The 72,089-nt window shown below is 38.1% G+C and overlaps 1 protein-coding gene across 3 annotated transcripts; it reads right to left on the reverse strand.

Annotated features, from left to right (window-relative positions):
* Window positions 1-348: 348 nt before the first annotated feature.
* ATL2 (atlastin GTPase 2) lies at window positions 349-59,307 on the reverse strand. 3 transcript variants are annotated; one of them, XM_066266935.1, is made up of 14 exons: window positions 59,147-59,307; window positions 25,632-25,876; window positions 16,459-16,593; window positions 15,238-15,342; window positions 13,030-13,080; window positions 12,659-12,715; window positions 11,119-11,211; window positions 7,880-8,018; window positions 6,991-7,118; window positions 5,842-5,898; window positions 4,894-4,965; window positions 3,392-3,823; window positions 1,879-1,893; window positions 1,312-1,787 (listed from the first exon to the last, which is right to left on the reverse strand). In XM_066266935.1, exons 1-14 carry the CDS (start codon window positions 59,262-59,264, stop codon window positions 1,680-1,682), a joined length of 1,755 nt encoding a protein of 584 aa, XP_066123032.1. In that variant the 5' UTR covers window positions 59,265-59,307; the 3' UTR covers window positions 1,312-1,679. The 3 variants fall into 3 exon arrangements, with proteins under 3 accessions (XP_066123029.1, XP_066123031.1, XP_066123032.1); XM_066266932.1 differs by lacking the exons at window positions 1,312-1,787; window positions 1,879-1,893 and adding an exon at window positions 349-1,297 and having other exon boundaries at window positions 59,147-59,305; XM_066266934.1 differs by lacking the exons at window positions 1,312-1,787; window positions 1,879-1,893; window positions 59,147-59,307 and adding exons at window positions 349-1,297; window positions 58,619-58,811.
* Between the last annotated feature and the right edge of the window lie 12,782 nt (window positions 59,308-72,089).

Below are 72,089 nucleotides of genomic sequence, written 5' to 3' on the forward strand. Positions count from 1 at the left end.
GATAAACAAATACTATTTATGTAATGGTATACATACTCGAAGAATTCCTCTAAAAAAATGACAAGTTTCATTTTATATATACAACAAATTTTTAATTATGTACTGAAAATAAATTACAGGAAATAACTTTAAAATGCAACAGAGGACAAAGTCACAATAAACATTCCCATTGAATTCCCTTGGGGGTGGGGTGAAGGTTGAGACTGCAGTGCTCAAGGAAGATAAATATCACAAATATATCAAAAACTTCAAATAGTCTATGCATTCACACATGGACATGAGCCACAAACATTCCTTCACAGGAACTGGACTTGTTAGCCTACCACAGAACCAGATTTTGCCATAAACTACAAAACTTTTAATACAAAATTGTTATTTATATATTTATAATTCATATACATGCCCTATCTGTGAGTTTAGAAAATAAAAGCTACACACTGTACAGACACTCTTAACTCATAGCTGTAGGCAACATTTTTGGATGGAATTTCTCCCCCAATAAAATTAATGGCATATTTTATGTACATAAAGGCTAAACTGCATGAGGACAGTTCAGTTTCCCAGATATGCAACTCCTTTCAGGGCAGTTTTACAAATTTAAAAAGGCAAGACAAATGTACACCTCAGAGTCACTTTCTCAGCTACAAGAGTTGTCATGTAAGTTCTGTGAAGTTTCTGGTACATGCATTTATGTAATACTGGTATTGAAGGCAGTAAAGCAATATATACTTTTAATGTCGTGGCTCAATAAAGGCTTCATTGTCATTCCAATCTGATCTTGATACAGTGATTCATAACTTCTCTAAAAATTAAAATTCAATGGGACACTGTTAGAGAGATTCTAAATAGATTTCTTAAAACTTTTCCCTGAAATATCCTTTTACATAAGACAAATTTCACTAACATTAGATTAAAAGGAAGAGAAAGAATTAAAAACATGGCACAAATGTGCATGAGAAACTAGTGCTCCTCAGCCAATCTCCACGCCTGAGGAGCTGGGAACAGAATGCTTAAAACCAACAAACAATTTTCACACTCTGTGGCAGCCATCTGTGAAGCCAGTTGTACTAAACTACTTCTACAGTTGATTGTAAACTTTGGTTTATTTTTATTTGAGTTCTCATTGTACAGCAAGCATGAAAAAAAGGGAGAGTGGAGTCCATGAGGAGATGAACTGTCAGTCTGTCTTTAATCGGGCATGATGAGACACCTGGTCAGTCAGGCCTGCTTTGATAGAGTTTGTTACAGACTGCCTTATGTTTTCCTCCATCAAATTATCACTCAGGGGCTTCAATACCTGTGGTATGAGAAATGTGCAAAACAAATAAAAACATGAGGTAAAAAAAGAGTTACATATAAAAATAGATATAAAAATTCAATTCAAAGTAATGAAGAAAATAACCAGGAATGTGGAAATAAAAAGATGCTTCTCCCAAAAAAAAAAAGTTATGATGCTACAAATAATGCAGTTAGACATTTTATAAAGCAACAAAAATCACTTTCCTTATTCAAACCATTTACAATTCCTATGAGATGGATGTGCAATTCCATACCCTATATGCAGCATCAAATCTGGTATGTATACAGCATTTATGCAGACCGGCCCAGACGGTCCTGCTTATTGTCCTACATGTATAAGTGTGAACACTTCAGATAGAGAAAAAAGTTTAAAATACTGTCTAATTTTTCTTCTTGTTATTGTTGGATGACAGTCTCTGTCGCTGTGCTGATGAAAGAGCACGATGAACCATGCGACGTCTAGTAACTTCAAACAGTTTGGAAAACACCTAAAACATGGAGTGATTTGTTAGGAGAATGACTCAGAGTGCCTTGAATTTATTAAGACTACAAGAATTTGAGACTTTGTAGGTTTCTCACCTTCCTGGGACTCCTCTGAAGCAAAAGAAAAGAGAAATGCAAAAATATTTAGACAAGGTTTGTTGACACAGCACAGACCTTCTCTGACTAGTGATCACCTTACCTCAACTACACTGAAAATAATTTCAGACATTTTAGATTCTTCCATTTAACTGTTTTGTAATGGCACCTCTAAAATTCTAGAGTCAATGCCGAACAGATGATTGGTTTTCAAATGAAGACATTGTACAATTATTGAAATTCATGCTGCAGAAAATTAGGAATGGTCCAAAATTTTAAAGTGAATAATACTTTTTTGAAAAGTGAGGTTGCAGTAACTTTTAATACATCTTCTATTAGTCTAGTATCAAAGGAATGTGAAGTGAGAGTTTTGAGATAAAAATTTAAATTTGCAAATATACAAACATAAGCTTCTAAATCAGATCTGAATAAAAATGAATTTCTCTGAAACAAAGATAAAATCCCAATTGATATAGTGGATCACTTTATAAAATAATGATATTATTATAAGAAAAGTCAACATCCAATCAACTTTCTTCAAAAAATGGTTTACTTCTTCAGTCTTTGAATTTAAAGCCAAAACCAACATGGACCTGCATATATTCTAGATCTTCAAATAAGCCCAATACTTCATCGGCCCAGAAACAGTATCTGAAAATGCCTACTTTACTGTCCATCAGTAATAACTGTAGCTTTCACTCTGGTCCTGGACATGATGCTCAAGTATTTCATGATGATTATTTTAATGACAACATCCTTAAATGGAATTTTCTGTACACAGGCAATTCCAACACACAGTTGACCAAAATACAACATGGCTTTCCTTAGTAGATACTTGTCAGGCTCGACTTTGATTCCTGGTTTGAAGTGAAATTTTATGATGTGAATTCTGGTTGAAGTAAAAGATTTTGATTAAGAGTTGGTTTCCTGTAGTGCTTTGTTTTTTGTTCATTAGTATTTCCATAGTACAGAGGTCAAACAAAATTTCTGTGGTGTAAAAATCCCTATTGGATTGTTCCTTGTCGTACATCAGTAAATAGCTATCTTCACGGAGGGCAACAAAGACCCGAATACCATCTAATATTTTTCCTGGAATATAAACTTGCATTGCTTCTTGCTAATATTAGTAAGAAACTTCTTTTGCTTTCCTAAAGCACTGAACTTCCAAACTGCTTTTCCTTACCTTCATAACTCTTTCACCAGCTATATTTTCTTTTCCTAAAGGAAGAAATCCTTAGACTTGCCCTGCCCATTGTTTGGTAGTCAGACCTATGATTAAGAATCTGTCCAAAGGATATTACATATTTAAGCCAACCAAAACACTCTATGGCTTTAAAGAAAAAAACTCTCTTGTTCACAGTTTATATTCAGATTATACATCCAAACAAAACAGAAAAATCCTTTTGACACTCTTCATATAAAGGAAAAGGTCGGTGTGCAAATACTGTGTGGGGTAAAGGGGGAGTCAAAGGGATGAGATTAGTCACTCAAAAACCAAAAGATAGATACCAACCTGTTCCCATAGTGTTTCAGCAATCTGATCAATCATTGTTCCAATCTCTCTGAACTCCCCAGAGTATTTAACATATGCCCAAGTACAAAGAGATGTCAGTGCCAACCCCATGATCAGGTTACATAAGACGGCTATAGAGTTTAGGCCAATGAAGCCAGTCAGTCCTGAGATTATATACATAGCAAACATGACTGCAAACAGTGTGGCAGGGGTTCGAGCAGCATAGAAGATATTTTTGCCATCATTGTGCTTTATAAAATTTGCATAGGTTTCTTCGATTTCAGCCTCAAGCTGGTCCTGATATCGCCGGCAGAATTCATCTCCACCCATTTTTTTTACTGAACGAAACTGTTTAATTGCTACATCCTTGAGGTCCAGGTGTTTTCGCTCCAGATCTGAAGGTGCAATGTAAGGCTTGTCCCCACCACATACCTGTACAGACACAGTGACAGCACAACAGATTATAACATAGAAATAACTCACACCTGAAAGTTCCTTTCTCCGCATGTTTAGTCTCAAAAAGTTAAACCACCTACATGGTTGTTAGTTTTAAACTTGTTCATAATACCTCACATGTAACCATAACCTATTTATTTATAACCTGTAATGTTTAAGTGACGCAGGCCAAATAAGTTTTCCAAATATGACTAATAAAAACATGAGTAATAAAATATGACTAGTAAAGACAAAAAATTACACTGCAATTTGTACCTGACTTCACTTGACCCCCAATATACCGTAAGAGTACAAAAGACTGCTAGCATGAGTGTGTGGCAAAAGGTAATAAAAAAAGCTCCTTTAATGCTCAATTTAGCAAGCTTAGCACAGAAATTGCTGCTGTCCCTAAGCTATATTAACATCAGAAGCTACTAATAAAGAGCACTCTGAATCATGTGTCAGAAATATTTCAGTATGGTTTATGTAATAACTTACCACCCACATCCTGCACTCTTTGTGAATTTTTTTCTTAGTTTATTCCCCGCAAGATGATAAAAGGGAATTAGGAAAAGATGTAACATAACAATACAAAAGGAGTACAAACTATTTCAACTATTTTAAGTAAAAATCTTCTGTCTCAGCCCTGGCCGGTTGGCTCAGTGGTAGAGCATCAGCCTGGCATGCAGGAGTCCTGGGTTCGATTCCCGCCAGGGCACAGAGGAGAAGCGCCCACCTGCTTCTCCACCCCTCCCCCTCTCCTTCCTCTCTGTCTCTCTCTTCCCCTCCTACAGCCGAGGCTCCATTGGAGCAAAGTTGGCCCGGGCACAGAGGATGGCTCCATGGCCTCTGCCTCAGGCGCTAGAATGGCCCTGGTTGCAACAGATCAATGCCCCAGATGGGCAGAGCATCGTCCCCTGGTGGGTATGCCGGGTGGATCCCGGTCAGGCGCATGCGGGAGTCTGTCTGACTGCCTCCCCATTTCCAACTTCAGAAAAATACAAAAAAAAAAAAAAAAAAAATCTTCTATATCACTATAGTGTCAAATTTAAATTTTAGTTACAAACCTGTTCCATACTTTTACAATAAATCTCTCTTGCTCCTGCTACTGCAGCAAGATTATTAGCTTCAGCTGTTGCCTAAAAAATAAAATAATATATGCCAATTTAATGCAAAAAAATCTGATGATTCCATAAATTCTGATTAACACAGAAAGTTATACACAATGAACAAGTCTAAAAATAAACCAGAGAAAATATTACCAATTTCCAGTTTTCCTTTTCAGTAGAAGGGAACCCCCCAGGATAAAGGGCATAGTAATTGCTTCTAACAGGACTGTCTGCCTAATTATGTTTTTCTTAGGTTTGTTAAAATGGGTTTATAGAAAAACTCATACCACATATGCTCAGGAAATTATAGAGAATTAAAAAGATACAACCCCCAAAATGTGTCAAGTCTCCAGAAATAAAGAATCAAGTATTACCCATATGGTTGCCTCTCTCATAATCAGTATTACACAGGCACATTTTGAAATGCACAGAACTGCTTATTGGGCAAGTTTTATAAGAAAAGGCTGTTTAATCCACTATAAAACTGAGAAATTGCCCAAGATAGCATTGGAAGCAGCTCTAAATCATTAATACAAAGAGAAAATAGCACATACAACATTTCATTGTCAAAGACTCAGAGAAAAGGAAAAACTTGATTCAAGAGGCATTTTAAGTTATCTTCTGCGACAGAAATTTTCCTACACTTTCTGAAAAATTGAAAAGAAGAAGGTACTGAGGGTTCTTATTTCTGGTAGCATAATTGTGTACTGCACAAGGTCTGCAATCTGTCGTTACCCCCCCCCCCAAATCTTATAAAAACTTTCAAGACCTCGTGACATGTACTGCCTTAAATATCTAAAATGTATGTACATGCAAAGAAGCACCACACCATTTCTACCACTTATCTCTAAAGCAAGGATTTGTTTTCTCCTTTATAAACAAACACATGTACAAAGCACACACTACCTGAAGCATGGACTTTGGATGTGGAAGTTCTTCTCCTTGATAAATTTTAATGTAAGCCTAAAAATACAGAAGACTCATTATATTGGTAGGTTATGCAATTTGGCTCTACAATCTCAAAGAAAAAAATTTATTAACTAAAACAACTATTTACACTATTAAATGGAAAGTCAAGGTCTTAAAAATCATTCAATCTCACTCCAACCCTATGTTCAACATTACTATATATGTTGCTAAATAATATCCTAGAGAAATATTTCTAAATATAATTCCAAATTTACATATAAGTTGTATCTCATATTTTAAGTTACATATAAAATGCCATCTACTTTATGAAAAGAAAGCCATAATTCTCTCCTATTGCCAATGTTTCAATTAAATATATTAGAAAACACTATAATTCAGTATTTTACTTTGACCAGCTTAAATTACATTTCACTTTAAGAAAAAGAATTATATAATTGTGGTTTAAGAGTAAGAAGGCAAGATGAGTTTGTAGCAAGTCCAAATAGAAATCTTTCATCTCAATTTTCTACTGACTCTAACTTAATTCATAACTAAACAAAGATAATATGCATAAAAATAACGAAGTATCCATAAAATGACCAAAAATACACTTAGTTACTATGTTTTCCCTTCCACTTGTCCATAACTACTACGAATAACTACAACCCTCTACAATGGTCTTATTTTAGCTATCAAACTACAAAAGACTAGAAAAGAGCAGAGAAAAATATATGAATAATTTATTCGAGCTCAGAAACAAGTTTTGATACTTTCAGCTGCTCTTATCAAGTCCTGAGACCTCTGAGAGAAGGCTTTTGTGAGCACTCAAGATAGAGAATTCTGCTCCCACTCTGTTCCCATTCACAGATGACAGCATGGTAGTACAATAATATGGTGAAAGGGTCTCTCCATGTCAGAGCTGGAGGACAGTCAGAGTAATTCTTTAAACAAAATCACTGTCTAGAAGATGCAAGTTGTTTGCTAGAATCATAAATATCCCTAAATTATGATACATCCAATTCAAGGCAGAAAAATAAATTATAAATATTACTTTTTAAAAAAAATAAATTTCTTGTATACATATAGATGAATTTTAAGTCAGCTACAGGTTTAACTTAAAGTAATTTAATGTGTGAGTTTTCCTACCTTAAAGTATTCTACAAGATCTCTACAAGTGACTTTAGATCCACTTATCTCTTTTTCTACCAAATTTTCAGGGGCAAGTAGCAACGGAACCAGATTTCGAAGCTGTCGTTTAAAGTCTTCATCAATATCTAGTGGACATGCAATTAATCAACACATTAGTAAAAAAAAAAAACAAAAAACCTCCTCACTGTTAAGAGTTTATAAAATACTATTTCATGAAGTGTTCACAGTATTACTTAAGTAGATTCATTTTAAAAACTCATCTAAACATGTCATTATCTCCTAGAAAAGAATATAATCCCCTCCACTTCCCCTCATTCCCCAAGAATTCTTTCAGCTCAAATAATAAAACAGACTACCCAAACAAATTCCACATTAACTAAACTATTCCTTTCAGAAGGCAAACCATTCACAAAATTGTACTAAATTTTAATATTAGGTTTTGTTTTCTCCAGCTACATTGTAAAAGTTTTATCCATCTTCAAGCCTTTTACCATCATTCTCAATAATCCAAAAAGAAACATAAAAAATTACATTATCACCTCTGAAACAGGCGTAAATCTGATTGCATCAATAAAATAGACTGGTAAAGCTTTTTAGCAGAAAGTAATTAGATGAAATACTGAAATGTTCTTAGCCTTCAGGATCTTTAGGACATCAGTGCTGAGCCACAGATGATATTATAAAATGTTAATCAATATGCTAGTTGTTTCCAAAAAACACAGCAGAAAGCTGGAAGGACTACACAGAGCATTACAACCACATCATTAACAATGCATCAAAATGTCCTCCAGTTTACCACACAAAATTTAAGGAACCAAGTATTTTTTAAAAACTTTCAGCCCCTAAAAAAATAAGTTCTGATTTTAGCAAGAATGGGAATTCCCACCTTTCAATCTCCCATCAAAATTAGGATTAGTTGCAACTTTAAGACCAGGATGTGGTAAAAGGAAGCAACCAAGATTTGAGAAACAATTGTGAATGTGCTTCCTTACATTCTGTAGCTCTTCATGTTGGTTTTGCTTTACCTGAGGGCAGAAGGAGACAGTGAGGACGCAATAGGAAAAAAATTGTTGTTTAAGAAAACACGCATACTCATAGCACGCACACTTCACTCAGATGCTATTTCAGATAGGTGTTTGACAATATAAAATTTTACTAAAGACCCATTTCTGACCACTTTGGTAAGACCCCACTTTGTCTTAAACCAGAAAAGATGTTTTTTCTCCTATGTTAGCTGCCAAGGACATAAAAAAATAAAAAATAATAATATCTAACACCAAAATATTAAGTTCATGATTGATTTACAAATCAGGTAATAAATTTGCCTTATAAAAAAGCTTTTAAAGTACTTATAATAGCAAAAAGCAAAGTATAGTATTAACCTGCCTACAAATATAAAACTCAGCCGCCAAGCACATAATAGCTAAGGTGATCCACTCCAGTACAGTCCAGAGAATCTTAGAAATTTGTTTGAATTTCAGCCCTAATGTGCAATGATTATACATGATTAATACTATTTATCAGTGTTTAAGAGATTGCTAGGTAATTTCTGGAAGAAAAGCTTAACTTTAGATTTTTAATAGCTACTTATCCCAATGTATCACATTTACTCTTCCAAAGACTTTTCTCAAGAATCTTTCTAAAAACATACCAAACACACACCATTCATAATAAACAAAATCTGGAAACTACCTAACTTTCCATCAAGAGTAGAACTGAAAAATCGTTGTCTATTTATACATTGGAATACTGTAGAGCAATGAGAATAAATGAATTAAACTACATGCAACAATATGGATTCATCTCAGAAACATAGTACTGGGCAAAAGAAGCTAGACCAGGGGTCTCAAACTCCGCGGGCCGCATGTGGCCCGCCCACCAATTTTGTGCGGCCCGCAGACTAATCAAACTTCGTGGATTAATCTGCGGGCCAGTCTGCGGGCAGCACAAAATTGGTGGGCGGGCCGCATGCGGCCCACAGGCCCGAGTTTGAGACCCCTGAGCTAGACACAAGCAAACACATACTGTGTATAGGTCCTTTATAAAGAAGTACAAAACAAAGCCTATTAGAGGTCAGGGTAGTAGTCGAGGGTGTAGGGGGGTGGTCAGTGGACTGAGGTGAGTGTTTCTGGATGCTGGTTACATGGCTATGTTTAATTTATACAAATTCACCAAGCTGTACACTTATAATTTGAGCACTTTTCTATGTCACTTCACTATGACATTAAAAATCGTTCTTGGGCCTGACCAGGCGGTGGCGCAGTGGATAGAGTGTCGGACTGGGATGCAGAGGACCCAGGTTCGAGACCGCGAGGTCACCAGCTTGAGCGCGGGCTCATCTGATTTGAGCAAAAGCTCACCAGCTTGGACTCAAGGTCGCTGGTTCGAGCAAGGGGTTACTCGGTCTGCTGAAGGCCCACAGTCAGGGCACATATGAGAAAGCAATCAATGAACAACTAAGGTCTTGCAACGAAAAACTGATGATCGATGCTTCTCATCTCTCTCTGTTCCTGTCTGTCTGCCCCTATCTGTCCCTCTCTGACTCTCTCTGTCCCTGTAAAAATAAATAAAATAAAAAATTAAAACTTGGTGTGGTGAACACAATACAGTATACAGATAATGTGGATTTGTGCACCTGAAACTTGTATAATTAAAAAAAAAAAATCCTTCCTGGCTTTGAAGTAATTCTGAGTTTAGGTAGTACGTCTAATGTGCTGAGTGTTCATTTCTTCTGAACAAACCAGAGAAAGCTCTTGATGACTAAAATGATCTTCAACAGTAGGATCTGAAAATACCTTTCAAATAATCTAAGACTGAGGAACTGGTTTTAATCTCATTTTAGGAATAAGAAAACTATACTGTACCCAAAGTTTTTGAATGTAGTTGAAAAACTAAACGTGTCATCACACAGGCAGAGAAAATTTTATTAACCAAAAGAAAGAACCCTCCTACTTATGAATTAAGGGACCTATATGTATCTTCTGTGTATATGAGTAGATGGATAGTATCTGACATTAGGATTTCCCAAGTAATTCTGTGGGAGGGTATCTTTAGGAATAAGGATCCTGTTGGCGAGGTTACTCTCCAGGAGTGCCTCGGTGGGATATTATGCATGGGACAGGAGCCTGGATATCTGGGTTCAGGCCAGTCTTCAATAATTAGTTAAGTGACCAAAGGCAAGTCACTTTCTGGGTTCCAATTTTGGTGTGTGTATGTGTGTGTACACAAAAAGCTGAACTAGATGATATATTTTTTTTTTTTAAATGTAGCTTTTATTTTTTTTCTCTTTTTTTTTTTTTTTCTTCATTTTTCTGAAGCTGGAAATAGGGAGAGACAGTCAGACAGACTCCCGCATGCGCCCGACCGGGATCCACCCGGCACGCCCACTAGGGGCGAGGCTCTGTCCACCAGGGGGCGATGCTCTGCCCATCCTGGGCGTCACCATGTTGCGACCAGAGCCACTCCAGCGCCTGGGGCAGAGGCCACAGAGCCATCCCCAGCGCCCGGGCCATCTTTGCTCCAATGGAGCCTCGGCTGCGGGAGGGGAAGAGAGAGACAGGGAGGGAAAGCGTGGCAGAGGAGTGGAGAAGCAAATGGGCGCTTCTCCTGTGTGCCCTGGCCGGGAATCGAACCCGGGTCCTCCGCACGCTAGGCCAACGCTCTACCGCTGAGCCAACCGGCCAGGGCCTGAACTAGATGATATTTAAGATCCCTTTTCCAGCTCTATATACTCTCATTCTGAGAAAAGTACTCCGTGGAGAGAGGGCCTCAATCCTCTTTGCTCAATGTAGACACACTCTATTATCCAGGCTGTCCCATATATTCAGAAGCTCAGCTGGGCCGGAAAGGGACATGCATGCAATCTAAGTGGGTCAAAGAGTTAGTCTCCCTCAAACTTTTATCCTTTGAATATTGATTTACTAAGGGGAAGTTGACTCTGACAAGAAATATTTGTTCCTTAATTTCTATTTGTGGTCATGGTCCTCTTTTCATCAATTACATGTGGAGCCATCTGGGCTAACCTGGGATACTCAGTTTATTCCAACAGCACCTAGAGTGGTCCAGGCAGCCGCTCCCTCACCTGGCTTGGCATGTGTGCTCTCCTCTCTAAGAAACGGGGCTTACCTGCAATCTCTTTTCAAGGAATTGTTTTCCACCTTCCAAACCATATGAATGTTCATAAGGATAACTCCAATCTCGAATCAAAAACATTAACGTCTATACAAGGGGAAAAAAAGAAATCATTTCTTAAACAAATTTTCAAAAAAGTCACCACTTTAACAACTGAAGCTTCCCTTATTCCCCTAAACAATCCTTATCAAAAGTTATAGTAACAAAATGGTTAATACTACTCATAGTCATAGTCATATCAAGGGCCAACCTAAGCCAACACTCCCAGCCTTTATACTAAGCAATTGTCTCCATTTGAGAATCTCGCTATGTATAGAGTCACCACAGCAACAATACAGAATATTTTAAATGAACAAAAGGTACATAGGGACATATAGATCATAATATTAAGTCAAAGCTGTTTAACTAAAAGACCAGCTAACCTAATTCTAGACCAACTAATTATTTTCACACAATTTTTTATTCATAATGATTAGCTTTCTCAATCTCAACACTATTGGCATTTTGGGACAAATAATTCTTAGTTGTGCACAACTGTTCTGTGCATTGTAGGATGCTAAACAGCATTTCTGGCCTCTCTGCACTAGATGCTAGTAGCAAGAACACCCCTCCCCCCCAAATGTGATAACCAAAAATGCCTCCAGACATGGGTAAATGTCCCCTTGGTGGCAAAATTATCCCAGTTCAGAAAAAAATGAAACAGGACAAATAGGGTGTATTTCATACATATATAGTACAAAAATGAAGTTATAACCTGCTCAGATATTTCATAAAAGTGATCACCTGAGGCAGGGTCAGTGTAAACCCACTAACACTAAGAACCACCATAATGCCATCACACAGGAAGGACTGGAAGGACTTCACCACATACTGGTGAGCACACGAAGTGGAGTGTGTGGAGTCTTCTCACCTACAGCAGCACACCTGGCCAAACATTCTAATGTCAACTTACAAACTAGCTTAGTTTTTAGCCTGTCATGAAAGGGCACCAAAGAAGCAAGTAAAGCAAACGCTTCTATAGTAACTCCACCCGGGTTAATTTCTCACTTAATATTCTATATTAAGCATTTAAAAACATGGGGATATAAGAGCTGGAGAAGGGAGGAGAGACAAAATAAATTCTATATGAAACCAAATAAATAATGACAGAACTTAAACATTTGTGTTGTAATACACCCCACAAAAGAAACCTTTAATATTCTGTGGTAGTTTATCATGTTAAAAGAAACTTAAATGACTGTCATAAGTTTTGGAATTAAATAACATCTAATTAAGAGAAACATTATTAACCTATTAAGCTAATTAAAAGTACTAAGACTCAATCTATAGTCATTTGTTCTATTTCCTATCCAGTTAGCCTACAACTGATAAATTGGTAATAACATTACCAATTTAGTATCAACTCTGCTGAATCTATTACTAAAAATGAGTTTGTTGCAATTAATATCTTCTTCATGTTTTCAATTACAAGATGAGGTACAGCTTCATAGCTATTCATAGGTAACTTTTAAAAAATGTTAAAATATTTATTTACCTGAAATGGTTTCTGGTAGATTTCTTCCATTGCAAGTCTGCCGTACTCTGTAAATAACTATTAAATCAAGTTATTTAAAATAATGCTTCCAAAGAGACTGAAAGAAGACATCTGTAAAATGTTCTGTATCAGACCACTAGATGTCATTCATAGTCTTTAAAATCACTTGTAAGCCATATATTTAATTTTCTAACAGACTGGGTATATATTAAAATTTAATTAATAAAAGTTTAATGAATAAGAAGTTAAGTCATACATCAGTTTAAAAGCATAGAATATTCAATCTTCTTACAATGTAATAGGGTAAAGTTACAATAAAGTAGAAATTAAATTTCCAATAATTTGGCAAACACTCTTTAAGACATACATACTTGCAAGTGCTGAAGATCATCTTCTTGAATATTCTGAGACAAATTATATACCTGTTTAAAACAAAACTTTGTTTTCATTGGTGTTTTATTCTGAATACCTAGTTGTGCATAGCTTTACTTGTGGAAACGAAGGTTAATTTTTACTTCAGCACAAATGAATCACTTAGCCACTAACTTAAACAGTGGCACTTGAAAAGGATATTCTTTTTCCTAATTGTCAGGATAAAACATTAAGAGGGAAGCAGTGCTGATAATCTGTAAAAATCATGAATACAAACAAATGTTGTCTAAAAAGCAGCACACTAAAATAAGGTGCATTATGCAGTAAGTTTCTCAAGATTACTTTAATGTTATGAAAAGGTCATTTTTTAAAAGTAAATATTGTTTCCACAATTATTTTCCTAAGTCAGTGAATGTAAGGAGCATAGTTCTACATAAATAAATTCCTCCCTGATACAATCATAGTATATAGTTTATATATAGTTATTCACTGGGTGTCTCAATAACCATCAATCCCAGCATGGTTCTCTTTTAACTTAAATAAACTCATCTGTCTAAATAATTTAACATGAAAATTTTACCAACCTGTGGTAACTGAAAAAATAACACTAGGTGGCACTCGTACTCTTTCTAAAATTTTTAGGCGTCTTCAAGGCAGAGATCAGAATTGATAATGGTCTAAGAACTCTCAAGGAAGCAAAATTGGAGAAAAGATTCACTAGGTCCAGTCCTTTTGACTCAGGTCTTTAAAAAGTGACCTAGACCACCACAGAAGAAAAATGTATGTCCAAAGATGTCACCTCTACTAAGAAATAGCTTATATCTAAGAAATTAGGGTTACTCAAAGAGAGAACAATTTGTTCTCACAGCAAATGAGTGATAATCTAGCTGAATCACTTGGAGGTCAAGAATATAAAGAGCCAATATAGGTCAGCAAAATTAAAATAATATTCTCAGCTGATTAACTCTAAACACAGTACAGTACTTAAAAAATAATTAATGAATGAAGTGATTAAACTTAAAACTGAACACACGAACAACCTATTTTTACCCACATGGGCCCTAGCTTTTAGATAAGAGGTCCAGATCCTTTCATTGTCAGAGTCAGGTTGCAAATAGCAATGAGAGAGAGGATCTGTTTGTTTAGATCGTTAGTCCTTAGTAGATGCGCTCAATGATTATTTGTTGAAAGAATAAATGACAAGAGGATTAATCTGTCACTGATCTATCAGCCAGATAACTTATAAAGGTGAGAAATCTAGCCTCAAAGATCAGGAAGAAAGCAACAGCTTTAATCTTCTTGATTATTAATAGTTTATAGAGCACTTTCTTATGCATTATTTCACTGAGATCTCACATCTGACTGCACATAACCACCACATGTGAGACAGGCAAGAGGGTAAAATCCTCATTTTACAGATTAGAAAATGGAAAAGTGGCTGTAACTGCTTATCTAAAACCAGACCTTCTTCTACCATAAAGTTGAACAAATAAACAAAAGAACACCAAGGAAAGAGCACTCCACAAGCCAGCTAACCTAAAGTGCTATAATGTGATAAAACACAAAAATGTGGCTTCTGCTTACCATAAGGGATTGGCAATTCTGCCACCTTGCAAGATCACAGAAAAAAAAAGGTTGAACAAAATGGAAAAGAGAAATTTTGAGAGTTCCCAGTAGATGACAGTGACAGATACCCCTAGCCCTATAATAAACAGAAGCCAGGCTAAAAAGTACTCCTCTTTTATCTCATAATATCCAAAACTACTTCTTTCCACTCTAAAACAAGATACTTGAAATTGAGGAAGGATGGAAATGGGGAACTCAGAGACTGATCACATGTTCCTGATATTACTGGAAAGCATAGAAAAATCCCAACACACTGTGACAGTATCACCTATGACCTATCAAGAAAAGAAACATTTCTTATGTCAGCAGGAGTACATATCTGGCAATCATATGACTAAATCCAATTTAGGATGACATGCATTAGTAACTTTTCCTTTAAAAAATAAAAGCATTACATGCTATGATGAAAAACCAAAGGCTTTGACTATTGGTTTCTTCTTCCTTGGTAAGTTAAGCACTCAAAGCATTAAATGTAAACAGCTCTAATTTTAATCCTTTTTTCTTCAATCAAAAGGCATTTTGAGGAAGAGCAAAGGTATTAGGTTTATCTGAACTAATCACACCACAGCATCTCGTCTCACCTGGACTGAGCTAGTCATCGTGCTCAGAGCAAACACTGTTGCACAGTCTTTGATAGTTGACTGGCTATCAAAGGCACCCTGAGTATCCATTAGTAGCACAGCCACCTAAAAATGTAAAAATTTTAAAAAGTAAACTATTCACCATAGTGACTAAAAATATCAAATATCAAATAAATGTGAAAATCAGTAATTAAGTCAGTAAAAGCACTCTAAGTTAAATATCTCAGATTTTGACATAATAATCCATATATAAAAAGTAGGTTTCCAGCTGAGAGTATACAAGTCACAGAGTTTATTCTTGTGACTTATTATTCATTAATTATTGTATTATTTAATATAACAAATGTAAACCTATTTTCCCCCCACACTGTATGTTAAAGATATCAAATATTTAGGGAATCTTCAGGTTACGACACAGTTCCATTCCTATGATAGTGACATAACCCAAATTTTGGTGTAAGTTGAAACACACCCTAGCCCAGGGGGTCTCAAACTCGCGGCCCGCCAAACAATTTTGTGCGGCCCGCAGACTAATCCACGAAGTTCAAAATATTTTGGATAAAATTAAGCAAGCCTAGGGGCCTACTTGTATTTTTCATTTCTCTAGCATCCTAGCTAGATATTAGCTTAGTTAACAGCAGTTGTGATGCGAACTACAGTTTCTGGTCGTTTTGTGACACTGAGTAAACTGCATGTACGATTGTGCTTGTTGTACTGATTTTTTTTTGTTTTCAACTGCAGTGAGAAAAGTGTTGCGTAACAGTTGCCTTTTGTAGACCTAGTGCGGCTCGCCGAACGGCTGTGATCTTGCTCTGTGGCCCACATGCTGAGTTGAGTTTGAGACCCCTGCCCTAGCCTAAGTCACTTACCTATCCTAGCACAGTTGTAAAATCATAATCTAGAACATAAAAACACAGAAAAGGCACAGAAAAAGGAAAAGGACATAAATATACTATTCTGTACACTGTGCTGTAGTAACAAAAATATGACAAAAAATAATTGTAAAAAAAGGTGCAACGCTAATGGTATAAGCCAAAACACACGTGTCGATTTTTTTAAGTTTTTATGGGAGTTTCGTAAACTCAAAACATCATATGTTCAGACTGTCGTAACTCAAAGACTCCCTATAGTTCTGTGTTGTTTTGACCCTTAATACCAGAGAATAACTCAAGAAAGAATACAGGAGAAAAACACAGTGAAAGAGTATAAACAGAATTTTACTTTTGTTCCATTAGGTCTGTCGATGACAAACACTTCGCTCCAGACTTGTATGCCTGTTGTTTCTCTTTCGCAACCACCTCGCCATGTAAAGCCAGTCAATGGTTCATTGTTTCCACCAACCCAACTTTGAGAATCCTGTTAAAGTCAAGCATAAATGCAAAATAAAACAACAAAAATGAACTAAAAAGAAATCACTCATTCTTCATTTTACAGCAGAGGAACGAACGTAAATCCAGCGAGATTAAAGTATACTGGAACATTATTACACAAGTAATTACAAGAGCAGGTGGTTTGTCTTAGAGAGACATGGTCTCTCCCACACCCAAACCTTCTCAGATCTGCTCACACTTTCACTCTCTATGCAACCACTTTTCCCTATTTTGGAAAGATTTCCTATAAGGTTTAAAAACAATAGCTTCCATCTATTTTGACCTCCCTTATACAGATAAGCAAAACCAATTCCAGGCAGAACGACTGTCAAAAACAGTATTGCTCTCTTAGACTCAGTCATATTAAATGTTTTCACACTGTCTTAATTTTCTCTTTAAAAAAATATCAACTTTAAGAAAATAACCATGAGACCTATTTGGACTCTGATTCAAACAATCCAACTGTAAAAGTCTTTTTTAAATCCCCAAGGGAAATCTGAACCCAGAGTGGGTATTATATAAGATGGTGTTAAATCAGGATAAAGTTGATCATTTGGTGTGATAATGGTATTATGGTTGTTAATAATAATAATAACAGAGTTCTTATCTGTTGAATATACAAGTATTTGTGGTAAAATGCTATACTTGACATTTGCTTACAAATGTTACAGCAAAAGAATAAAAGAGAAGGTTAGATGACAGATGAAACAAGACCAGTAAAATATTGACAGGTATGTCGGGGTTCAGTATACTATTCTATTTTGGGGTATGTTCAAAATTTTCCACAATAAAATATTTTAGCTAAAACTACAAGGCTAAACTGTTACAATTAAATATTATGAAATAACTCAAATTAATATATAAGATAATTTATCTAGAAAATTAAATCTGAGACATAAATGAATAACTGACAAATATCAAGATCCCTATACTTCAGTATACTTGTTCCATTAGGAACAAGTAGGCCCAAGTACCCTTTACTCAAACTACCCCACAGGGAAAATTCCTTTGTCTCATAAATACTTCTAATAAGCTTGGATATCTAGTTAAAAACAGATAACAAAACTCAAATTAGGGGTGAATAAAAAATGTCCAGGTAGGCTCAATGAGGAATGAAGCAATTTATAAAAAGCAAATTTAAGGGTGAGGCATGGAAGAAAACAGTGTTATCTAGACCATCACCTAATGTAAAAGATCAGCCTTAAACCTCAAACTATAATTATTTTATTCCACAACACTCCCATCCCTAGAAGGTTATTAATCTTACCACTCACAAAATTCTCTTGGGCTCTTTTTCACTTTCCATATCTTCAACTTAAGGCCCTCATCTCTCAACTTTTCTGAACTCTTAAAGCCTATTACTGACACTGTGGAGGTTATCTTTATATGGCTTTGCACTCCAGTTCTTGTGTGAGTCTCGAGATTATGGGCTGTAAACTCCATCTTTGTTTACCAAACTGTACCTACCAATATGCCTTACCCTGTTCTAGGCTCTCACATGTGGCATTTCATTCCCCAACAAATGATAAATAACAATAAAAATAAAATGTAAAAAATATAGATGACTGAAATCATAGGCTAGCATGTTTGTTAACCTTACCCTCCTACAAGAAACTTAAAAAAAAACTTGTATCTAATTTAAAAAAAAAAATCTAATGACTATATACAGTGTGTCCGTAAAGTCATGGTGCACTTTTGACCAGTCACAGGAAAGCAACAAAAGACGATAAAAATGTGAAATCTGCACCAAATAAAAGGAAAACTCTCCCAGTTTCATACTATTCAGTGCAATTCGATGTGGGCTCACGCACAGATTTTTTAGGGCTCCTTAGGTAGCTATCCCGTATAGCCTCTACAGACTCGTCACTGACTGATGGCCTACAGAACGGAGTTTCTCCACCAAACTGCCAGTTTCCTTCAACTGCTTATCCCACCGAGTAATGTTATTCCTATGTGGTGGCGCTTTGTTATAAACGCGCCGATATTCACGTTGCACTTTGGTCACGGATTCGAATTTAGTGAGCCACAGAACACACTGAACTTTCCTCTGTACCGTCCACATCTTGACTGGCATGGCCGTGGGCTGCTCTGCTGTATACACAGTGTTACGTCATCATCTGCGCATGCACACATGCTGCCACATCCTCCTACAGAAACTGGAAGGGTTTTCCTTTTATTTGGTGCAGATTTCACATTTCTATCTTCTTTTGTTGCTTTCCTGTGACTGGTCAAAAGTGCACCATGACTTTACGGACACACTGTATATCAGTGGTTTTCAGCTGCCAGTCCAGAGACTGGTGCCAGTGCACCAGAAATTCCATGCCAGTACACAAAGAGTTAACCACCTGGTGGCTGAGAAACACTGTTATGCATCATGTATGTATCTCTTCTTAGTTTACCCTTCGTTTTTACCGTTACATCTTTGTACTGGAAATATTTTTAAAGCATTAAATTGATAAGTCAATTAAAAAGTAAACCGGAGAGCCTAGCTCATCAAAACTAAAAAGGACATTAGTTTGACCTCAAGGGGTCTCTATCTCTCTCACAAAGAAAAGGATAAAGGCCCTGGCCAGTTGGCTCAGCGGTAGAGCGTCAGCCTGGCGTGCAGAAGTCCCGGGTTCAATTCCCGGCCAGGGCACACAGGAGAAGCGCCCATCTGCTTCTCCACCCCTCCCCCTCTCCTTCCTCTCTGTCTCTCTCTTCCCCTCCCACAGCGAGGCTCCACTGGAGCAAAGATGGCCCGGGCGCTGGGGATGGCTCCATGGCCTCTGCCCCAGGCGCTAGAGTGGCTCTGGTCGCAACAGAGCGATGCCCCGGAGGGGCAGAGCATCACCCCCTGGTGGGCAGAGCGTCTCCCCCGGTGGGCGTGCTGGGTGGATCCCGGTCGGGCACACGCGGGAGTCTGTCTCTCCCATTTCCAGCTTCAGAAAAATACAAAAAAAAAAAAAAAAAAATTAGAAAAGGATAAAAATTACTTTGAACTTCTCAATAAATAGTTCACATGCTATAGAAATGTATACTTGAAACCTATGTGCTCCTATGGACCAATGTCACATTAAATTCAATTTCTAAATTAAAAAAAAAATTTCACTGGTGAATTCTACAAACATGTAAGGAAGAATTAACACCATTTCTCTGGAAGCTCTTCCAGGAAAAAGCAGAGGTAACACTTCCTAAAACATGCTATGAGGCCAACATTATCTTAATACCAAAATCAAGAAAAACTACAGACCAGTATATATTATATAATGAACATGGACGTAAAAATACTCAACAAAATATTAGCAAATTGAATCCAACAATGTATAAAAAGAATTATACACAACTAAGCCGGATTTATTCCAGGGATGTCAGGCTGACTCAGTATTCAAAATATTAATAAACATAAGCCATCACTTCAACAAGCTAAAGAAAAATCACATGATCATATAAATAGATGTCAAAAATCTAACAAAATGCAACATCCATTCATGATTTAAAAAGAAAGCCTGGCTAGTGGTGGTGCAATGGAGAGAACGTAGACCTGGGACTCTGAAGTCCCAGGTTCAAAACTCCAAGGTCTCTGGAAGGATCACAGGCTCACCAGCTTGAGCACGAAGTCTCTGGCTTGAGCACAAGGTCATCGACCTGGCTTGCACAAGAGGTCACTGGCTTGGCTTGAGTCCCCCACCCCCATCAAGGCACATACGAGAAGCAATCAGTGGCGATTTTTAAAATCTACCCCCAAAAAACTACAGCTAACATCATACATAGTGCTGAGAACCTAGATGCTTTCTCCCTAATAATCAGGATGTCCTCTCTTATCACTCAGACTTAGCAATGTACTGGAGGTTCTAGTCAGGACCCTTAGCCAAAAAAGAGAGATTAAAGGTATTCAGATCAGAAAAGAAAACGTAAAACTATCTCTACTTACAGATGACATGATACTGTAAATAAGAGACTCTAAAGAATGCACTAAAAATATTACTGGAACTAATAAATGAGTTGAGCAAGGTTGTAGGATACAAGATCAATATATAAAAATCAACTATATTTCTGTAAACTTGCAATGAACAATCTAGAAATGAAATTAAAACTTCCTTTATTAAAAAAATAAACTTAACAAAACTATAAAACATACTCTGCAAACTACAAAACATTCTTGAGGAAAATTAAAGATCTAAATAAATGGGAAAACCATGTTCGGGAATTGGAACACTTAACATTAAGATGGCAATACTCAAATTGAACTTACAGACTCAACTCAATCATCAACAGAATCCCAATTAACCTCCCATAAAAACTGGCAAACCAAATCTAAAATTCATATAAAATTGCAAGAGGCCCAGAATAGATAATCTTGAAAGAAAGAACAAAATAAGAGAACTTTCACCTCCTGATTTGAAAACTTACTACAAAGTAACAGTAAGCAAGACAGTCTGGCATTTTCATAAGAATAGATAAACGGATCATGAAACAGAATTAAGAGCCCAGAAATAAATTCATATAAATAAATTCATCTTTATTATATGTGGCTTAAGTGTCTGTTTGTCACCGATAGCTTATTGGTTGCTTGCGTAACTGTACTAGCCAATGAGGTGAAGTTGCCACAGCTGAACACAAATTGAACGGGTCAGGGGGAAGATGAACATTTGTTTGCATTGGCAATCATCTGTTTTACATAAAAACTACATCTTAACGTAATTTCTTTTAAGAATGCTCCTAGAAAATACAGCACTGAAGAGGAGAGAAAAGTAGCTAAAGCTGCACAAAAACGGCTTTCTCGACAAAAAGAAACCACTGAGCAGAGAAAGACAAGGCTTGCTTCAGTCGCAGAGCAAATGCGTCTTTCTCGGCAAAATGAGACTGATGAGCATAGAGAAACAAGGCTTGCCTCAGATGCAAGACAAAAAAGCCTGTCTCGACAAAATGAGTCCCTTGAACAAAGGCAGGAGAGAAATGCAAAAAAACGACAGAGTAATGCTGAACGAAACGCAAAAAGGATTAAAACAGTTTCAAACGAAGAAACTTTAATTTTTGAGCATTCCTCTGGTGACATGAATATTAAATGTGAACACTGTCAGTCCTTAAACTTCAAGTTAGAAACTAATCAATTTGACCGTGGCAAGAATGGATTTTCTCAATGTTGCAAGTACGGAAACATTGTAGTTCCACTAATTGAGAATTATCCACCACTCTTGAATAAATTATTGACTAATCAGCATCCAAATAGCAAACAGTACATGGATAGCATTCGATCCATTAATAGTTCGTTTTTATTGAGCTAGCGGTGACTCTTAAGAAATGTACCGCCAGTGGTTTCCTTCATTGCACTCTACTTTAAGCAATTAAGCAAGTAAAAGGGGGAAACCCGTGGGGCACTGAGCAAAGGGGCGTCCTCGCCGCCTGCCCTGGGTAATTCAGTTTGAATTAGCAGACACCTTTGCACAAATCATTTTAATTAATATGAGAAAGCAATCAATGAACAACTAAGGTGTCACAACGAAAAACTGATGATTGATGCTTCTCATCTTTCTCCGTTCCTGTCTGTCTGTCCCTATCTATCCCTCTCTCTGACTCTGTCCCTAAAAAAAAAAAAAAAAAAAAAAAAAAGAATGCTTAGACCAGGGGTAGTCAACCTTTTTATACCTACCGCCCACTTTTGTATCTCTCTTACTAGTAAAATTTTCTAACTGCCCACCAGTTCCACAGTAATGGTGATTTATAAAGTAGGGAAGTAACTTTATTTTATAAAATTTATAAAGCAGAGTTACAGTAAGTTAAAGCATATCATAATAATTACCTACCAAGTACTTTATGTCAGATTTTTACATAATAAATCCTTATAAAACAACTTACTATAGTTAAATCTATCTTTTTATTTATACTTTGGTTGCTCTGCTACCGCCCACCATGAAAGCTGGAACACCCACTAGTGGGCGGTAGGGACCAAGTTGACTACCACTGGCCTAGACCATTCAATGGGGAAATAATTATCTTCCCAAAAAATGGTGCTGGAACAACTGGATAGACATACACAAAATGAAGAAGCTGAACCCTTACCTCATCCCATTTATATATAGATATATAAATGTATTGTGCATAATTAATAAATGTATTATAAACTAAATTAGTACAATTGTAGCATTATTCACAAGCTTAAAGGTGGAAGCAATCCAAACGTCCATTAACTAATGAATGAATAAATAAAATTAGTACATCTATAAAATAGAATACTTTTATCCTAAAAAGTAACAAAGTACCAACAATGCTACAACATAAATGAACCTTTAAAATATTATACTAAGTGGCCTGCCAGGCGGTGGCGCAGTGGATAGAGCATGGGACTGGGATGCAGAGGACCCAGGTTCGAGACCCCAAAGTCACCAGCTTGAGCAAGGCTCACCAGCTTGAGCCCAAGGTCGCTGGCTCAAGCAAGGGGTCACTCGGTCTGCTGTAGCCCCCAGTCAAAGCACATATGAGAAATCAATCAATGGACAACTAAGGAACTGCAACAAAGAATTGATGTTTCTCACCTCTCTCCCTGTCTGTCTGTCCCTATCTGTCCCTCTCTCTGACTCTTTCTGTCTCTGCCACAAAAAAAAAACCCACAAAAAAAAAATTATACTAAGTGAAAGAAGCCCGTCACAAAAGACCACATATTATATCACCTCCTACCTTCTTCAGCTAGTATCCCACCTTTTCAATGAAATAATTCCAAAACTATTTCATTGTTATTTCTCCTTCTTTCCTCTCCTAGGAAAAGCATGACTCGCCACTATACTATCCCAAAAAATCATTGTTTAATACAATTCGCAATTAAGAGAATAAGAATATATCAGGATTCTATAAGGAAACCATTTGAATAAAAATAAAGATACTTCAACCTAGAAGCCGCTAACTAGGTGTATATCCTCACTCAGGCCCTCAAAACCTTTCTGTGGTTTCGGTATGACACCCAAGAGAGGCAGAATTCTAATAGCTAAAGATTACAAACATATAACACACATGTGGGCTGCTATTCCCCTTCTGAACAGCCCTAATAATTCATCAGAGATGGAATCAGAAATAGCACCTGAGGTGGAACTTATCTGTCACTGCTAGACAAGTGAAGCTCCCTTCCCCTTCTAATGTTCTGTGGTCCGTGACCTACTTGAAATCAAATACAATTGCAGTGAACAGCTCAGACACAGATAAGATACAATATACACTAACTTAAGCACTCAGAATCTCAAAATACAGAAATTCTTTATCATCTTTAAATGTACAGTGTTCTTTTAAAAGAATATGCCACTATTTATACATTTCTCTATTTCAGATGGGAAAAATCAAGTCTAAATGGAAAAACTTTAGGATACTATATCTTTCTCAATTTCTGATATATGTAAATGGTGTTCTTTCATATGAACAATATTCTTGATACTCAGGCATACCTGAACATGCCTGAAGAAGAGAGATTTCTATGAAAAGAATTTTCTGAAAACCATATGCATATAGTTACAGCTTTTCATAGAACTCATAAAGGTGAGCACCTTGACAAATGTTTAGATAATTACATATTTCTGTCAGTGTTATTTCTAGCATTTTCATGTGGCTTCTCAATGTCGAATGCTCCCTTTAAAGCTCTTCCCGCTAAGTGGTCCATTCCAAACTTCCATCCTTCTTGGTCCCTATCAAACTCCCATCCCCTCAGCCCCAATTCTCCACTGTTATAAAAACATTCTAAACCTGGATAATTATGTTCACAAGAGTGCCCCAACAAAATTCAATTCAAAAATATTCTGATTCAAGGGAAAACAATTTGTTTTGCTTTTTTCAGGGAAAAGTCAAAGTCAGAGAGGATAACTGTCTGGTACCATCAAAAAGTAAATATGGGTAGAGACGGGTAGATCATTGGCCAAAATATAAAATAAGTCCTTACTATGGGCCAATATTCATGCTAGGCACACAGAAATACGGTATTCAAGGATAAGGCCCACTCCTGACAGAGGTCAAACTAGCCAGAAAAAAAAAAATATATGGCATCAGAAAAATAAGTACTGCCTGACCAGGTGGTGGCACAGTGGATAGAGCGTCGGACTGGGATGCGGAAGGACCCAGGTTCGAGACCCCGAGGTCGCCAGCTTGAGCGCTGGCTCATCTGGCTTGGACCCAAGGTCGCTGGCTCCAGCAGGGGGTTACTCGGTCTGCTGAAGGCCCATGGTCAAGGCACATGTGAGAAAGCAATCAATGAACAACTAAGAAGTCGCAACGCGCAATGAGAAACTGATGATTGATGCTTCTCATCTCTCTCCGTTCCTGTCTGTCTGTCCCTGTCTATCTCTGCCTCTGTAAAAAAAAAAAAAAAAAAAAAAAAAGGTACTATCAATAAAACATTTGATCGTGCCTTGAGAGTTAGGAGGAGAACAAAACATGGTCTTAGAGATCAGGGAAGGCCTCCTGTGAAAAGATCAGCCTAGAGTACAGCAACATTTGAGAAATAACATGACACTCCAGGAATTACAAAAAAATATAGGCTACTTTAAAAACAAAAGCAAAAGATGAGGCTAACAGAACATGGAAGGCCATGGAAGCCATGGAATTGGGATTTTATCTCAAAAAGTAAATCAATGACGATGTCTTAACTGAAAAGCACAGTTGTACTTTTACAAAAAGTGTCTATCAGCCTACTTTACCCACCATTTGTAATGGTGATCAAGAAGGGAAAGGTGTGAGGAAATAGCAAAAAGGGAGAGGTGAACAGCACTTCAGAGACTTTAGTATACTCAGATATCTTGGATTAGAGCTACAATGCCTGGAACATAGATGCTCAATCATATGCATCAATACGTACTATAAGCAAAAAGGCGTTATGAAGATGAAGAAAATAAAGAGCTCAAACAAATTTACATTGCTATCATAACTGAGAAGTCTTATCAAGAACTATATATAGTTTTGTAAAATTAAAAATACAACTCTTACTGTTTTTTGCCTATTAGTTTTTAAATAAGATTGGTTGGTAGTTTGTTGTTTTTAACTGGATTCAATTTAAAAGACACTATTCACCTTGTTGTACATATATCTAAGCATGAAGTCCAGTAGAAATGATTTCCCTTTACGAAAAGCTCCTGCCACGGATACCACTACTATGTTAAGATCACGAATGTGCTCCTGTAACAGTATCTGCTCCAAAGCCTCTTCATCAAGCTCAAAGTTATGGTCATCTTCATGAGCAAGAACAATCTGTACTGGACATGGTTTCTTCATAACCTCATCAGAGTTTACTAGGCCATCCTCTTCATAATCCTCACCTAGAGTTAAAAAAAAAGAAACACATTACTTGAATTCCTGCATTACACACTTTTCCTCAAGGATCACAACTAAAGCAAAATTTTAAATGAACTTCCCATACCACCCCACCCTCATTATAATCATTTTAAAATAGTTACAAGTGATGTTTAAGTACACAATGGATTTCTCATTCCCTCTATAAGAGCACCAAGAATTCCAGGATTTCCCACTATATATACAGAGAAGCCGCAATACTAAGTATGACCTCTATCTCAATTAAATATGAACAGTAGCTGTCCCAGAGCACTGCATTATTCTATAAATAATTTTTGCTACTGTATACACACAGAAACCAGTTGAGAGGTGAGGGGAAGAATCAGTTTCACATAATTTACATTCCAGTTTTCCTTGTAGGCACTGACTGGAAATTACTCCAAGTTACAAAGATTAAACCATGCATGAAATATAAACAATTTTTACTCTGAAACTTAAAGGGCTACGTTAAAGTCCTAAGCAGTCTCCAAAAATGATACTTAGATAAAGTCAATGAGTCCCTACTTTAACAAGAATAACCCAATAGTAAAGCTTCTCATGTTAAAGCAAAGCACAGGACTAATGTTTTAGTGGAAGGCATAAGAAGAATGGTTAGTGAGGTGCACTTATTATAACTTAGTTTCATCTGCCTCTGGGGCTCTTCTTCACCAAACACCACAGCCACCACTTCAAAATGACAAAGCTCCCCAGAATGGCTAAACTCTTCCTTTGTTCACCCAAAATGCCAGAAGAAGGTAATTCCTGCAGAAAAACTTTACTGAATAGTGATAAATAACTACAGAAAGTGTAACAGCAGAGACAAATTTCTAAAGTTGAAGTTTCTGTTCTTAAAACACCTGGCCAGTTTCAGAAACTAATGCAGCATGTCTGGCTTTCTTCTTGCTTGATCACATGTAGCAACAAGGTATTCCAGGGGAACTTATCTTTTCCTACACCAACATTTTTAAGAGACTCTCCCCTTAAGCAGGTCTATGAAGTGCCAGTTTTCAATCTAAGGAACATAGATTGTGTTCAAAGCAGGGACAGTTTCTCCTCTCCCAGGAGGAAGTTGGTCCATTGAGGAGTGGCACATTATTAGCCAACAATACCGTATCCACTTAACCACTATTTTCAGAACAACAATTACATACCCACATTAATGAATCTTTTTTACAGGGGGAAAAAATCTAGCTTACGTAATTTGCAAAAACTTTACCTCCACACCACAAGGCACCTTTTAACTGTACATAGAACAAAATCGACACTATTTTAACATGTGCTGCAAACAGTGACAAATATAAAGAACAAGCAATTTCAAAGGAGAATCTCTGAAAACAAAAGAATCAATACTTAATTAAAGAGGATAGTATCACTGCTTCTTTCAATGGTATACAGATTTAGCCCAGTAAGCTACTTGCATGCAAAAAAGGGAAACTTTCCAGGAAAGGTAGAACACAGGTAAATTCCAAATTTAATATATCATTAGGGCCCTTGCTGGGTAACTCAGTTGGTTGGAGCATCATCCTGATATAGCAAGATTGAGGGTCTAATCCCTGGTCAGAGCACATACAAGAATCAACCAAGAATGCATAAATAAGTGGAACAAGTGATGTTACTCTCTCTCTCTCTTTTTCTAAAATCAATCATTTAAATATATACATATTTCAGATATATTTCATTAGGTCAATTCAGGTAATTCACAAAAAAATAATTTTAATAACATTATTTTATTAACCCAATATATCCACTATATTATCATTTCAATTCAATCAGTATTTTAAATACATATTTACATTCTTCTTTTTTGGTCTTTGAAATCCACTGTGTATTTCAAACTTACAGAACATTTTTTTTTTCTGAAGTGGGAAGCAAGGAGGCAGAGAGACAGACTCCCACATGTGCCAGACCAGGATTCACTGGGCAAGCCCACAAGGGGGCAATGCTCTCCCCATCTGGGGCATTGCTCGGTTGCAACCAGAGCCATTCTAGTGCCTGAGCCAGAGGCCATGGAGCCATCCTCAGTGCCCGGGGCCAACTTTGCTCCAGTGGAGCCTTGGCTGTGGGAGAGGAAGAGAGAAACAGAAAGAAAGGAGAGGGATGGGTGAGAAGCAGATGTACAATCCCCCTGTGAGCCCTGACTGGGAATCAAATTCGGGATTTCCACACGTCGGGCTGACGCTCAGAACATTTTAAATCAAACACTAAGTTATGCACAAAATGAATAATCACTTTAGAGATTTCAAAAAACTTAACAACTAAAAAATGAAATTTACCAATATAGATGTTCCAAACATACTTAGTTTTCCAAAAACTGAATCAAATGCCAAAAAAATTATTTTCCATTCATATTTGCATCCATACTGACAAAACTATTTGTTTATGCTTTTTTCATATAAATAAAATATATCCTGATCAGGCAGTGGCACAGTGGATAGAGCGTCAGACTGGGACACAGAGGACCCAGGTTTAAAACTACGAGGTAATTGGCTTGAGTGCAGGCTCACCAGCTTGAGCATTGGGTCCCGGCGTGAGCATGGGATCATAGACATGACCTCTGGTTGTTTGAGCCCAAAGGTCACTGGCTTGAAGCCCAAGGTCGATGACTTGAATAAGGGGCCACTCACTCTGCTGTAGCCTTCCAGTCAAGGCATATAGGAGAAAGCAATCAATGAAGAACTAAGATGCCACAATGAAGAATTGATGCTTCTCATTTCTCTCCCTTCTTGTCTGCCTGTGCCTCTCTCTGACTTTGTCTCTGTCATAAATAAATAAATAAATAAATAAGATCCAGTTCTTCAGTCACACTATCCCTTTTGCTTTAATATGTACAGACCTGACTAAGGCTGACCATTTGCTATGTATAGTATTTCTTTCCTCTTGTATGAACTGTCTAGTCATAATCTAGATAGTTTTAAGGGGAAAAGAATGTAAACTACCACCGAGAAGTCCTTTTAATTTCATAGAAGCAAAACATTAAATGTTTAAACAGTATTTTGCAGATAGTTTTTAAATTCAAAAGATATAATGTGCTACTCACATATTTAAGACTATACCAGGACACTTTATAAACCATACATAATTCAATGCTGAAAACTAATCAAAAAGGTTAATATCTGCTATGCATTTGCTTGTATAATATCCTTAATTTACTTCTTACAGAACATTCAGTCAGGAATCACACTTTCAACTTAATATTATAAAGCAAACTGCTGTTCCCATCAGAACAATGTAGTTTTCTCAACGAAATAGGGGTAAAAGCTGTAACTGGCTCTAAACACAGACTATAAAGAGCAAAACTGGTAAGGCCCCACTGCTACCTCTCTATAAGCACAAACTGGCAAGGCCTCAAATTGAAGTTGCTTTACTTTCAATAACTGTACCCTGCCTTTGTGATCTTTATTATAATTATGATTCCCACAAAAAGGAATTTTTATAACTATAAACACTATGATCAACTCTAAACTAATGATTGTTGGCAATCAGCTGATGTTAATCATCCGTTACAATTCTGCAATTGTGGTTAGCAAAAATATATGCACTGTGCCCTCTATTTTTGTAAATTTTCTTAACTTTTGAAACATTTTTGTTTTAACTATGATCTCAAAAAAAATAAATCACCATAATGTCAAAATTTTTAAGGTTTTATTTATTGATTTTATGGGGAGGGAGGGCAAGGGGGAAAGGAGTGGAAAGCATCAACTTGTGGCTGCTTCTTGTATGGGCTTTGCCAGGACAAGACAAGGGCTTTGAACTGGCAACCTCAGCATTCCAGGTCAACCCTTTATCCACTGTGCCACTACAGGTCAGGCCATAATCTCAGATGTTTTTAAAGTAAAATATTGTCACTCCAGAAATAAAGCATGGCATTTTAAAGTCCACAGAAGTGAGGAATAAAAGAATACAAAGTATCCTCCAGGTTCAAATGATCATGTTCACCAAACCACACTTGTGAAGGACAAGTAAATATAAACTGAAAGAAGCATAGAGCTCTAAGTCATTATAATTATCAGTAATTCTTATTCACTGTGACAGGCTGATTAATGACATGGGACTTGACAGAATGTACCTATCAGCAAATCCATAAAACCAAAGAGGCTATTTCCTTATTAGAGGCACAATCGACAGCAGGGGTAGTCAACCTTTTTATACCTACCGTCTACTTTTGTATCTCTGTTAGTAGTAAAATTTTCTAACCACCCACTGGTTCCACAGTAATGGTGATTTATAAAGTAGGGAAGTAACTTTACTTTATACAATTTATAAAGCAGAGTTACAGCAAGTTAAAGCATATAATAATTACTTACCAAGTACTTTATGTCAGATTTTCGCTAAGTTTGGCAGAGTAAATCTTTATAAAACAACTTACTATAGTTAAATCTATCTTTTTATTTATACTTTGGTTGCTCCACTATCGCCCACCATGAAAGCTGGAACGCCCACTAGTGGGCGGTAGGGACCAGGTTGACTACCACTGATCTACAGTCTTCAAAATGCTTTAAAATTGGATAGGTGAGCTAGCAAAGGAATAAGCTTTTAGTTCAAAAAATGGTTTGAGAGGGTTAGGAAGGGAACTGATTGCCACTGAAATTCAGTGGAAAGTATTAAGTGCTACTACAAATGCACTGAAGAATTTTCCAATAATCTTACCTGGAAGTTGAGAAGAAATTGCTATTTGAGATCACTATCAACAAAACAGAATTTCTCAGAAAGTGAATGCATTAGTAAAGCCCAGAAGGAAAGAGCAATGGAAAATTTCAAAACAAACTTGACCTGCCAGAAATTCACTCAAAGTAGTTTAACAACAAAGCACTTTCTAAGTAGGAAAACAAGGAATCATCGAAGAAAAATTCTTCTCTAGATTTGCTATTCAGTTTTAGGCCATTAACAAGAAAAATATGAACTAGATCATATTGTAAGGTCTTTAAAATAATGTACAACTCCCATGCTTGCTAAAACATATTCTACAGCGGGAAAGGGGCTATACTGACTGGCACTTTATATTGCTCTTAGAAGAACCTTTGAAGAGGCTCTAAGAAAATCAATTAATTCAACCAATTAAGAAGAAAAATTCCTTAAGAGGTTGTATTAATATTAAGCATAAAATCATTACTAAATAATATATTTATACTCGGTATCTAGTCTATGTTCCTCAATATTCTTAAAAGACTGCCCAAACCCTAGCCAGGTAGCTCAGTTGGTTAAAGCATCATCCCTACATGCCAAGGTTGTGGATTCCATGCCCAGTCAAGGCACATACAAGAATCAACCAATGGCCTGCCCTATGGTGGTGCAGTGAATATAGAGCGTCGACCTGAAACACTGAGGTCACCAGCTCAAAATTCTGGGCTTGCCAGATCAAGGCACATACCATAGGTCATAGGACAAGCAATAAGCAAGCAAGGAAACAACTATATGAGTTGATACTTCTCACATCCCATGTTCTCTCTCCTCCCTCTGTAAAACCAATAAAAATCTTTTAAAAAAAATCCACCAATGAATGCATAAATAAGTGGGACAACAAATCAATGTTTCTCTCTCTCTCTCTCCCTCCTTCCTCTCTCTAAAATCAGTCAATTAAAACAAACAAAAAAGATTATCCAATATTCTTTTCATTTATTTTCAAGATCAAGTCTGATACAGGATAAAACAGATTTCCAAAGTCAAATTCCCAAATAGAAATAACATACACAAACTAAAGAATTGTCTGAATTAAGATTGTTTACTCAGGAACCAATTAAGTAGTGTGTAAGGTCCTGCATAAATAGAATCCCAAAAAAGGCAGCAATGAACAATGATTATTAAGACTACTGGGTGAAAAGCTGATGGGATCAATCAGAGATTTTTAACCATTTTCACTTCATGGCCCACATAAACTACTAAAATTCTGTGGTGCATCAAAAACAATATTTTTTTTTCCAATCTAACAAAAAAAACTGGTATAATTTTGATTCTTTCACACTGGACAGCTATTGTGTTAGCTGTTGTTAACTCTATTTAGCAATCTGACTATAAAGACAGGTATTGCATGTTTTAAAAATTCTTGCAGCACACCAATTGAAATTGCTGCCTTATATATAAGTATAGGCAGCTGATTTGTTTTAAAGACATTTCAGAGGAAAAAGGGTAGGTAATTACTATTACTTTTTTGCCAACCAATCAAAAATATACACCTTTTTGTCAGGTTGGCAAAAATATAACATTTTTGGTGTGCTGCAGAATTTTAGTAATTAGTATATGTGTGCCATGAGATGGAAAAGGTTGAAAACTGCCACTCTCGATTTCACTACAGGGAAGGAAATAGAGGAGACACACTCCACAACCACAGAGATGGAGTCAGAAAACTCCAGAACATGCAAAATTCCACTGGACAAATGAACCCGAACAAATACATTGCAAAAGCAAAGGGGAAGAAAGAAGAACCTATAGAAAAGAGACTTAAGAGGCTTATCAATCAAATACAGTGTTTAAGCACAGCAGCTATAAAAAATTTGAAACAATCAGAGAAATATGAACTCAAGATATTTGATATTAAGGAACTATTTTTCTAGTGTGCTAACAGTACTGTGCTATGTTTTTTTAATCATCTTTAATCTTTTTAAAGACACACAACATTCATACAATCTGCTATTTGCTTCAAAATAACCTGGTGGGAGGCTGGCTATGAGAGAACAGATAAAACAAGGGGGCAGTTATATTGACAATAATTGAAGCTGGGAAATGTGTCTACAGGGTCTCCTAATGCTGTTCACTTCTGTACGTATTTGAAAATTTTCATACTAGAAGGAGTTTTTTAAGTAATGAGTCTAATAAAGACTTTATTTGGAGATGAAAACTAAAAAGAATCAGGTTTAAATATCAAATCCATTAAACACCTTATTAAAAAAACTTTAGGCCCAGGTGTTTTTACCAAGAATCCCACTAAATATATTTTTCTAAGATTTATTCATTTTAGAAAGAAAAGAGAGACAAAGAGAGAGAAAAGGGGGGGAAGGAGGAGCAGGAAGCATTAACTCCCATATGTGCCTTGACCAGGCAAGTCCCAGGTTTTGAACAGGCAACCACAGCGTTCCAGGTCGACGCTTCTTTTTTTTTTTTTTTTTTTTTTTGAGAGTCAGAAAGAGGGATAGATAGGGACAGACAGACAGGACGGAGAGAAATGAGAAGCATCAATTATCAGTTTTTTATTGCAACACCTTAGTTGTTCATTGATTGCTTTCTCATATGTGCCTTGACCATGGGCCTTCAGCAGACCAAGTAACCCTTTGTTCGAGCCAGCGACCTTGGGTCCAAGCTGGTGAGCTTTGCTCAAACCAGATGAGCCCGCGCTCAAGCTGGCGACCTTGAACCTGGGTCCTCCACATACCAGTCTGACGCTCTATCCACTGCGCCACCACCTGGTCAGGCCCAGGTCGACGCTTTATCCACTGCACCACCACAGTTCAGGCTCCACTAAACATTTAAGAAAGAAATTATACCAATTCTACACACTTATAAAAAAAGGAAAAAGAGAGAAAGAAGGGGACATGTATTTCTCAATTCATTTTATGAAGCCAGTATTATTATCCTAATACAAAAACCAGGCAAAGACATTATAAGAAAACAGAACTATGGATCAATATCCCTCTTGACATTAAAATCTTTAATCAAAATCTAGCATTCAAAATATATAAAGAACTTCTACAACTCAATTAAGAACAATTTCATTTTTAAATGGACAAGAGATTTTAACACATACTTCAAATACATATGAATGGCCAATAAGTACATGAAAATGTACTCAACACCATTAAATGTTAAGGAAATATCAATTAATACCACAATGAGATACCACTTCATCCTCGCCAAAATAGCTAAAATTTATAAGACTGACATAAGAGTTTACAGGAACAATTAGCATTCACATATATTTCTTGTGAGGGTATAAAATGATATAATCACTTTGAAAATATTTTTGGTAATACACTATATACAGTTAAACATATACTTACCATATAACCAGGAATCATACTCCTATGTACTAAAAGAGAAATTAAACATATACAGGTATTAATCGACTTAAGACCTATGCAACTTACGACCATTCGACTTTATGACCACAATCGCTAGCCACGACTGCTGCCTCAGATGACGACATCAACTATCTGCAGCCAAGCACCAGCGGCCAATAAAATGTTTCATACATGTTTATATATTTTGATATGTTTTACAATTGGGAAAATGTTTCCTATGGGATTTTTTACACCTGTATTTTGTATTTTTGTATGCACCTGTATTTTGTAATTTTGTATGTTTTGCAAATATTAAACCAGTTGTACTGGCAATGCAGTGTTTTACTTAAACCTGACGAATGTAAAAATAAGAAACAAAATGGTGTAGAGATGATACAAATGGCATAAAATGAACAAAGAAAATTCTGATATATAATAATGAAAGAAAATTATGATAAAATATGACTTAAAGATTTTTATAACATCATTTCACAGTACTGTACATATAGCCTACTCAACTTACAACCAAATCGTGTTACGACCGGTCAGTCAAAACCAATCATGGTCCTAAGTCGAGCACCAGCTGTAACAACAAAAGACTTGAACACGAATAATTGTAGTAAGGTCCATAAACTGGAAACAACTCAAATGTTCAAATATTGAAAAATGAATCCATACAATGGATTACAACATGGCAATGAAATGAATTACTGAAATACATAACACAAACAAATCTAAAAAGCATTATACTAAGTAAAAGAAACCACATGCAAATATTGTACTGTTTGATTCAATTCTAGAAACAGCAAATCTACCAGTAATACAAAGTAGATCAGTGATTGCCAGATACAGAAGGTAGAGGGAAGAGAACTGACTACTGCTATGAACTAAATATGCATACCCTAAATTCATCTGTGGAAGCTCTAATCCTCAATGTAACAGTACTTGGACAGAGTGCCTTCACGAAATAATTAGGTCATGACGGTGGAACCCTAATGTATGAGATTAATAAAGGACTTGAAAAAGATGATTTCTCTCCACCATATGAAGATATAGCAGAAGACAACCCTCTGCAAACCAGAAAGAGGACTCTCATCAGACACCTTAATCTTGAACTTTCGCAGTCTCTGTTAACTGAGAAATAAATGTCTGTTGGTTAAACCACCCAATCTATAGTAATTTGTTATAGCAACCCAAGCTAAACCAACTATAAAAGGGGTAGAAGGGAACTTTCTGAGATGATGGAGATGTTCTACATGATTATGGTGGAGATGGAACAAAACTATACAACTATGTAAACTCATCAAACTGTCTCAAAAATCAGTGGATTTTTAGCCTGACCTGTGGTGGTGCAGTGAATAAGGCACCAACCTGGAATGCTGAGGTCGCCAGTTCAAAACCCTGGGTTTGCCTGCTCAAGGCACATATGAGAAGCAACTACAAGTTGATGCTTTCTGCTCCTACACCACCTTTCTCTCTCTCTCTCTGTCTCTCAAATCAGTAAATAAAATCTTCAAAAAAAAAAATCAATGGACTTTATGTAAATTATTTCAGTAAGGCAAATTTTAAAAAAATCAAATCCAACCCATTCCCCTTGGCACATTCATTCCTTAAATGTGAAAGATAAAGAAATATTTACTCATTTTTAATAACTTATTAATCACTTTTGCAGAAAAAATATTCTAATTACCATATCCCCTTCAAGAATAATTGCCCATGAATATTACACTCCAATGTGATGCAAAACTGGAACTGCCCATCAATTCTCACTGTTCAAACTCAATTGAAAATATTTTCTTGACCTGAATTCAGGACCTGTAAAACATAATTCTGAGTGTATCAATAGTGACAAATTTAACCCTTTGTGAATGAATTCCTGTGAATCCAATATTCAGCATGCCAAAATATTTTAGTTAAAAAATAAAAAGGAATTATAAATTTGCTAATACTTTTTTTCTTAAAGAACTCAAGACAGTTTTTTATATTAGGGAGGGACTTCTTACCCTTATAGTGTTTTAAATTTAAGCAGAACATGCACACATTCCCTAGATTAGAATACAAATGTCAACACACATGAGGACCTTTAAGTTCTAGAACAGCAGGTCCTCTAACAACATCATTTAACATTGTTTCATTATAACACTGATGAGAAAAAATAATATCGATTCTGGATCGGAGCCACTTTCTGCATGGAATTTGGCATGGTCACCCCATGCCTGCATGGGTTTTCTCCAGATATTCCGGTTTCCTCCTATATCCCAAAGACATGCATGTTATGTGAATTGGCTTGTCTACACTGTCCCAGTCTGCGTGGGTGTGCACCCGGCAATGGAAGGGCGTCCTGTCCAGGGTTGCTCCACACCTTCGCACTACAGCTTATAGGGGTGGGCTCAGTCCACCTACTACCTTGAACTCAAATAAGTGTGTTGGAAAATAATAATCTTGAATCTTGTTTCTATTCTTTTTAAAATGTGTATGTATATATACAGCTCTTATTTATTTATTCTGTGACAGAGACAGAGAGAGGGAAAGATAGGGACAGACAGATAGGAACAAGAAGCATCAATTCTCTGTTGTGGCACCTTTGTTGTTCATTGATTGCTTTCTCATACATGCCTTGATGGGGGGGAGGGGGACTACAGCAGACCAAGTGACCCCTTGCTCAAGCCAGCAACCTTGTGCTCAAGCTGGTGACCTTCGGGTTTCAAACCTGGGTCTTCCGCGTCCCAGTCCGACACTCTATCCACTGCATCACCGCCTGGTCAGGCTCGTATTTATTTCAATATATATAAGTGTTTTGGGTCTTTCTTTTGAAGTTTGGTAGTGTTTTTGTGACCAGAAAAGTGCTACAGGAACTCTTTGTTTATATCAATTACCTACGGTCAACTTGGTTTTGCTGTAATTTCACTGCAGTTCCAAGAACCTATCAAAGTTAAGAAAAACTTACTGTACTTTAAATCTAAGATATTACTTACAAAGGTTCTGGCCATTATGCAGCCAAACTCACTCATTTTAATTTTTTTTTTATTTATTGATTTGAGAAAGACAGAAGAAGGGGAGAAGGGATCGAGGCAGGGAAAGGTACAGAGGGAGAACGGGAGAGAGATTTGTTATTCCACTTAGTTGTGCATTCATTGGTTGCTTCTTGTATGCACCCCAACCAGGGATTGAACCTGCATGCAACCTTGGTATATTGGAACAACACTCTAACCAATGAGTAACCCAGCCAGATAAATTAATTCATTTTAAAGATAAAAAAACACATGCTGAGATCACTGTTGAAAGGCCATGTCTTTTTTTTTTTTCTTCTTTTCCAAGTGAGAGGAGGGGAAATAGAGAAGCAGACTCTCACAGGCACCCCAACCAGGATCCACCCAGCAACTCCCACCTGAAGCCAATGCTCCACTCATCTTGGGCCATGCTCACAACAGAATCATTCCCAGAGCCTGAAGAGGAGGCTCTACAGAGCCATCCCCAGCACCCAGGGCCAGTATTCTCTAATCAATTGAGCCACAGCTGCAGGAGAGGAAGAGAGAGCGAGATACAGATAGGAGGGGGAAGGGGAGAGGGAGGAAGAGGAGGAGGGATGGAGAAGCAGATGGTCGCTTCTCCTGTGTGCTCTGACCAGGAATCGAACCCTAGACATCTACACGCCGGGCCAACGCTCTACCATTGAGCCAACCAGCCAGGGCCAGGTCTTACTAATTTAGTAATTATTTCCTCTATAGCAGTGTTTCAGAACATGCACAGCAATGACCTGAGGATCTTGTTAAAATGCATGTTGTGATTCAGTAAATCCAGGGTAGAGACTTGAACTGTACTTATCTAACTCCAACATAATGCCAACACTGCTGGTCCTCAGAAAATAACACAGTTCCTAGGATTACAATATTTTACAGATGTTTATTATGTAAATACCATTCATTTTATTTTACTTCAAGTAGTTTCTAGTGATGTTAAAGTTTTCACAGAAGAAAATAAAGTTTTCAAGCTAAACCATAACCCTCCATTCTTCCTGCAAAACTGCTAATACTCTGATACCACTAACCACTCCATCCTAGCTACTGAGGATTCTGAAAAGAGGCAATGTATACAGACATTCCTACTTTAAAAATGTGAATGTAAAAATCACGTTAATATGTTGACATGATACAGAGCTAGAGTTGAAAATTACTGGTATGGAACCATTATCAGTCATTAGAGTGAGCAGTTATAGCAGTGCTAAATCTTCCCACTCCCTGCCCTAGAGCTGCAGCCTGGAATAAGAATACTGACAAAGACACAAAATGGGACTTCAAAAAAAATTTTTTTAAGAGAAGGAGCTATTAGCCAATCAGGCACTACAAAAAAAGGTTTTAACTATTTGCTCCTATAAAATAATGTTATTAAGAACTTCTCTTGCCTGACCAGGCAGTGACACAGTGGATAAAGCGCCAAACCGAGATGCTGAGGATCCAGGTTCAAAACCCCAAGATCACCAACTTGAACGCAAGCTCATCTGGTTTGAGCATGGGCTTGAGGCACAGGGTTTCCAGCTTGGGCGTGGGATCATAGACATGACCCCATGGTCGCAGGCTTGAGCCCAAGATTGCCGGCTTGAGCAAGAGGTCACTGGCTCAGCTGAAGCCCTCAAGTCAAGGAGCTGAAGCTCCCAAGTCAAGGCACAGATGAGAAAGCAATCAATGAACAACTAACTAAGGTGCCACAACATCAAGTTGGTAATTCTCATCTCTCTACCTTCCTGTGTCTGTCCCTGCCTCTCTTTCGCTTAAAGAAAAAAACAAAACAAAACAAAAAAACCCACTTCTGTTATGTAAAACTGAAACTACAAGACAAGTTGCAAAAAAAAAGCACCCAAAAAAACTATATAGTTTCCTGAAGAGGACCTATTAACAATGTCAGGAAGAGACAAGATCCCTGGATAAGTCTGGGAGGAAGAAGTTTTACTTTACCCTTCTAGGTTCTTCCAGCTGGTCTAATTAAATTGACATGAGACATTAACAAGAGAAAATAAACAAATTTAACTATATATGCATATGGGAACCACACATACTTAACAGTTTCAGGCAGAAAAATAAAATTAGGTAAGATGCCTTAGGGCTTCAGAGGCGAGAAGGGTCATTGGCTGGATGGTAAAAAGAGAAATTCAGTCATTAGAAGTTTGCCTTGCCCTTTCTATAGGTCATAAAAGGTTATCTCTGGTAATAACTCTATGGCAGGGGTCTCAAACTCAACTCAGCATGTGGGCCGCAGAGCAAGATCACAGCCATTCGGCGGGCCGCACTAGGTCTACAAAAGGCAACTGTTACGCAACACTTTTCTCACTGCAGTTGAAAACAAAAAAAAATCAGTACAACAAGCACAATCGTACATGCAGTTTACTCAGTGTCACAAAACGACCAAAAACTGTAGTTCGCATCACAACTGCTGTTAACTAAGCTAATATCTAGCTAGGATGCTAGAGAAATGAAAAATACAAGTAGGCCCCTAGGCTTACTTAATTTTATCCAAAATATTTTGAACTTCGTGGATTAGTCTGCGAGCCGCACAAAATTGTGGCCCGTGGGCCGCGAGTTTGAGACCCCTGCTCTATAGGCAAGGCCCCCAATTTAGATTCTTCCAGGTAGTTAAGGAAGGGCAGGGTCTCAACTTACTTCAGCTCAAAATAATTCACAGGCCAAAATGGCACATCTTTGGGAGGCCTGTTCTGAACCCCTTCAGATAATTTTTTTTTTTTTTTTTACAGGGAGAGAGAGAGAGAGAGAGAGAGAGAAAGAATCAGAGAGAGGGGTAGACAGGAATGGAGAGAGATGAGAAGCATCAACCATCAGTTTTTCATTGCAATGCCTTAGTTGTTCATTGATTGCTTTCTCATATGTGCCCTGACCGTGGGCCTTCAGCAGACCGAGTAACCCCTTGCTCGAGCCAGTGACCTTGGGTCCAAGCTGGTGAGCTTTTTGCTCAAGCCAGATGAACCCGTGCTCAAGCTGGTGACCTCGGGGTCTCGAACCTGGTTCCTTCTGCATCCTAGTCCGACACTCTATCCACTGCGCCACAGCCTGGTCAGCAACCCCCCCCCCTTCAGATAATTTCTCCCATTAGCTTTGCCCCTTTGGCCAGCCAACAAGACCATCCTAAATCACCAAACTTCCAAAATGTATACAGTCCATCTCCTTCCTTCATTACTATCAAATCAAAAAATAAACAAAGTTGTTTTCTTATAAGATTTACAAATTATTTTCCATTTGAAATCTACCGTTTCCATAGTAACCAGGGCTGATGTAACAGAATTTCTGCTGTTCCCACTTAAAGAATACTGAGTCATAAAATGTCTTCATGCATTTATCTAAACAGATGAAGAAAAAATATAAAAGATTACAAATACATAAACTTAAAGTATGTTCCCAAAGCTTATCAAATATTAACCAGTTCTTTAGAATACATTTGAATATCAGTGTACATTGAGATAAAAAAAAATTTCAACTGAAGTTAATTTAAATAAGATATTTTAAATGAGGCTGGAGTTTATAAAGTCAGTTTTGTTGTCTAGTTAAGAGACAATAAAATGAATAATGGCTCAGGGGACTTTGAGCAACAAGACAGAAATTCAGAAAAATTCTATTTAGGCTCTGCAGTTTAAAGAGTCCTCATTAAGCTTCTTCTCTATTTTCTTCTAAAACATAATCTTGCAGAAAATCTAACTCAAGTCACCTCAGGAGTCTTGCATCTGCTCTTTTATTTGGGGGGAGAGGTATACTTTGTTTCCTGGTCCAAATTTTTAACACTTAGACTGCATAGTAGTGAAACTTTTTAAATTTAAGTAACTTATTTATATGCCAGAGGAATTCTTATACATGCATAGGAAGAGACAAGATCCCTGGTTTACTGAAATACTGTTTGTAACTGTAAAAAAAAAAAAAAAGACACTTTGGAACAACCTAAATATCCATAAATATATAACCATGAAACAATGAGAGAATTGAAAGTAATAAGATGTAAATGCGTGTGTACATGGATAAACCTCAAAACCAAAGTCAAATGAAAAAAAAAATTAAGCCACAAATACATACTAAAGCCACTTATTAAAAATTTTTTAATATAGCACAATACTAGATATTATTTAGGAAAAAATAGACATGTTATGCCTATTTAAAAACCAGGAAACATATATGCTAGTTCAAGATAGGCATATATCCATTGTAAAAGGAAGGAGAGAAATGTTGGGAGAACCCTTCAACTGTACAGTAACATTTTATTTCTTTTGAAAAATGATTCTAAACAAATATGCCAAATATATTATTATTAGATCTATGAAATGGGCACTGAGCATCTATTATAGTTTTCTGTCATTTTTATAAGTTTGAAATATGTTATAATTGTTCTTAATGAAACATTTTAAGTTGCTTCAGAATTTAGAGAAATTATTATGTTTATTAAATGACTGACTTTATGCCAGGCATTATGATAGGAATCCTCAACAACCCTGTGACTTAGCAGTTATCTCCATTTCACAGAAGGGAAAATGTGCACACATTCAAAGAAGTTTAAAGAAATTTTTTTTCTCGAATAGTCTACAGCTATTAGTAGTATATGTATAATATAATTCTATCTAAGTCGTTATATTAAGACCAAGCTGTTTCCTCTATACCAAAGTGCCTTTTAATATTACAGGGTCAACCATTGTTCCCCAGTAGGACAGCCATAGAAATACTAAATCAACCCTACTTCTGAATGATGCTTTTCACTTAAATCCCTGATATCAGCTCATCCATTCATATTGTCAGTAGAAACTGCCAAGTACAGATTATGTGTGAGTTTTATTTATTTTGTTTGGGAGAAGTGAGTTGATAAACATCTAGTATGAGATTTCTACATCCTTAAAGTTCTACATTACACTGGATTTTTTGGACAAAAACTAGAGTAACCAAAATAATCAAAACTACACATACACACAACTCTTCCTACACAGATCAACGGGGAAAATATGTTTTGCTATAGAATGGTCAGTTCATCTGTAATTTAATTATACATGGGTCTACAACTGAGTTACACTGTCAGTATGTAATTAGGTGCAGCCACTTGAGTGGCACAGTGAGTCCCATGCATACTAAAGCTTAAGAACCATCTGGGTGGCATGCTTAGAGTACAGATTCTTGGACCTCATCTCCAGGGTTGATACAGATGATCAAGTATGGGGCCCAGTAATTTACCTTTGTAACAAGCACACCCTGAAAACCACCAAGGTAATTTTGATGCAAGGGAAGAAAAGAATACAAGTGTGGGACCTGACTGGTGGTGGCGCAGTGGATAAAGCATCAACCTGGAAACGTTGAGGTTGCCAGTTCAAAACCCTGGGCTTGCCTGGTCAAGGCACATATGGGAGTTGATGCTTCCTGCTCTTCTCTCTTCTCTCTTCTCTCTCTCCCCTCTCTATAATGAATAAATAAAATCTTTAAAAAAAAATACAAGTGTGTGTGTGTGTGTGTGTGTGTGTGTGTGTGTGTTTGGGGGGAAAGGAGTATAAGTCTTGATTCCCTCAACAAATATTCACTGACCATCTACAACATGGTTCTAAGAACTGCAGATTTAGTATAGTGAACAAAACAAACAAGCCCTTAGGAGTTTATCAGATCCTAAAGGTGAGGGGACAGAATCAAATATATGACATTAACCAGCATAAAGTGCTATAGAGAAAAAAATAAAGTAGGTTAAAATAAATAGAAACAGGCTGTCATTTTATATAAGAATGGTCAGGCCCTGACCAGGTAGCTCAGTTCATTACAGTGTTGTCCTGATACACCATGTTGCAGGTTTAATCTCCAGTCAGGGCAGATACAATAATCAACCAATGGCCTGACCAGGTGGTGGCGCAGTGGATAGTGCGTCGGACTGGAATACGGAGGACCCAGGTTCGAGACCCCGAGGTCGCCAGCTTGAGCGCAGGCTCATCTGGCTTGTGCAAAAAGCTCACCAGCTTGAACCCAAGGTCACTGGCTCGAGCAAGGGGTTACTTGGTCTGCTGAAGGCCCACAGTCAAGGTATATACGAGAAAGCAATCAATGAACAACTAAGGTGTTGCAACAAAAAACTGATGATTGATGCTTCTCATCTCTCTCTGTTCCTGTCTGTCTGTCCCTATCTATCCCTCTCTGACTCTCTCTGTCCCTGTAAAAATAAATATTTTTAAAACAATTTTAAAAAATATTATCAACCAATGAATGCATAAACAAGTGAAACAAGTTTAATGTTTCTCTCTCTTCCTTCCTCTCCTTCTAAAATCAATAAAAATACCTGTTATTTAAAAAAAAAAAAAAAAAAAAAAGAAGAAGAATGGTTTAGGCAAGGAGACATTTGACCAGAGAACCAGGAAAACTGGTTATGTTGGGAGAAGAGGTGAAAATGTTATTAATAACTTCCTCATTCCTCAAAATAATAATTTACTGTATGAAATTATTTTAAGTGTACCTTTTACTATAGAAGAGGGAAAAACATTTAGTTTGTTATTTAGAGTGTCAACTCTGCTAATAACTACATATCTCTATAATCCTCAAAATCACTTTTGGGGGGATAATTTTCCTTGTTTGTATAATATAAAGAATACTGAGGCTCAAATCAAGTAATTTGTGAGTACATAACATTTTTCAGTAATCAAATATGGGTGCATACCCAGGTCTTTGTAATAGTCAAATCTATCACCTTCCAACTGTGCCAACTAAGCAAGTTTGTTGAATAAACTCAAAGCTGAATTTTTATGTGCTCAAGATTTCTAAAAAATTGAGAAAAAAAAAGTTACCAAAAGTACAATTTGTTAACAAAAAGGAAAGGGGTATGTCTCTCATTTTAATAACAAATCTTGGCAAAGGAAAAACTACTTTTCCCTTTACTTTTTCAAAAATTTTCCTAGTTAAAACAATCATTTATTCAATCAGTACATTATTTATACAGTTCCCCATTAGGGAAACAATTATTTTCGTTCTTAAACTTTACTGAAGATCAAGTTTTAAGATGTAAAATGCAATAAAATTCTTTTTGCCCATCTTTTAAAATATAAGATGCAATAAAATTCTATTTGCCCATCTTTGGTACTGCATTTATGTATTTATCTGTACATGTATAAATGTGTAACTTACTGTTTCAGATTTACTGACACAATGCTTGGTACATCTAAACAATATATCATGAATAAGTGAGGAAGGTCCCCACCCTATCTACCTCAAGCCATCATTAGAGAGCAAGGCACTATGCTGGATACAAAAGAAGTACAATTTGCTAATAACAGTGCCAATCTCAAAGTTCTGACACAGAAAAAGTATAAATGGACAGTGTAAAGAAAGTGCTATAATTCAGTGGTCCCAACCCCTGGGCCACAGACCAGTACCGGTCCGCAGAGAAAGAATAAATAACTTACATTATTTCCATTTTATTTATATTTAAGTCTGAACGATGTTTTATTTTTTTTTAATGACCAGATTCCCTCTGTTACATCGATCTAAGACTCACTCTTGACACTTGTCTCGTAAGTTCGACAATTATATTTAAAAATACCACAGTTTTTACACTGGTCGCGTAATTTTATTTTGTGCATTTACCCATCCCACCCTAAAGGCCGGTCTGTGAAAATATTTTCTGACATTAAACCGGTCCATGGCCCAAAAAAGGTTGGGGACACTGCTATAATCAATTATTTAAACTAGGGTGATTAATGAAAACATCCTGGAGAAAGCATCTCTCTGAGCCCCGAAAATCAGATTTAAGCTAACCATAAAAGTTTAGGCTAAAAGTGCTGGGCCTGTATGCCTTTCTTTCTAAAATCAATAAAAATACCTTAGTTATTAAAAAAAAAAGAATGGTTAGGCAAAGACATTCGAGCAGTGAACTGGGAAAATTGGTTATGTTGGGAGAAGAGGTGAAAATGTTATAAATAACTTCCTCATTCCTCAAAATAATTTACTGTATGAAATTATTTTAGGAAAATATCCTGAAGAGAGCTGCGGAAAATCTTGAAGCAGAGGGGTGATAAGATCAAAGCTGTATGACAAAGATAAGCTGAAAGTGATGAGTGAGTAAGAGGTGTAACAAGAGTCTAAAAACAGAGAAATCAGATATAAGTCAACTGGAAGAGACTGAGCATTGGGTGAGAAGCTCAAAGTCAGGAGGTGACAGTAAAAAGGGAAAGTGATGCAACAGCTAGCTAGTTCAACATCTTTCTTTGGACCAGGCAGCAAACAACACTAAATTATTCCATCATTTTATAAGAGGCATTCTCTTTTCTTATAAGCCTTTAAAAAAGCAACAATGAACTAAATTTCCATTTCCAAAAACATTTTTGATACAGTGACTACAAAGTTTTGTAACACAGGAATCAGGAATCCATCAAATTCAGAGTTGAGTAGGTGTCCTTGACTCAGGCAAATAGTTTAAATATCCCCTTTTTGGCCCAAAATAATTAACTCTGTACTAAGTTACAAGATATTAAACTCATAGAAGAGCTACTGAAATTTGAGATAACCAGTTAGGAAAGGAGCCATAAAAATAAATAAATAAATAAATAAATAAATAAATAACATCACACACACAAGGACCCAAGCTTAAATTTAGAATAGTGTTTTCATGACAAATCTCAAATAGGTATCTATCTGCCAAGACTTTGGAAATAAGACTCTTAAGTTCCATTTTGCCACAACTCTCTACCTCAGATGACTCGTTAAAAGCAGTAGTTTAAAAGAAGACAAGTAATGTCTCACACACTCACACACACACTCAAATTCCAAACTTAGCTCAATACAGGTAAATTTCCTACTAAAAAAGCAGTAAAAAGAAGGGTATAATGCCAAAAACAGACAAATAAACATCCTTCCAGCTAGATAAAATGTGACTAATTTGAAAAAACAAAAAGCATAAGAAAGTCAAAGGTTCTCACCATACTCTTCTTTTATCCTTTCTCTACTTTGGCAATTTTAAAGTACATATAAGGATTTCCTGTAGATAAATACACATGCTCAAAAACACACTTCAGGCTTGTTAGACAATTTTTTGAGGAATTATCCAGTTATTTAAATCAATTCTTTCTTCCACTTGGGTAAAATAACATTCCATACTCCTTTTTAATAAACATGCTCTAACACCATTTGCTCTTTCAACTACCTCTACCTAATTGCTTTTAATTACTTTTTAAAGCAACCCTTTTAGAAAATTCTTAGAAAGGATAGGTGCTTAAATTATTCTGTAGAAAGCTTATTAACACACTGCCTATCTTTATTATCTTCACACAAGTAGTATATCCTACACCAGGGGTCCCCAAACTACGGCCCGCAGGCCACATGTGGCCCCCTGAGGCCATTTATTCGGCCCCCGCCACACTTCTGGAAGGGGCACCTCTTTTATTGGTGGTCAGTGAGAGGAGCATAGTTCCCATTGAAATACTGATCAGTTTGTTGATTTAAATTTACTTGTTCTTTATTTTAAATCTTGTATTTGTTCCGTTTTGTTTTTTTACTTTAAAATAAGATATGTGCAGTGTGCATAGGGATTTGTTCATAGTTTTTTTTTTTTTATAGTCCAGCCCTCCAACGGTCTGAGGAACAGTGAACTGGCCCCCTGTGTAAAAAGTTTGGGGACCCCTGTCCTACACACTGCTCTCTAAGACCCATTCATTTTTCAAGGCCTGACAAAGTCCACCCTCCTCCATAAAGTCTTCCTCAACAACACTAGCACAAAGTAATTTCTACTTCTGAAAATATAAGTTTTTAAAAATTTTTTATCTATTCATTTTAGAAAGAAGAGAGAGTGAGGGGGAAAGAGAGAAAGAGAGAGAAGGGGGGAAGAGCAGGAAGCATCAACTCCCATATGTGCCTTGACCAGGCAAGTGTAGGGTTTTGAACCAGCAACCTCAGTGTTCCAGGTCGACGCTTTACCCATGCGCCACCACAGGTCAGGCTGAAATTATAAGCTTAATAAGTTTATAATTTCACAAATTTTGTGCTCACAAATATATATTAAGTCCATCTGATCTCCCATCTATATGAAAGATTAAAACAAGGATCTGTTCTGCACTTTTCTACATTGGTGTTCATTAAAAGCAACTACTGCAAAGCCCTATTTATATAAGATAGATGCTCAATGTGTTAACTTTTAACATCAATGGAAAAAAGCTAGATCTTTGTCTAAGTATGGTCCTCCACCTGCCTCTCCTTCACCTTGTTAACTCCCAAAAGAAAACTAATCCCAGCCCCTTAAGGTTCTCCTTTACATTGAAAAGGGTTAACTTTCTTTGTATACTCAACACATGCCAAATGCTATAAGACATTTTCTTTCTTTTTTTTTTTTTTTTAGCACGAGCACACGAGAGACGGACAGACAGGGACAGAGATGAGAAGCATCAATTCTTCATTGCGGCTCCTTAATTGTTCATTGACTGCTTTCTCATATGTGCCTTGACCAGGGGGCTACAGCAGACTGAGTGGCCCCTTGCTCAAACCAGCGTCCTTGAGCTTCAAGCCAGTAACCTTTGGGCTCAAGCCAACAACCATGGGGTCATGTCTATGATCTCACGCTCAAGCTGGCAACTCCACGCTGAAGCTGGCAACCTCAGAGTTACAAACCTAGGTCCTCGGCATCCCAGGCTGAAGCTCTATCCACTGTGCCACCACCTGGTCAGGTAAGACATTATCTTTTCATCTTAAACTTCTAAGGTTGGTATTTTTTTTAAGTTGAGGAAGCTGAAACTTGGTTGTGGTAGCAATTTGAACCCAGCTCCTAAATTTGGAGTTTCTACTACACTATTGGACCCTGAAGCAGATCTACATATGACATTAAAAAGAAAGAGGATTAAAGAGTATCTTTCAAAGAAAAGTAAAAAAATATATACAATTAAAGAAAAATTCTCCAGTGGCATACCTACAGATTTAGAAGAGATTAACAACTAATAATAATTGAAAAGTTGTCATTTTTATTTAAGAAAACACTCACATGGAACCATTCTAAATTTTTAAAGCATACTACTCTCCAAACTCACAAAATTAAAAAGCAAATATAAAAAGGAACTTCTTGTATGTAAAAGGGCATTTACAAAAGAGTAAAAGAAACAGAGAGATGGTCAAAGAATACAAAAATCCAATTAAAAATAATTCATATTCAGTTACCCTGTTCAATTTTCAAAATCAACTGTAATCAAAGAAATGCAAATGAACCCCATTTTTACCTGTGTTGATACTTTTAAATAACAACACCCACTTGTAAACAAAGGTACAGGGAGTCCTCAGGTTATGACAGTCTAGGCATAGGATGTTTCAAGTTTATGCACACTCTCATAAAAACTTTTAAAAATTGAGATATGCCCTGATCAGCTGGCTCAGCAGTAGAGCGTCGCTGGGCAATAGAGCGTAGGCCCAGCATGTGGAAGTCCCAGGTTCAATTCCCAGTCAGGGTACACAGGAGAAGTGACCATCTGCTTCTCCACCCTTCCCCCACCCCTTCTCTTTCTCTCTCTCTCTCTTTTCCCTTCCCACAGCCATGGCTCAAATGATATGAGCAGGTTGGCTCTAGGCACTGAGGATGGCTCCATGGCCTCTGCCTCAGGCACTGAAATAGCTAGGTTGCTGAGCAATGGAGCAGCAGCCCCAAATGGGCAAAGCATCACCCTGTAGGGGGCTTGCTGGGTGGATCCCAGGTCCAGCGCATGCATGAGTCTGTCTCTCTGCCCCCCAACCTCCCCACCTTGCACTTTAAAAAAAAATTGAGACGTGTTTTGGCTTACACCGTTAGCATTGTCATACTTAGGACTACCGGGGCAAACTAGTTTGGTTGCGCGTGATGGAAGAATACACAGGAACACAGCATGAGTGAGGGAGTTGGCGTCCCCCAGTACACTCACCTACACCATTTTGGTCTGTTAAAAGTGACTGTTCCATTCGTGTTGCTTTATTAGATGACTTTTTGGTCCTTATCATGGCTCCTAAACATAAGTCAGTCTTCAGATGGTAGTACTTCAAAGATGAAAGTCATCACAATGGATGTCACAGAGCTACTGGCATCACATGGAAGAGGAGCTGTCTGCTGAGGACCTCACTCAGCTGAACAAGCAGCTGATTGAAGAGGGAGAGATAGAAACTCCAGAACCCAAGAGATGTACTACCAAGGGTTTGGCAGAAGGTTTTTCTATGGGAGAGGATGGATTGGCAAAATTTCAGGCTGAGGACCCCAGTGATGACAGATTCAGTAAGGTCTACAGAGCTGTTATAGATGCCTTGCAATGCTATAAACAGATTTTGGAAGAGAAGAAGTCATCAACCTTCCAGACTAGCCTGGAACACTTCTTTAAGAAGGTAGATAGGCCTGCAACAGATCCAGTACCCTCTACATCAGCTGCTTCTCAAGATGAAACACCTGTAGTACAGGTAGAATCATCTCCAGCATCTCCTGCACATTCCTTAGGCAATCCTGATTCACCTGACCCAGGTATCTCTAGCTCCTTCTGCAGGTTCTCCTGCCTCTCCAGCTTTGTCCTTGGAATAGGTCATTCTCTATCACCTTGCAATGCCCCTTCCAATGTGCAAGCCAATCACAGGAATAAAGGTACGGATTTTTTTTTACACTCATTTTTTCTGTTACTATAGTACAGTATATTTATGTCCTTTTCCTTTTTCTATGGCTTACCGTATTTCCCCATGTATGAGACATACTCTTTTCCAAAAACTTTGGGGTCTAAAAACTGGGTGCATCTTATACAGTGGTTGTACATTTTTTTACTTGCATTTCCCACTTTTTCGCGCTTGTCCTTGCACTCATTGTTTCATACTTGTTACCGGTATATTACAGTGGGTTGTTTTGCCACGTTCTGCCCAGAAATGTCCCAGAAAAAAATTTTGTACAGTGCTGAATTCAAGTTAAAAGTGATCCAGTTTGCAAAAGTGAATGGAAATCATGCTGCTGAAGGTAAGTTTGGTCCTCCTCCAACTGAGAAATCAATCTGAGACTGGCTACAGGACGAAGAAATCCTACTGAAAACGCCATGGCAGAAGAAGGCCAAGAGAGGAAAGTCAGCAAAATGACCTGATATAGAGAGGGAATTGAAGATATGGATTGAAGAGCAAAAGGCAATTGGAATTCCTGTGTCCACAAAGATGGTTCAGCATAAGACAAGAAGAATTGCTTGATGTCAGCAATAACAAACACTTCAAAACTGGCAGGAGAGAGAAGAATGGAACCAATGGATGAAGTCTTCTGGGAACAATTTGACACCAGCAGGAAGAGTGAAGAAATCAACCACAGGATAAGTCTGTACCTGAGTGAAAAGATTCTGGGATAATATCAAGATTTAGATCATTGTCAAGTCATTTAAGATGTGTGGCATTTCAAATGCCATAGATGGAACTGAGGATGAGGCAATATATGAAGACAGTGATTCGTCATCAGACACAGATGAGGATAAGCTAATTGATGGGAGTTTTTACAGTGATGAAGAGTTGTATGAATTTGATGATGAGCAAAACTTGAGTTCAATAACTTTATGTAATACATTTTAAATTTCAGGCCCCAAAATTAAGGTGCGTCTTATACATGGGGAAATACGGTAGTTGTATTTTTATGTTCTAGAATCTAGATTATAATTTTACAACTGTGTTAGGATAGGTAAGTGACTTAGGCTAGGGTGTGTTTTAACTTTTAACGAAATTCGGGTTATGTCACTGTCGTAGGAATGGAACTATGTCATAACCCAAGGACCCCCAGTATTTGTAAAGCACAAACCTAACCTTAATAGGAAAAAGAATGGATACAACCTTTCTGAATCGATTTGCTGATGTGTGTCTTCAATCTTTAAAATATACATTACATTTGACCCAGCAATCTACTTTTATAACCTCATCCTAAAGTTCAAGATTTATCTACAAAGATGTTTATCCAGCATTATTGACAAGAAATAACCCTATCTCCAAAAGAAGGATTAGATAAATAATACTACAATGCTACTTAGGAAATCATGTTGTAGAGATTATTTAATCACAAATGCATGAAATGAAAAAGTAAATTACAAAATTACAGTAAGATCTCAATTTAGGAAAAATCAAAATTGTGCATTTAAAAAGGGATGTAAAGTAGAAGATGTATACTAAAATGTCAGCTGTGGTTACCAGTAGTTGATAATAATTTTTACATTCTTCCTTTTTATTTTGTGTTTTCCAAGTGTCTACAAAGATTATTGCTTTTGGCCTGACGCAGTGGATAAAGCATCAACCTGGAAAGCTGAGGTCAGCAGTTCGAAACCCTGTGCTTGCCTGTTCAAGGCACTTATGGGGAGTTGCTCCCTGGTCCTCCCTCTCCCCTCTCTAAAATGAATAATAAAAAAAAGATTACTTTTGAAATTTAAAAAAAAAATCAAAACTTTTACAACAAAGTATGAATTACCATATTACTCCTATTAGGTAAAGAGCTGTGATCACAAATCCTGTTCAATCCATCACAAGTGTAGCTGTAAAGGCAGTAAATTTCTATCTTAACATCCAATTGTGCCCTGGCCAGACAGCTCAGTTGGTTGGAGCATCGTCCCAATAAGCAAAAGTCAAGAGGTTCGATCCCCAGTCAGGGCACATACAAGAACAGACTGATGTTCCTCTCTCTCTCTCTCTCTCTCTCTCTCTCTAAAATCTATCAATAAATTTTTTTTAAGTCATCCCCTTGTAAGACATTTGACATTAACTACATTGTTAACCTTCCCTTGACCTTTTAATCTACTTTAGCATTTTTGAGAAACAATATCCAAGTGCACTGCCATTTTCCTGCAATAAAAAGCCTCTCAACTCTAAACAAAAATTCCACATAGCCAGTTTATACTGTCATATTTATTTTAAAATTAAACTGCTGATGAAAAGAAAACAATATCTGAACATCTGATTAATAACTGTCTTCAAAAAAATCTAAAAATAAGGGTAAAATTTATTTATAAAAAAATAATAATTACATAGAACTAGAAAGATTAATGGAACAGAATACAATCCATAAAGTCTAATCGATATAGGTAAAAAAAAAAAAATCTCTCTCCGACTTTAATAAAAAAATCACCCCCGTTCTGATAAAAGTGAACCTAATCCAATTTTTAATATCTCATAAGTCCATTCATTCAAATATAGAAAAAACAGCTTGTTTAGTGTGTCAATTTCACCCCCCTTTAAAGAGTGTCTGTAAGAAAGGCTTAAAGCTTCTAAAGTTTGTTTTTACAGATTATCTATTTAATAATAATAAAAAAAAGTTTAAAGACCTGCAAGTTTGCTACGGTTGATATCAACCACCAGGAGGGGAAAAAATGTTATTACTGAGATAGTATTAAATTCCAAGCCTCCACTCTGAAGGTCACAGAAAGTTTACAGAACTCAAAAGTAAGTCTTTAGTTAAAATATGTTCTAATCACTATCCATTACTCGACTGTAAATGATTACATCAAGGGGGGAAAAAAACCTTTTTATGTGCTTCACAATTAGTGTGGTATCAAGTCAGTCATTTTTTAGGCATTCTTGTGCATAAAAGATCCTAGTTAGATTTTGCACGTTTACTGTTTGAAAAGCACTCTACTTGGAAACTGCCATGACCTTAACTAAAGACTTAATTCATACTGAATCCTGTAATTAAAATAAACAATTTCAGAAGAATACACTGACACATGATTAAGTGATTCTCTAAAACGAGTTTATTAAAATGAAGACAGCAGAAACATGAATGTATATTTTTCTTATAAAAACTAAACTAAGTCCTTTCAAGTCACCTATTTTATAAATTAATTTTTAGTTCAAAGTCTCATCTTAGATAACCACACTGTTGTGGTTAATAACTACCATCAACAGAATGTTTTCCACTGGGTTAAGCACTTTTATCACGTTTAATACTCACAATAACCTTAATCATGAACACATTATCACTATTTTACAGATAAAGTTAAATATTTACTTACCACCCTTGCCCAAACTAAACCTCTGTTCACATTACAGGAAAAACAAATTAGAAGATACTTCCTAGGCCCTGGCCGGTTGGCTCAGCGGTAGAGCGTCGGCCTAGCGTGCGGAGGACCCGGGTTCGATTCCCGGCCAGGGCACACAGGAGAAGCGCCCATTTGCTTCTCCACCCCTCCGCCGCGCTTTCCTCTCTGTCTCTCTCTTCCCCTCCCGCAGCCAAGGCTCCATTGGAGCAAAGATAGCCCGGGCGCTGGGGATGGCTCTGTGGCCTCTGCCTCAGGCGCTAGAGTGGCTCTGGTCGCAACATGGCGACGCCCAGGATGGGCAGAGCATCGCCCCTGGTGGGCGTGCCGGGTGGATCCCGGTCGGGCGCATGCGGGAGTCTGTCTGACTGTCTCTCCCTGTTTCCAGCTTAATAAAAATGTAAAAAAAAAAAAAAAAAAAAAAGAAGATACTTCCTGACTGCAAATATATACATATAAATAATAACACAAGTAGTCAAAGTGGCACATTCTTACATATATAGTACTGGATCTTAAGCACAGTCAACTTTACGATTTACAACACACTTCTACCCTGTCATCTCATTTGTTTCCCACAACACATCTGTTAGAGGATTATCACCACCATATGTGAAGGCTACAAGACTCAGAGAATTTAAGTGAAGTCACTCAATTTTTGATTCCTTGTTAATTTTCCATAAACTTTCTTTTCTATGATTAAAGAAACACATTACCCTGGCCCTAGCCAGTTAGTTCAATTGGTTAGAGCGTCACCTTGATATGCAAAGGTTGTAGGTTCGATCCTGGGTCACAAAACATACATGTATCTCTCTCTCTCTAAAATCAACAAATAAAACTTTTACATTAAAAAAATTACCCCGGCCTGACCTGTGGTGGCACAGTGGATAAAGCATGGACCTTGATTGCTGAGGTCGCCAGTTCAAAACTCTGCACTTGTCTGGTCAAGGCACATATGGGAGTTAATGCTTCCAGCTCCCCCCCCCCCCCCGTGTTCGTTCGTTCTCTCTCTCTCTCTCTCTCTCTCTCCCCCCCCCCAAGAAAAATGAAAAAATGAAATTTAAAAAATTACCCTCACCAAAAAAAAAAAAATTACCCTCACAATCTGTTATTATGCAATAAAAAGATAAAATGTACTAGAGATCCTAGATAAGCATCTTACATTAGTTACATACTTCACCAAGTTAATCGAGTTACTAGTTATTTTTATGCCAACCATAGAAATACAAACTGTATGAATAATTTTTATTAAGTTGGTGTGTTAGCAAAGGAATCCCATATATCCTACTTGTACTGCCTAAAAGACTAAACCCCAAGTCAGTCAGAAGTGCAAACTATCTCTTTGGGAGTATATAAGATGCATAAATAAGTCTCTCATGACTTTAACAGTTGTTTCACATAGAGATGATCTGCCCATAAAACCAGCTACCTTATGGCCACTTGCTCCAGAGTAAATAGTGAGAGTGGCTACTTCAGGTATATACACACATTTTTATAAAAGTCTACCCAAGTTTAGCAAATATGTGTACACTCAAACACACAAAGATGTGTTTAGCAATAACTTGAAAAATGGTTTTTAAAATAGTTACCTTGGCATACCTGGGCCAGTTGGCTCAGTGGTAGAACATGGGCCCAGGGTGTGGATGTCCCAGGTTAGATTCCAAGAAGAGACCATTGCTTCTCCACCCCCTTCTTCCCCTTCTTCTCTCTCTCTCTCTCTCTCTCTCTCTCTCTCTCTTCCACTCCCACAGCCCCAGCTCAATTGGTTCCAGGGAGTTGGCCTCCAGCGCAGAGGATGGCTCTGAGGCCTCTGCCTCAGGCACTAAAACAATGGCTTCATTGCTGAGCAAAGGAGGAACGGCCCAAGATGGGCAGACCAGCGCCCCCAGGTGGGCTTGCCTGGTGGATCCTGGTCAGGGCACATGTGGGAATCTGTCTCTGTCTCCCCTCCTCTCACTAAAATAAAAGTTACCTTGGCTTCGCATTTAAGAATACTTAATGCTTGTCAATGTCCACAACAAGCAATTGTTCTACTTTATTACAGTACTTCTTTCTACAAAATTTCCCTTCCTTTAAATTTTCCACTCCACTTAGTAGCTTGCCTTGCCTTTACTTTTTGTTTTAAGATTTTATTTATTGATTTTAAAGAGGAGAGAGAAAGGGGGGAGTGGAAGGGGAAGCAGAAAGCATCAACTCATAGTTGCTTCTCATATGTGCCTTGACTGGGCAACCCAAGGGTTTCGAACTGGCAACCTCAGTGTTCCAAGCTGACGCTTTATCCACTGCACCCTGCCTTTACTTTTTAACAGCCCTAATCTTCTCATTAGTATAATTTCAGACTTCAAAGTTTTACCCAATCATCTCTAACTATGTGATAATTTTCTTTCCTTCCCTCCTTCCTTTTATTAAGTGAGAGGCAGGGAGGCAGAGACAGACTGCAGCATGCACCTCAACCAGTATCCACCAGGCAAACTCCCTATCAGGCCATACTCTGCCTGTCTGGGCCGCTGCTCCACTGCTTGGCAACCAAGCCATTTTAGCACCTGAGGAAGGCTATGGAGCCATCCTCAGCACCAGGGCCCAACTTTGCTCAAACCATTAAAGCCATGGCTGCAGGAGGAGAAGAGAAAGAGAGAAAGATGAAGAAGGGGGAGGGATGGAAAAGCATAAGGCCGAACCCAGAATTTCCACACTCCAGGCCAATGCTCTACCACTGAGCCAACCAGCCAGGGCCTCGTGATAATTTTCAATGCAAAAAAGGCCTCCTACCTCCTCTAAGCCTGGTAAGAAGCAGTAAGAATGCCTCTGAGTAGTTTCTGAGATTGCTGACAAGTCACAATCACTGCCTCCATCAGGAATAACTTAATTCCCTCACAGGAAGGTTTTAAGAAATAAAACCAAAGCAAGATGTTTAAAGTGTTTCTGTAAGTAACAAGTGTTACCCTACTGCCATCATATTTTCAGATTATTGTTTTTTTCTGCTATCCATTTTTAAAGCTAATAGAGAAAGCCCTCAACCATTCTTCTGCACTATGAGTGCTGAAAAAAGAGTAAAAGTAAGAAGAAACTTGCATGAGTAACGTATTCATTGGGGAATCAAGCTCAGTATTCTACATTCCCAATTATCTTACTTAAGTTATATAATGCCCAAGAAAGGAAACAACACACCTGAACTTTGAAACCCTAAAATGGCTACACAGACAGACTACAGTATTATCACACTTTTAAAAAGAAAGAAAGACAGCTGTTTCCCAGCACCCATCCCAGAGAAAACCTCCTTTGGTAAAGCTGTAAATTACCATTACAAAAAAAATTTAACTTCTACTCCCATTCCTTACCTTTTTGGCACTTAAATTTGAGTCTGCCAAGTGGCTTTGCTTACAATTGTGTGTCAAACAGGTCTTCTGCTAGAGTATAAACAATTTTTTAAAAGCATATTGCTAGTAAGAGTCACAATATTAAAGATATGTCTTGAACTACCACATCAAACTAGGTGACAGTCTTCCAGGTAGCTGCTCTCAGCAGCTGCTTAATATCAGACAGATGAGGGGAGGGGGGCAAATCACAGTTTTGGGAAAATTCTAGCAATTTCAAGAAATTACATTTACTTGTGATTATTCAAAAACTTTACCCTAAAGTTATAAAATAGTAGCAAATAAAAAGAGAATTCCAAAATAGGTGTACTTGACTTAAGGCCAGAATCTCATTTTAAACTTGTATTAGTTGATTGATTTTAGAGATTTAGAGAGAAAGGGGAAGGAAGGAGGAAGAAGACAGACAGACATTGATCTGTTATTCTACTAATTTATGTATTCATTGGTTGATTCTTGTATGTGCCCTGACTGGGGATAGAACCCATAACCTTGGCATATTGGGACAACATTCTAACCAGCAAAGCTACCCAACTGAGGCAAGGCCAGAATCTCATTTTAAATCCATGGTTTATTTTCCTTATAATAAATACCTCTTTACTGTAAGACAGCTCCTTCTTCATACAAAAAGAGAATTTCAAAACACTTGACTAAATAGGTTTAATCACATCCACATATTCCTCTCATCCTACAGTCATTACAATGACTGTTAATATTTTATAAAGAGCCTACATTACTAAAAGGAGTAAGCTCTTCTCCTAAAAGAGACAAGGAGCACGTTCCTAAGACTTAAACTATTGGATTCACCCCTACCTAGCTCTTCAACCTAACTTATCCAGAAAGCAGAGGGTGACAGAGTTTCCACAGTCAAAAACAGATGAGTCCAGCCTGACCTGTGGTGGCGCAAAAGATAAAGCGTTGACCTGGAAATGCTGAGGTCGCCGGTTCGAAACCCTGGGCTTGCCTGGTCAAGGCACATTATGGGAGTTGATGCTTCCAGCTCCTCCCCACCTTCTCTCTCTGTCTCTCTCCCTCTCTGTCTCTCTCTCTCCCTTTCTCTCTCCTCTCTAAAATGAATAAAATTTAAAAAAAAAACAACACAGATGAGTCCCCACTCACTCACAGCCTGTTTGCTCTTATGTTAAACACAAATCTTAACAAATTTGGTTTTTAATGAAGTGATAGGTGATTCAGAGCAAATTAGCAGGGAAAGGGACTGTTTCAGGCATTCCCTTGTTAGGAATGACCATCAAGTGAAGTCTAACTCCAGTAAGAAAAAAAAAAAAAGACTAAAAATCTGAGTAGCAGACGGAGCATTTAATAAATGGCAAGCCCTGTTTACCAAGTCTTAAGAATTGCATCTCTTCTCAGTGTACCACAGCATAAAAACCATCTTCACAGTCATGACTGAGTCATAAAGTTATGCTTCTGATTAGGAAAGTCATAAAACACTTTGAAACTACATCTAAAACGGTTACCTTAAAAAAACAGATAGACAGACACACACATATATCTCTCAGAGTCCAAAAGAGGTAAATTAACCAAATCATGAGCCCTCCAAGACAATTACTTGAGAATTCCAACCAGAAGAGCTCTAAGACAGCCCCTTTTTTTGTTTATTTTTACTGTGTAAACAGTTCTGTCATGTGCTTTGATTGGCAGGTAATAATAAAATCACCTTTACTTCCTGTTCTTTTTCCCTCAACAAAACTCTACAATTTGTCATCACCTCCACACGTCCAAGGGCTACTATAAATTACGAACCATATTTCCCATAAACTTTTCTATTAAAGGGAGTCTTCATATTTAAGATTTTAGTAAAATGTTTCATATTTCATCTCACAAAATCTTAATCAGATTTTAGAAAGTGAGCATTCTGAAAAACACAAGTTCGTATTTAGTGTAGTTAACAAACTCCGTACTAACCCAACAGTAAGCCTTTATTATTTATAAGCCTTAGAAAAACTTCATACCTTTAAGTACCATCAAAATTCTCAATCAGAACTTCATGCGTTCAATTCACACTACAGCGAAACATCAAATGCTACATTCCTAAAAATAGGGTTGCCATCAGCGAGAGGGACACACAACACTCCGCTGCCAACGCAAGAGCGTCTCCGAGGGGGCAGTGCGCTCCTGGTACACATACAGTAGGAACTCAATTCAGCAAAACCCGGGAGCGAAGGATCAGGTGACTTCACACCGGGCACTTTCGGCCAGATCGGGCCTTACTAAGGTCTGAGTGATCATAACCCCAGTTTGACAAATGAACCCTGGACTCGCATCCTAGTCACGCGCAACCGCGCGAATAGGTTCGGGGCCGAGGGGCCCTGGACGCGAGCGCCCGGGTACGGCCCTGCCTGCGGACAGCGACTCGGCCCTGGAAAGGTGTTTGGGGAGCTTTCCGACCTGGCAGCGGGTTGTCGGCTCCCCCTGCGCGCTCTGCGACCTCCTGCTCCGCGGGACCCATCACGCCCCGTTACCCCGTCCTCCTTTTCCGCACGAGGGGCACAGGACAGCGAGCGCCCGCGGGTGACAGCTCGCCCTGCAGCGTCTGGCGCTGTCCGGGACCCTGCCGCCGCCGCCCTCCCCGCGCCCCTGTCCTCTGCCCGGGCTCAAGGCCGCCCCCTCAGGTCGGGGCGGACGCAGCGCCAGCCACGCGGCCGACGGCCAGGGGGCCGGGCCGGGCGCAGACGCGCGCCTCCCGCTCGCCCGACAGCTGCGGGCGCTGCAGCCCGGGGCACCCTCTCCGGCCGCGCGCGGCGGGAGCACGGGGCGCGGCGGGGGCTAGGCCCGGACGCCCGGCGCGGCGGCGGGAGGAGAGCCGAGCCAACCGCGGACGGCGACCCCGCCGCCGCTGGCCGGAGCCCGCGAGTCCCAGCGGCCAGCGCCCCTTCCCCACCCGGGCCCCGCGGGCTGCGCCCCACCGGCCCGTACCTAGGAGGGTCGTGGACGAGACGTGGTTAACCGCGGTGTCTGACTCGCTGGTCTGCCGCCGGCGTCGCAGCTCCGGGTGCGGCCGCTGCCTCCGCGCTACCTCGTCCCCCTCCGCCATCTTGTACCGATTTAAAATTAACTCCCCACTGACGTCAAACAACGCCGCCGCTTTATCAACCTCCCGGGAGCCGGCGGGGCGCGGACAGGTCCTAGCGCCGCCCTCAGCCAGCGCCTCCCTGTCCTCCCCACGCCCTCCCCTGTCACGCCCATCGGCACCCTCGCTCCGCCCCCGCAGTGCCCACCAGCCGCCAGCTTTTCCTGGCTTTTCCCTTCTAGGAGAAATCGGGCTGCGCCTCCACCGCCACCCTCTCACATCCCCACATCCTTGAGCGCAGTACCACACCCCCTTAGCGCAGGGCTGGTCTATATAAACCCAGAAGGGATCTCCCTAGAATCAAGTCCCTCCTTCCCAGTTCAGGAAACCAGTTTTCTTGACAGCTCTTCTCCAAAATCGTTGACTCGTGCCCTGCACAGGAGATCGCTTTCGCACTCCTTTCCTTCTCTCCTTTTTACACCTTCCTTCTCCACAGCTCTCTCCCTCCTCCCTTCCTACCACCCCGCCCCACCGCCCAGCCATTGCTTGTGCCCTGCTTTTCCTCTTGATCTTTCCTCGCACAAGTCCCTAATGTTGCTTCTCCTCCAGAGACCGTCCTATGGTTTGTTTACAATAGCTCCCACCTACTTATGAGACCCTCTCCCTATCTTCCTAATTGTGTATGCCCTTGCCCTCCAACTACTAGCACCTTGCAGGGGCAAGTCAGAAAGCTCTCCAGTCAGAAAATGAATTGTAGCAGATCCTTTTCCAAGTGTGATGAACTTTCTCGTAGGGATTTGAAAATCCAGGTCACTTTTCAAAATAACCTGTGTAGATAGATATCTGTGATGAGTGGTCCCTATTCTTTTGGATTTTTACCATATCAGCAGCTGCATTAGAAATTCCTTTTCTCTGGGAACAGACTGATGGATTCCAGAAGGGAGAGAGGGGTTGGGGAACTGGTGAAGGGATTGAGAAGTACAAATTAGTAGTTACAGAATAGGCATGGAGTTGTAAACACATAGGGAATATGGTCAATAATACTGTAGTAACTATGTATGGTGCCAGGTGGGTACTGGAAATACCAGAGGGAACACTTTGTAAAATAATATGATTAACCACTATGCTGTACACCTGGAATTAATACAAAATGATATTGAATGTAAATGGTAATTGAAAAATAAAATTAACGCTCGCTGTCTCTCTGTCAACTCCTCTCTCTCATTTTCCCTCTCTCTCTCTCTCTCTCTCTCTCTCTCTCTCTCTCCATGCACAAAAGAAAGGCCATTTGCAAACACAGCAAGATGGTCATTTGCAAGACAGAAGACAACCCATACTAGAAACCAACCCTGATGGCACTTTTATCTTGGATTTCTTGCTACCAGAACTGTGAGAAAATGTCTATTGCTTAAACCACTTCATCTGTGGTATTTTGTTATGGCAGCCCAAGCTGGTTTATAAAGGGTGCATCATTAATCCAGCTATCATAGTGGGCAACTGAAGTGTAATTTTGCTGGGAAACTCTGGGAATTAGTACACCTAAGACTTCTTTCTACCCAAGTGGTGAAGCTGCAATTCTTGCACATCAGCTCATAACAGACATTGGCTTTTGACTGCTTCCATGGGTAATTAATTTCTCCAAAAGGAGACCTCAGGAACACATTCAGCTACTGAGTTAAACCTGATGCCGTTGGTGAGAGAGTATGACTGGGGTTGATGCCTTTTGAAGATGCATGCAATATACTTACTCCAAGGCAGTTTCCGACACTGTGGAGGGGTTTTGACCTTATTCAAATCAACATCTACTTTTCTACCTGCATTTTCTTCCTTCCACTGACCCTTTCACCTAAACACAGCAACCTGTCACTAGAGCATGCGGTATGTGTTCTGTTCCTCAATCACATCGAAGTTTTAACAGTAAATTACTGCAAAAGTCCTTCATACAAACTCTGAAAAATCAAATACAGAACTCTATAAAGTAAGAAAGAAGAAAGGAAAGAAGGGAAGGAGGGAGGAGGGAGGGAGGGAGGAAGGGAGGAAAAAAGAAAAAGAGACAAAAGGAGGGAGGGAGGGAGGGAAAGAATTTCAAAAATTTCTTTTCTCTGATAAAAAAGGAAGACAGTTGTCCAAATCACTGTCTTATCCAGGTCTTTTCACAAGTCTGAAACACAGCCTTCATCCTGCAGGATCTCTAGAAAAACGTTGATGTCATTGAAGCTTGCAGGGTGCTATTCCACAGGTGTTTTTTGTAGGACTGTTTATTCACCTTTTTTTGTCTTTGTGGAAGGGGTTTGGAGCTCCTCCTGGACTTTCTAAATCCCTGCATCCCGGTTCAGTACCCTTGGGGCAGCCTAAGCCCCAAGCCATAAATCTTGTCTGATGATGGATTTCCCTTCATAATTTCCCTATGTAGCATCTATTTAATATTGTCCACAGTCTGCTTTATGCAAGGTATCATCTTGGGCATGAGAGGAGGTGCAAAGATGAGTATTTTTCCTGTCAAAGAATAAAGTTCCAATTACAATTAGTAGTTACTATGCTCTGGAAAGTTCCACAGCTCCTTACTCCAATGGAGAATACAGAAGCCGATTGTAAGTATAGTTAAGAGATTAAGCTTTGTCTCGTGGTGACGTCAAATTCATATGTTTAAAAGGTCTTCCTCTATTTTCCCCAGTCAGCTATTCCTCTTCAATTTCTTATCATAGTACATCTACATCCAGCAAGTTCCATATGAAGTCAATTAGGATTTCTAAATCTCTCTCTCACCCTGGTTCACCTCCTCTTCATTGCCGCAGCCTCCCCCTTGACTCGGGGCCCATCGTCTTCCACTAGACATTGTAGAAACTTCTGCTGCTTGTCCTCCTGTGAATCCTCCACACAACCACTGGCTTGAGTTTTCTTAGATGCCAATCTAGTCCCATGATTTCTCTGCTCTGGATAAAGTCGGAACTCTTCATAACAGTTCTTTCATGTTTTGTACCCAACTTATGTATTGAGCCTCATTTTTCACCACTCTGTTAATTATTTCTTCATTCTTTCATTTAACAAATGAATTTTGACAACGTTGAAATGCTAAAAAAACTGGTAATGAACAAGACAGGCAAAAATCAGTTTCTTTGGTTTTTGTCTCTTTCCACAGCTCCTGCAGATCCCTGTACCACAAGAAAGTGAGATTCAGGAGCTTAAAGATCTGGTTTTTTAATGCATATCTCCAGTACCTAAACAAGTGCCTGCTATATGGAGGGACCTCAAAAAATATCTGTGCAATGAATGAGAGAATAAATCAATAAATGAAAGAATAGGTTACAATTCTGATTCAACCACTGATTCTCTTAATGTTTTTAAACTTCCAGGTCCTTTTTTTTTTTTTAACTAACTATATAACAGGATTCTTATGGAATCAAATTGAATAATGTATTGTTTTCTTGACTGTAAACTAGTTAACATTTATGGACTGTTTTATTGTTCCAGGCACTGTTCAACATACTTTACATAGGTTGTTATTTAATCTTTACAACAATCCTAAAAGGTAAATGCTATTATTATTCTCATTTTACAGATGTAAAAATTGAGGCACCAAGAGGTTTAAAAAAAAATAAAAAGTTGCCTACTTGGCAGGACTGGCTTTTGAAAGCAGTTGGTCTGGGTCCAGAGTTTATGAGTACATCCACTGTGATTGGTGTTCCGTTTATAGACTGAGAACTCCAAGAAGGCAGAATCCATAGTGGATGCTTCAGGATTCTGTCTTCTGTTAGCATAAATTGCATTAAAAGCAGTGGTAGGATTTAGCCAGTTCGCACTGGTTCAGCAGAACTGATACCTAATTTTTTGTTGAGTTTGGCGAACCAGTTGTTAAAATGACACTTGTAATCAGGGTTCTCTCTAAGGTGGGTGCCTGGACAGCCACCCAAGGTGGAAATCACAAATTTACATTCCTTACTCTTTTTTTTATTATTATTATTAAATTTAATGCAGTGACATTGATAAATCAGGGCACATATGTTGAGAGAAAACATCTCCAGATTATTTTGACATTTGATTATGCTGTATACCCCTCACCCAAGTCAAATTGTCTTCCGTCACCTTCTATCTGCTTTTCTTTGTGCCCCTCTCCTCCCCCCACCCCCTCTCTCCTTCCTCGCCCCATCTCCCCCCCCCCCCCCCGTTACCATCACATTCTTGGCCATGTCTCTGCGTATCATTTTTATGTCCCATCTATGTATGGATTCATGTAGTTCTTAGTTTTTTCTAATTTACTTATTTCACTCATATAATGTTATCAAGGTCCATCCATGTTATTGTAAATGATCCGATGTCATCATTTCTTATGGCTGAGTAGTATTCCATAGTATATATGTACCAAAGTTTTTTAATCTACTCATCCTCTGACGGACACTTGGGCTGTTTCCAGATCTTCGCTATTGTGAACAATGCTTACTCTTTTTAATGTTCATCTGCATAACAGTCTATTCTAAGTGCCTGTAGTAATATTCTTCTGTCCACAGGTGAAAAAAATTGCAAGTGAGGACGCCAATCAAGAAGCAATATGGAAATATCTTAAATAACAGTTTTATTGTTTTTTGTCAGGTATTATTTCATATTTTTTATTAATGTTTTAAAACTCTTTCTTATAACACAATCTAGTTTTGTGAACCTCTTTTGTTCTTATTAAGTATTAAACGCATGAAATAACAACTTCCTTTCAGTAAATCGTTTTTTTATATTTAAAACAGTCGTCAGGGCAGAGTCAGTTGTTAAATTGTTTGAACCCCACCACTGATTAAAAGTTATTTCAGACAAATAAACAACTTTAAAAAAATTTAAATCTTATTAATAAATGGGCAAAAGACATCTACAGACAATTCCAAAAAGTTGTAAAAGTGGACCTTAAACACATAAAAGTTCGGTTTCACTAATAAAAAAAAATGCAAATTAAAGCAACACCGAAAGACTATTTCTCAGCCATTAGATTGGCAAAAATTGAAAAGCATCAGATTAAACTCTGTTGACTGGGATTGAGGGGGAAACGGGCACTCTTATACATTGCATTCTCATCAGGAATGCAAAATAGTATAACTCCAATGGAGAGGAATTTGCCTATATCCAAACTACACTTGCAGTTATACTCCAACCTGCCAATCTCACTTCTAGGCATTAACTTTGAAGATACTTCAATAATTAAAACACGCACATACACACATTTGCACAAGGTTATTCATTGCAGCATTATTTGCAATTGCAAAATATTGACAACTATCTACCAATAAATATCCAAGCATAGGTGATTGGTTAAATAAACTATGATAAATATGCATGATGGAGAACTTGGTAGCTATATATATATAAAAAAAGAATAAGATCTCTATGAACTGATATGCAGTGATTTCCAAGAGATATTTTTAAGTGAAAAAAAAAACAAACTGCAAAACAGCATATGTATGTTTTGTATGCTACCTATGAGCAGAATATTTTGTGTGAGAGAAATAAGAAAATATACATATGTCTATTTAAGTGTCCAAAAAAACAACTCAGCCAGGTTAAACATAAAACAATAAAGTTAGCCCTCTCCAAGGAGTGGGGTGTGGGGGAATAAGATAGAAGGAAGACAGAATAGAGTGGCATTTCTCTCAGTGTACCTTGTATAGTGTTGACTTTTGGAGGGAAAGGGGCTTTTGCTGGCCACATTTGTATCACGTTCTACATGATCAAATAAAATCAACAGGGAGGAAGTGGGGCACAAAACTTAAAGCAAACAAAATAGGATCTTAATAGTATTTTAAATAAATAGCATAATCATAATGAAGAGGGGAAAAAAAGCCTACCAATGCAAGGAATTTACAAACATAGTATTAGACGATAAAGATTTCTCTATCTTGGTCAGAGTGGAGGGAGAACATCAAACAAACCCTGAATTCTTGTTGGTAGGCTTGTTTTTGTAGAAGTACAGCAAAGCAATTCTGACCCTATTTTAGATGTACTATATAATTGAACAAATGTGTAAATATGTTGATGTTAGGACCAGAGTTCTCAATGAGAAAGAAAGGACATACAAATAATGAAAGGGAGAAGGCAAAAACAAATCCTTGTATAGTGTTGACTTTTGGAGGGAAAGGGGCTTGTGCTGGCCACATTTGGATTAAATTAGAGGTATAGATATGGGCTGACAATTTCTAAAATATGTGAATGTATGTGTGTATGTGCAAGTGTAAATATGCATGTATATGTGTACACGTGTGTATAGATGTATATGTGTGTCTCTGTGTGTACATGGATATATTTCCTAGCTCTATCCACAGAAAAAAAACTATAAGCAAAGATACTGAAGTAGCAATGATTATACCTAGTGCCAAGTCTTGCTGTCTAATACTATTCCTTGCTAAATGAAAACAAGACTGATTCTAGAGTTGGAACAGGGTAGGTACAAGGTGACCCATGAGCATTATTTTTGTGGCAGAAATTAAGAAGGAACTCAAAAATATGATGACACAAAAGTCAATTTGAAGAAACTCCCACTGACCAAATTTGGCACAATTTGAGCAGCAGAACAACTAAGGACAATAACGAATTATAGATCTTTGGGAAGATAGGAATCTATCAGTCTATACCAATGATTAGATAGATAGATAGATGATACATAGATATGAAGAGAGAACTCCTGTTTACAGTAAAATGCTGAGGGTCAACTGGTAAATGTGGAGGAAGTACTTGAGTTGGAAAGTCATTAATTTGAAGCCATGATGTCAGAGATTGGTTCAGATAAGAATCATCAATGGGCCCTGGCCGGTTGGCTCAGCGGTAGAGCGTCGGCCTGGCGTGCGGGGGACCCGGGTTCGATTCCCGGCCAGGGCACATAGGAGAAGCGCCCATTTGCTTCTCCACACCCCCCCCCTCCTTCCTCTCTGTCTCTCTCTTACCCTCCCGCAGCCAAGGCTCCATTGGAGCAAAGATGGCCCGGGCGCTGGGGATGGCTCCTTGGCCTCTGCCCCAGGCGCTAGAGTGGCTCTGGTCGCGGCAGAGCGACGCACCGGAGGGGCAGAGCATCGCACCCTGGTGGGCAGAGCGTCGCTCCTGGTGGGCATGCCGGGTGGATCCTGGTCGGGCGCATACGGGAGTCTGTCTGACTGTCTCTCCCCGTTTCCAGCTTCAGAAAAAAATACAAAAAAAAAAAAAAAAAAGAATTATCAATGGATACTAAATTTAGGGGGGAAGATTTGGTGAAAAGCAGAATATTTGCATGTCTTCAAGTTTTTCCCTACATTTGTCATTAATTGCGAGGTAAAAATGGAAACCAATACCATGTAGAAATCAGATGACACTGTGAGTAGGTGATGAAAATTAAGATCACTAATGAGGAGGGAAATGGACACTATATGCTTCCAGATGTGATGCCTTGAGAGAGACACAACATCACTTAGGTAGGATTTCAGTCTGGAATGAACCTAACCATGATGGGAACCTAAGACAAATCTAAAACAATAAACATGCTATTTAAAACACAAAACAAGACAAAAAAGGGAGGCATATTCTTCAAAAACCTCAATATCATAAAAGACAAAGAAAGGTTGTGGAAATGTTTTAGATCAAAGGAGGCTAAAGAGATATGACAACTAACGGCAATATCTAATCTTAGACTAGATCCTATACTGAGGAGTGGGAAAGGGGGTGAATACTATGTATGGAGTCCATTCAAAAAATTGGACTATAGATGGTAAATAAAAGTGTCACATCAGTATTCAATTACCTAAAGTTGATAACTGTACCATAGTTATGTCTGAGCATATTTGTTTATATAAAATACATACTGGAGTATTTTAAGATAAAGGGCTTGGACGTACGCAACTTCTTCCCAAATTGTTAAGAAATCATGCTAATACTGAAACACAGTGGCAAACTTAAAACAAATCCCAAAATAGATGCACTCAACGTAAGATCAGAATAGCATTTTAACTGATGAAGCATGAGTGAGCTTGACCCAATCATTGGCATCTCTTCATGGACTCTGCAGACTCCTCTCATTGATCTCAGGGGTTAATACTTACAGGCACCTAGACATGGGTGCGTGCATGCATCTGACATAATCTTGTATGTTTCATACTGAGAATTATGGGCATCTTATAAAGCAGTTGCTCCATATGAGTTTCCACCTGAGCCTGTTGTTCAATATTAGGGTCCATTTTTCTCTAGAGCAAAGGACACCTGTCCTTCATGAATACAAGGGGTAAATAATGGCCCTTCCAACCCATATTTATCCTCAGAGGTAATGACTTGAATTGGGATACGTGAACATCATTATCATTTAGTGAAGAGAACACCAACTTTGAAGTTCAGACCAGCTCTGCTTCTTGGTTTTATGACCTTAAGAAAGTTAATTTACCTCTCTAACCCTCACATTTCTCAGCTGTAAAGGCCTCTTCCTAATATTTTTGTCCCGATGATAACAGACAATGTAGATAAAGTATTTAGCCCAGTCGCTGACACAGGTCAGTAAAGGATAGCCATCATGATTATTGCTCCAGTCAAGTCAAAGAAGAGATTAAAGAGCAGGAACATAATTAGTAATAATAATACCTATTTGTAATTTCATTTAATCTACAAAAACATCTATGAGGCAAGGATGATTGGCATCATCAATCTTTTACAGAAAAAAAAAAAGCTGGGGTTATCAAAGCTCACATACTTTGGTAAGGCCTCATGACTAGAAATTAAGGAGCTGAGATTTAAATGCAGTTCAGTTTGCTACCAGAGTCTGTGTTCTCAATCATGTCTCTCCAGAAAACACACTGATCTTGAGGCTGGGCACTGAAAACTATAATCATAGCAACCATTTATAAAGATGACTAAGTGGCTAAAAAGAGTTCTGGGTGTCCAGGAGATTGTTTCAGATAGTTGGAGTGGAATAAACACCACTCAAGTACAGGACAAGGGCACCATGAACACCATGAAAAGACTTAATGGGAGCATCTACTTGAATGATCGACTTATATAGAATTCACATGTATCTCGTAAACCCTAAAATAGTTTAGTAGTGGGAGTGATAAAAATACAAATTTGTGAACTGGACTTGCCTGAGTACATTTTGAAATGTAGATAGTGATAGGCTCTTAAATTAAGGTTAGTATACTAAACAACACCAGCAGAAGAAACTCTTTGGGAACTCTATCGTATTCTATAACATTTTTTCAAAAATAATGATGCAGAAGTGACTGTAGCCACCAGGAAACAGAAATGTGCTTGTAGCTGGAAGCAAAGACAGCTGTGTGCTTTTATCTCCTCTGAGAATCAGGGCAGTGAATGATAGCCATGCAGACTGCCTATCTGGACACACCTAATATCCCCCATCACTGCCCAGCCCTCAGGAATGCCTTTGAAGTCAGTGGGAAATTCGTGTTACAGAAGAGACTGCATATCTTAGCCCTTTTAAGATGAAGACAATTATCTACACTGGCCTTATTTCAATCAACGTATTTGCAAAGGGAGGGCAGCCAAATCTTTCTTTCTCACACTCAAGTTCAATTCCAAACTTCCAAAAACTGACTGGCTAATTGACAGGCAAAACACTCCACCTTGTCAATGCCCCTAGAATTGTCTTTGTTGTAACCTATTTAATTCTTGGTTTCACTGCTGCTAAAGTAGAGTTTCATCCTTGTATTTTGATGGTTACATGCTCACCTCATCTCTAACAGCCCCTCACCATTTCTCCCCACCCTCAATAGTCTTGGGATCTGTCCTCAAATATAAATGTTTAGAATGCAAGTTCCGTCTTTCTATTTCCCATATCAGTTTTTTGCTCAAGCTGAGATGTTGGCAGGTAATATCACTGCCCCTGGATCTGCCTGGCAAATATTTATCCTTCAAGCTTCTCTTTTCCCTTTTCTTAACTGTATTTCAAGCTTGTCTTGATCACCACCCAAGAAAGTGAGCCATCACAAGACGTAATGAAATGATTGTGTTTTAAGACATTATGTTTTGGGGTAATTTGGTATATGGTAGCAATAGGTAACCAGAATGCGTGCACATGGTGTGATATCAATGTATACACATGTATATGTAGTAAAAATGTAACCAAACACATAGCAATGACAAACACTGAATTCAAGGTAGTGATTATCACTCGGTGAGGTTACTTGTCTGTTTCTGCTGTCTGGAGCGTGGTTCTTGATTTTTGTTGTTGCTGCTGTTTTGTTTTATTTAAAAGTAATGCAAATGATAAATGGCATTTGTTTGCAGGATGTGTTGCCATAAGTATGTTCAAATATCCATTGGAGGCCACTGTAAATTAGACTATTGGCCATGCAGCTCCTATCAGGAGCAAATCTAGGATTTATTTGTGGGACCCAAAAGATCTACAAATTTAGGGAACTTCTTTAAGAAAGCAAGTTATAAATTAAAATTAGATGTGAAAGTAGATATTTACTTAGAATGAGAAAAGAAATCACTACTTTTTATAAAGTTAGCACCACAAACATACAGAAAAATTATATTTCTATTAATTAAATTCATGGCATATCTCTCATACTTTTTGTCAGACTTATTTGGCTACATGATCTGATTTGCTCTTTATGTTATACCATTTTGGGATATCATTTTTTGAAGAGAAAATAGAAAGGTGATTTAGTTTTTCCTCCAGTATAATTTAATAAAGTTTATATTTATTGACAGCTTTAAAAAATTCTCTTTTAGCTCTGTAACATTTTATTGTTGATGTCATGTAAATTTTTAGAATTGCTGTCACATTTGGGGAAATCTTTATTAGGCCTCTTTTATGTAGAAACTTCAGATTTCAGGGCATATCAAGTTGGGTTTCTTTTTTTTTTTTCTTACTTGTTTGGTAGTTGGTGTTTTAGTTTTTATTGGATGCACTGGGATGACATTGGTTAATAAAGTTTTATAGGTTTCAAGTGTACAATTCTATAATACATCTTCTATATATTGTATTATGTGCTCACTATTCAAAGTCAAGTCTCCTTCCATCTGCATTTATCCTCCCTTTACCCTCTACCTCCCCTCAGCCCCCTTTCCCTCTGGTAATCACCATACTTGTTGGTCAAATAAGTTTGTAAATATGATATATAGGTTTGTTCGCTTATAGTTTACATTGGGTGTGGGGGACAGGCTGTAAGCAGACAGCGTCGTTATAGCCTAAGACTTAGTTTTAAGACTAAGCTTTTCCCACACCATTGACTAATTGCATGATGCGGGGTGGTGCACTCTCATGAGGAATCCCATTATGCCTCAAATAAGTGACTTTGTATCAGAGACTTCCTTGTTTGTATATTGGATTAAAGGTTTTGATTTCTACACTATAAAATGGGGCAGACAGGGAACTTGTTCTTTCTTGGTTCCTGAGATTAGCATTAGAGGAGAGAGAAGAGAAAGGAGAGCAGAGAAAGGCCATGTGGAGGAGAGGATAAGCAGCCAAGATGGCGGAGTGTTGAAGGAGAAGCCAGTTTGTGCAGAGTTTATGCAGAGAGAAGGAGATGGGGAACAGAGGTGGATAAGGCTGGTGAGGTAGAAACCTTTGATTCTAGGAAACTTGGATAAGTTAGTGGCTTTGGGAGCCCTGAATGGAAAGGGAAGTGCTTTCCCACTGTCTGTATTTCTTGCCCACCGGGTGCAAGCTAGGATAAAGATGATGGCCCACCAGTTCTTGGCTTTGTTGTTTCATTACCGTCTGTCTGAATCAGATGAGAACCTGCATGGACCAGGTTGCTGTGATGTTGGCCGTGGCTACTGGCTTAACAATACTGTTGTCTGGTTTTTTGTTTTGTTTTGTTTTTGCTTAGTCCCTTTACTTTTCTCACCCAGCCCCCCACACTCGCTCCCCTCTGATAGCTATCAGTCTGTTGTCTGTGTTTATGAGTCTATGTTGTTAGTTTATAATGTTCATTGGATTTTACATATAAGTGAAATCACATGGTACTTGTCTTTCTCTGATTGGCCTATTTAACTTAGCATAATACTTTCCAGGTCCATCCATGCTGTAGCAAAGGGTAAGAATTCTTTCTTTTTTATGGCTGAGTAGTATTCCATTGTATAAATTTATCACAATTTTTTTATCCACTCACCTTCTCATGGACACGGGCTGCTTCCAAATCTTGGCAATTGTAAATAACCCTGCATCAAGTTTTCTTCTCAGTGGCTAATCTCAAATACCTTTTGAACTGAAAATGCATAGCGTGTTTATAGTTTTATATGCTTTTTGTGGTAGATTCTTAACAAGAGAGAAATACCATTTTTAATCATCATTAATGAAGACAAAATCCTCTTTAAAATTTTTTTTCATTTAGTGACTGGGAAGAATTTTCCAAAGACTAGTTTCTGTCTCCATACTTTTCAAACATTTTTCCTCCAGTCATCACACACATACTGTTGGTGCTGGACACTGTGGGACACTTTTACTTCTGAATTTCCACGTTTCTATCACCTTTCAGTCTGAGAACACAGGAATGAAAAGGCAAAGCATACATGCATTCTGGTCTGCCCCATTAACTGCTTAAATCCAGGAAGCTCAATGGTAAATAGATTGAAAGGAAAACAGAAAACAGAGAGCAGCTTGTGCCCCTTTCCCCCACTTGGACCTCAGAGAGGGAACTGCTCCACAGAGTGGCCTTACTCCTTCAAAAAACCATCACAACAAATAAGAAATGATGGTGCATCGGGCTTAGGTGGAAATGGGCCTTAGTTATACCTTCTGAGCTTCCCTTAGCTAGGCCTGGCGGTCACGACACACACCACAGGAAAATAGCTGAGTTGGAAACTAGAGGTTATCATTATGAATATAGTAATATAGTGTTCAACCTAAGGCAGGAATGAAATGGAAATTGTAGGTGAGAATCAGACAGGTGACCT

Source organism: Saccopteryx bilineata, chromosome 3 (assembly GCF_036850765.1).
Source record: "Saccopteryx bilineata isolate mSacBil1 chromosome 3, mSacBil1_pri_phased_curated, whole genome shotgun sequence".
Classification (NCBI taxonomy): Eukaryota; Metazoa; Chordata; class Mammalia; order Chiroptera; family Emballonuridae; genus Saccopteryx; species Saccopteryx bilineata.

What these genes read in the sequence shown, in the direction of transcription:
- ATL2 (XM_066266935.1), bottom strand. Translation starts at nt 59,264, where the DNA reads ATGGCGGAGGGGGACGAGGTAGCGCGGAGGCAGCGGCCGCACCCGGAG. An exon ending in CTCGTCCACGACCCTCCTAG is followed by an intron (nt 25,877 to 59,146) that starts GTACGGGCCGGT and finishes TTTTAACTCTAG; the next exon opens with GTGAGGATTATGAAGAGGAT. An exon ending in TCCTTGAAAAGAGATTGCAG is followed by an intron (nt 8,019 to 11,118) that starts GTAAGCCCCGTT and finishes TTCTGCCCTCAG; the next exon opens with GTAAAGCAAAACCAACATGA.